The sequence below is a fragment of the Coregonus clupeaformis genome, chromosome 14, assembly GCF_020615455.1.
Source record: "Coregonus clupeaformis isolate EN_2021a chromosome 14, ASM2061545v1, whole genome shotgun sequence".
NCBI classification, from domain to species: Eukaryota; Metazoa; Chordata; class Actinopteri; order Salmoniformes; family Salmonidae; genus Coregonus; species Coregonus clupeaformis.
Window position 1 is genome coordinate 5,920,864 of NC_059205.1, and position 71,838 is coordinate 5,992,701.

Sequence of the window (71,838 nt, forward strand, 5' to 3'; positions counted from 1 at the left end):
TATTGTCATTATTATTTTTTACCTTTTGATACATAAAGAAGAGAATAGCTGAAACGTGGTCATTTCGGACGGTGCATATCTTTCTCATTCATTTGAGTTGGACCTACACAATAGATTGTGTGGGACAGGGAACTCATCTCACCATTAGGTTACTATTTTGGTCTGAAAACATTGGATAATCTTTGATTTTGGAGAACACTATCCCTTTACTGCCCTCAAAACACTGAAGGAAGTGCACTGAAAAAAACACCACCAAAACCAATTAGGCTGCTTTCCCCCACTGCTGCAGCGAATGTTTATGAGCGAAAATAGATTTGAAAAGCACTAGCAATAATATGGGAAAATCTCCATGGGACCTTCCTACACTGTTATGCGTTTCCTAGCCTGCTGTGAGGCACCACAATGTTTAGGAATCGAACACTTGTAAAAACTCAGAGGAAAACATTTTAGATGAATATGGATGTGGCTTTATATCTTTAATTGCTGACTTGTCTCCCTTCTCACACCCACAGTCTAACACACAACTCTTCTTCAACCCACGGCCTAACGCACAACCCTTCTTCAACCCACGGCCTAACGCACAACCCTTCTTCAACCCACAGCCTAACTCACAACCCTTCTTCAACCCACAGTCTAACTCACAGCTCTTCTTCCATCACATTACTTCTTCTATACTTTCTCCTCTCACTCTCTGTTCTCATAAACAGAGCCCATATGTGTAACAACCTCCCCTGGCTGTTTCATATGTAACTCTGGGTACTATCTCCATATCATTCTCAATGTATAATGTATATCCATAACATTCTACTTTTATCATTGAAATACTGTAGCAGATGGTTTGGTTAATATCAATACTGCCTTCCTGAAATCTGTAGGCTACTGTCAGTCCCGACCTAGAAATGCCTTGTGTTTTCTGTATCAGTGGTATTGACAGTGTTCCTGGAGTAGGTGGCGTTGCGGCGTGGGTTCAAATCTCGGGTCCACCGTAGTAGGGATGGACCATTATATAATAACACTACATAGAGGTTTATCCAACATGCAGTATTTACTCATGTTTTACAAGATACCTAGATTTGTTGTTTTGTTAAAGACATGTTGTGTTTGGCTGGTGTAGGGCTAATCAGTGTGTCACTGTGTTCATCTCCTCTTTATATGCTGTACACGGACGCAAACCTGCATGAACACACACACACACACACACACACACACACACACACTGGTTATAGTTACAGCACGGCAAAAACTAAGACTAGGCCCCATCTTGTTTGGGGCATATAACTCAATGACACACAGATGTAGGCAATATCAATCATCTCAAAGAAGGAACAACACACTGAATGATCAATGCAACACATTCCATCTTGACATTCCAGCAGAGATGGAGCAACATTAGCTCTATTGCTCCCTCTCTGGTGTGATGTCACAAAGGAATGCACTCTGGAGTTTCCCTCACCTTCTACTTCCTCTCTGGCAGTGGAATTCCTATGTGGTACACACACCCTGCTGGATAGCTATATTTCCATCTTCAAGCATTTCCCATTATACTGTATTTAAGACGACAATTCATTACCAGCCAATAATTACTACAAAATACAACAACAATGATGATTAATTACAAATGTGTTCCAGTGTGAGATGCTTGAAGCTTATCATAATAATATCGTAATAGCATAATTCAGAGCAATTAGTCTTTACAGAAGCGTGAAATTGATTCCAAATATTCTCTACTCTATCCATAGTAGTTTATCTCTGTTCCTCAAAAAGTAAATATTGTTCATTCAACTTTTGGGCAGATTTAACAAAATACAGGCACCAACATATTGAATTTGGTAGATGACTAAACTGATTGGTGTCTGAGGCAATATAAGCATTCTTTAGGAGTCAACAGTCACAACATTTTACTCCAAGGATGTATAGACAAACATTTGAAAAATGTATTTAAAAACATACAGTTGTTTTCCAGATAAAGCCACAGAAAGGTATTGCTTATCATACAATAACTATTCCCTATTACGCAAGAAACAGTTATTTTGCCACAAAAAACCTTCTGCACACCTACCCAGGTTTCTCTGGTTACTGGTGCCACCTTGTGGAGGAAGCATTTCATTGTGAAGGTGAGTTTACAGTCTTGATATACCTGGAGACATTTTGGCATTCTGTCTTTACCGTTTTGTTGTGGGTATGAAGGGCCTACCTAGATCTACCTAGCCTGCTCAAATCACTTCAGAGTAACATCAAACCAAGTAATGTAGCTAATTCATTTGATGTGGGATTGGAGATGTGTACAGTAAATGCCCAATATCAATCAAATATAACATTTATTTGAATTATACGTTAAAAACTATTTGAGTTTTAAAATAAAAAATGTTTTAGTTGAACAATGTTTTCCAAAAGACTTAACTGGAAAGTTGCAGAATGTTTGGTATGAGATTTTTTTCTAACTGCAAGGTATTTAATGGCTACATGAGCTGGGTTTAATTCACTGAGATGACTTGTTAATGGCTAAATGAGCTGGGTTTAATTCACTGAGCTGACTTGGGTATGCAATTTGCCAGGTGGAGAACATTCAGTCTTATTGTTATTCTGATTACAAATGCTGAAGTTAGTGGTTTGGGAAACATATTCAACATGTAGATTGCAGTCTCTCCACAACTCCACAAAACTCCACAACTCCCCTTTAACAGGTAAGAACATGTTTTGCTTCAAGTTTCACTTTCACATTTATATCCCAGTGCAGACATTTGAAGGATGAAATAACGGACACTGCATCATTCAGAGACAAAGGTAAGAGCAGTAAAACCTCAACAATATATATTTTGGCCTTATGTTCATCAAATCTTGTAATGTATCATTCATATTGTTGGCCTACATGTCTAACTCAATATGGCAAACTGGCAAAATAAATGTTTTTGTTGGCTCATCTTGGGCAACTGCTCTTTGTCTAGTATGGCCTACCTCAATCTCTACCCTTCAGCGCTGTATCTTTGGAAAATACATTTACAGGAAATATCTGAAACAAGTGGTTCTGGAGAAGGCATCATGTTATTGTTTTCCAGTTTATATTTATAAACATGTAACACCTAAATAATAATATTTTGGTTTGAAATTAATTTCAACATTCTATTAAGCAACAATGGAATTTGACGTAAGTCGATGAATCTGCAATGCTACAAAGGCCATAGAAATAACTTTGAAAAATAAGAATTATAAATATATATATATAAACCAATAGACCATTACCTAATACAAGAACTATGATGCACCTGCCTATTTATTCAAGAAATATACATATTGTAATGTCTTTGAGTATCCACATGTGATAATGATCAATAGGCATGGCTTGCACTTTACATTTGCAACATAGTTGGGAGTTAAGCTAGTGGCTAAATTTACTTTGTTAGATAATCACTGATAAAAGATCCATCATGAACTAATTTACTGGAATGACTTAAGCTAGCTAATGATTCATTATTTGTTTACTAAAATGACCGTAGCATTTTTGTGTTTTCAACATTGCCAAGTGCCGACCACAATATAGTACAGTAACCGCAGCCTAGGTAGTTTGCTGTGTGCTGCAGCGCTTGAATGTGCCTGAGCCTGTCATAGAATGGTCTGGAATGTGGAAGAAGTGCACAAGCTGCACCCTGCCCATAAGATCAGGGTGGCGTTTCCATTTCCATCAGCTTGGCAGAGATCCTGTATGCGACATAGATACGCATCCAGTCATCACACTAGCTGACTAACCAGTTAAGTGAGTTATTTGTTAACTTTTCCCTTGATGTGCTTTGTTAACTTTTGCCTTGTTCAGACTAGCAGTTTGAAGTAACCCAAATCCGATTTTTTTCACATATCTGATACAAATTCAATACTTTTCGTGAGGTCTTAACAGCCAAAAAGCACATGCTCAAATAAGATTTGTATCACATTCATATGTGTTTTGAAATCAGCTAAAATCTGATACCTGGCCTTGCAACGTGTCTGATCGGTCAGATCGGATTTCATTGCCCTCGAGTGTTTGTTATTTTACTCTCTCCGTGACACACTGTTGTCTGATATCATCACTTCGCGACACAAAAGAACAAACAAACACGGAGGACAACACAAGCATCTGAGATATATCAACACATATGTGACTGACCGGCTCAATTCGGTCTTATGTAGCAAAATTTGAAATTGTGTTTTTGGATAAAAGTAGAGACTCAGAGCTAGAAAAGTGTATATCATACACTACAGTTGAGGAACAATGGGAAAGTAATTCTGCTTTGAAAGTTGATAAACTTGTAACCCCACTTTGAGAAAATGTCCCTTGAATGTTTTGGTACACATACAGCAGAGCTTTTCTTTGTCTACACCCATTCAGCATTGTTCATACCCTCTTAAGCCTTAGCCCCACCCATCTCTTTAAGGATTCACATGTGAGGCCATGTGCTAATCAAACAACTAAAGATTTCAAGACTAAAGGCTGGTTTATATTACGTCTATTGACGTTTCTGTGGACATTTGTCGCAGTGACATCATGAACATTCTATTGTCGTCCGACATCAAACTTGTGGTTGTCGTTATGAAAAAGTATAAACACAAAAATGACAAGCTGCATGACATCAGAAGCCTGGGGGTCCAAAATAGCATAACTGGTGTATTTTAATACCAATAAACCCATCCGTTTAAAAATGAATTTAGTATATGTCAATCTAGCAAACCAGGCAACTAAAAGCAGCTTTCTAAACATTGTTTTGGTTCGTTTCTAGCTTGTTATCTAGCTAGCTATCGTTAAGTTAGCTGACTAGCAAGTTCAAATAATGACCATATCGTATAGCTGACAATGTCTTAACCTTAGCTAATTGGTATTCATTATTACAGGAAAATAAACTCACAACAAGAGCATTATTTACAAGTTAATGGTCAAGCTAATTACAGAAAATAGCTTACGGTTATGAGTGTGAGCGAAATTAAAGCAGGGCATTCTACCTGAGAATTGTAGAACTTGGACACAGTCTCATTGGCCTAACGTTATATCCTAATTTGACTGATGCAGGTCATGTTCTTCACATTACCATCTCTGGTAAACACACACTATATCGAATAAAATCAAAGTTTATTTGTCACATGCACAGGATACAGAAGGTGTAAACGGTACAGTGAAATGGTTGCTTACATAGTGTAATCTTTTGTTTGGACATGTAGCTAGCTAGCAAGCTAAAAAAATGAACCATAATCCAAAATGGCTCTGAGATACAAATAATATTACTACACAGATCATACACGTAATGTTAGCTAGCAAGCCAGCCAGCTAACATTAGCTAGCTAGAGAACAGTACGCCTTAACTTGCAATGAAAACGACTTTCTGACAAAATTAGAAACTTATAATATCTGAACATGTAGCTAGCTAGACTCTCTTACCCGTATACATGGATGAACGCTTCTCCCTCTCCGTCACGGATGCAATGGTTGCCCTTAGTTTGAAGATGTAATCCAGAGACGGGTGTTTTACACAATAGCTTTCTGTGTGTTCACCTGATGGCCTACATCAATCTCTATGCTACTGTGCTGTATCTTCGGAAAATAAATGTACAGGAAATATGTTGTATTTGTTTTAAAAATATATATACAGTACCAGTCAAAAGCTTGGAAACCCTACTCATTCAAGGGGGTTTTATTGATTTTTTAACTATTTTCTACATTGTAGAATAATAGTGAAGACATCAAATCTATGAAATAACATATGTGGAATCATGTAGTAACCAAAAAGTGTTGAATAAATCAATATATATTTTATATTTTAGATTCTTCAAAGTAGCCACCCTTTGCCTTGATGACAGCTTTCTGCACACGCTTGCATTCTCTCAACCAGCTTCACCTGGAATGCTTTTCCAACAGTCTTGAAGGAGTTCCCACATATGCTGAGCACTTGTTGGCTGCTTTTCCTTCACTCTGTTACCATATGTGACCGACCGGCTCAAATCAGTCTTATGTAGTAAAATTGTAGAACTCTGACGAGAAGCCATCTAGGCCGGGTGCCTTGCCAGAAGGCATTGCCTTAATAGTTCCCCAAACCTCTTCAGGAGTAAAGGGAGCATTTAGTCTATTTCTATGCTCATCTGATATAGTGGGCAAGATTATCTCATTCAGATATTTTGTAATTTCGCTCGTTCGATCTTGTACATTGTGAAGTATAAAGAGATTTATAGAAGTCGCAAAACGTGTTATTGACAAGCAATGGATCATAAGAAGTGGAGCCATCTGCCATCCTTATAGACTTAAAATCGATCTTTCATTCTGTTACTTTTAAGATGGTGTGCAACTAGACGGCTTGGACGAGTTACCGAATTTATAGTATTTTGCTTGGTAAAAAAAACTAATCAAATCAAATTGTATTTGCCACATGCGCCGAATACAACAGGTGTAGACATTACTGTGAAATGCTTACTTACAGTCCTTAACCAGCAATGCATTTATTTTTTATATAAAAAAGTAAAATAAAACAACAACAACAAAAAAAGTGTTGAGAAAAAAGAGCAGAAGTAAAATAAAAGAACAGTAGGAGGCTATATACAGGGGGTACGGTGCAGAGTCAATGTGCGGAGGCACCGGCCTAGTTGAGGTAGTTGAGGTAATATGTACATGTGGGTAGAGTTATAGTGACTATGCATAAATAATTAACAGAGTAGCAGCAGCGTCAAAAGATGGGGTGGGGTACGGGGACAGTGCAAGTAGTCTGGGTAGCCATGATTAGCTGTTCAGAGTCTTATGGCTTGGGGTAGAAGCTGTTGAGAAGCCTTTGGACCTAGACTTGGCACTCCGGTACCGCTTGCCGTGGCGGTAGCAGAGAGAACAGTCTATGACTAGGGTGGCTGGAGTCTTTGACAATTTTGAGGGGCCTTCCTCTGACACCGCCTGGTATAGAGGTCCTGGATGGCAGGAAGCTTGGCCCCAGTGATGTACTGGGCCGTATGCACTACCCTCTGTAGTATGAAAAATGTATGCACTCACTAACTGTAAGTCGCTCTGGATAAGAGTGTCTGCTAAATGACTAAAATGTAAATGTAGTGCCTTGCGGTCGGAGGCCGAGCAGTTGCCATACCAGGCGGTGATGCAACCAGTCAGGATGCTCTCGATGGTGCAGCTGTAGAACTTTTTTGAGGATCTGAGAATCCATGCCAATTTTTTTCAGTCTCCTGAGGGGAATAAGCTTTGTCTCACCCTCTTCATGACTGTCTTGGTGTGTTTGGACCATGATAGTTTGTTGGTGATGTGGACACCAAGGAACTTGAAGCTCTCAACATGTTCCACTACAGCCCAGTCGATGAGAATGGGGGCGTGCTCAGTCCTCTCTTTTTCCTGTAGTCCACAATCATCTACTTTGTCTTGGTCACGTTGAGGGAGAGGTTGTTATCCTGGCACCACACGGCCAGGTCTCTGACCCTCCTCCCTATAGGCTGTCTCATCGTTGTCGGTATGTTGTTCGCCGGCAAACTTAATGATGGTGTTGGAGTCGTGCCTGGCCATGCAGTCATGGGTGAACAGGGAGTACAGGAGGGGGACTGAGCACGCACCCTGAGAGGCCCCCGTGTTGAGGATCAGTGTGGCAGATGTGTTGTTACCTACCCTTACCACCTGGGGGCGGCCCATCAGGAAGTCTAGGATCCAGTTGCAGAGGGAGGTGTTTAGTCCCAGGATCCTTAGCTTAGTGATGAGCTTTGAGGGCACTATGGTGTTGAACGCTGAGCTGTAGTTAATGAATAGCATTCTCACGTAGGTGTTCCTCTTGTCCAGGTGGGAAAGGGCAGTGTGGAGTGCAATAGAGATTGCATCATCTGTGGATCTGTTGGGGCGGTATGCAAATTGTAGTGGTTCTAGGGTTTCTGGGATAATGGTGTTGATGTGAGCCATGACCAGCCTTTCAAAGCACTTCATGGCTACAGACATCAGTGCTACGGGTCGGTAGTCATTTAGGCACGTTATCTTAGTGTCCTTGGGCACGGTGACTATGGTGGTCTGCTTGAAACATGTTGGTATTACAGACTCAGTCAGGGACATGTTGAAAATGTCAGTGAAGACACTTGCCAGTTGGTCAGCACATGCTCGGAGTACACGTCCTGGTAATCCGTCTGGCCCTGCGGCCTTGTGAATGTTGACCTGCTTAAAAGTCTTACTCACATCGGCTACGGAGAGCGTGATCACATAGTCATCCGGAACAGCTGGTGCTCTCATGCATGCTTCAGTGTTGCTTCGCCTCCGGCGAGCATAGAAGTGGTTTAGCTCGTCTGTTAGGCTTGTGTCACTGGGCAGCTCGCGGCTGTGCTACCCTTTGTAGTCTGTAATAGTTTTCAAGCCCTGCCACATCCGACGAGCGTCAGAGCCGGTGTAGTACGATTCAATCTTAGTCCTGTATTGACTCTTTGCCTGTTTGATGGTTCGTCGGAGGGCATAGCGGGATTTCTTATAAGCGTCCGGGTTAGAGTCCCGCTCCTTGAAAGCGGCAGCTCTACCCTTTAGCTCAGTGCGGATGTTGCCTGTGATCCATGGCTTCTGGTTGGGGTATGTACGTACGGTCACTGTGGGGACGACGTCATCGATGCACTTATTGATGAAGCTAGTGACTGATGTGGTGTACTCCTCAATGCTATCTGAAGAATCCCGGAACATGTTCCAGTCTGTGCTAGCAAAACAGTCCTGTAGCTTAGCATCTGCGTCATCTGACCACTTTCTTATTAACCGAGTCACTTGTGCTTCCTGCTTTAGTTTTTGCTTATAAGCAGGAATCAGGAGGATAGAGTTATGGTCAGATTTGCCAAATGGAGGGCGAGGGAGAGCTTTGTATGCGTCTCTGTTTGTGGAGTAAAGGTGGTCTAGAGTATTTTTTTCTCTGGTTGCACATTTAACATGCTGGTAGAAATTAGGTAGAACGGATTTAAGTTTCCCCTGCATTAAAGTCCCCGGCCACTAGGAGCGCTGCCTCTGGATGAGCATTTTCCTGTTTAGTTATGGCCTTATACAGCTCATTGAGTGCAATCTTAATGTCAGCATTGGTTTGTGGTGGTAAATAGACAGCTATGAAAAATATAGATGATAACTCTCTTGGTAAATAGTGTGGTCTACAGCTTATCATAAGATACTCTACCTCAGGCGAGCAAGACCTCGAGACTTCCTTAGTATTTGATTTTGTGCACCAGCTGTTGTTTACAAATATACACAGATCGCCACCCTTGTCTTAACTGAGTCAGCCATTCTATCCTGCCGATGTAGCGTATATCCCGTCAGCTGTATGTTATCCATGTCGTCGTTCAGCCACGACTCGGTGAAACATAAGATATTACAGATTTTAATGTCCCATTGGTAGGATAACCGTAATATTAGGTAATCTAATTAATTTTCAAATGATTGAACATTGGCTAATAGGATTGATGGAAGAGGCAGTTTACTCGCTCGCCGTCAGATCCTTACAAGGCACCCCGACCTACGTTCATGATATCTCAGTCTCTTTCTCCTCGAATGACGGGGATTTGGGCCTTGTCGGATGTCTGTAGGATATCATTCGCGTCCGACTTATTTAAGAAAATATCTTCGTCCAATACGAGGTGAGTAATCGCTGTCCTGATATCCAGAAGCTCTTTTTGGTTATAAGAGACGATGGCAGAAACATTATGTACAGAATAAATTACAAATAACGTGAAAAAAACACACATAATAGTACAATTGGTTAGAGGGCTGTAAAACAGGTTATTTTACATGCTTTGTGTGATCTAAATAGAGTTTGGCCGTGAATTCCAATTTGCCTGGATTGGTTTTTGTTTATGAAAAAGTTCTAAATGCTTTACTTCAGCCTCCAATTTTCCCTATTTTTCATTCTAAGCTTCTTTATCAGAGAGGCTTGGGAAATGATATAACCCCTTATGGTTGCTTTAGCAGCCGAAGGAATAGGTCGAAGGAATTGACCGTAGAGCGCCGAGACAGGATTGTGTCGAAGGCACAGGTCTGGGGAAGGGTACAAAAAAATGTCTGCAGCATTGAAGGTCCCCAAGAACACAGTTGCCTCCATCATTCTTAAATTGAAGAAGTTTGGAACCACCAAGACTCTTCCTAGAGCTGGCCGCCAAGCCAAACTGAGCAATCGAGGGAGAAGGGCCTTGGTCAGGGAGGTGACCAGAACCCGATGGTCACTCTGACAGAGCTCTAGAATTCCTCTGTGGAGATGGGAGAACCTTCCAGAAGGACAACCATCTCTGCAGCACTCAAACAGGCCTTTACGGTAGAGTGGCCAGACTGAAGCAACTCCTCAGTAAAAGGCACGACAGCCCGAATGGAGTTTGCCAAAAGGCACCTAAAGACTCTCAGACCATGAGAAACAAGATTCTCTGGTCTAATGAAACCAAGATTGAACTCTTTGGGCTGAATGCCAAGCGTCACGTCTGGAGGAAACCTGTCACCATCCCTACGGTGAAGCATGTTGGAGGCAGAACCATGCTGTGGGGATGTTTTTCAGCGGCTGGGACTGGAGACTAGTCAGGATAGAGGCAAAGATGAATGGAGCAAAGTACAGAGAGCTCCTTGATGAAAACCTGCTCCAGAGCACTCAGGACCTCAGACTGGAGCGAAGGTTCACCTTCCAACAGGACAACGACCCTAAGCACACAGCCACTGAAAATAACTGTGCAGCGACGCTCCCCATCCAACCTGACAGAGCTTGAGAGGATCTGCAGTGAAGAATGGGAGAAACTCCCCAAATACAGGTGTGCCAAGCTTGTAGCGTCATACTCAAGAAGACTCAAGGCTGTAATTTCTGCAGGTCTGCCAACAAAGTACTGAGTAAAGGGTCTGAAAAGTTATGTAAATGTATATTCAGTTTTTTATATTTAATAAATTAACAAAACTTTCTAAACCTGTTTTTGCTTTTTCATTATGGGGTATTGTGTGTAGATTGATGAGGAAAAAAACAATTCTTAGAAAAGGCTGTAGCCTAACAAAATGTCGAAAAAGTCAAGGAGTCTGAATACTTTCCAAAGGGTCCGCTTGCCATTGGTAGTCTCAGCTGTCCTCTTCGCGGAGGTCCGAAGACTTTCCTCTTTGGTCTGGAAGTAATGCAGGCAGACCAGCATTGCTCTGGGAGGATGACCAGGCTGTGGTTTTGCCGCTAGAGTGCGATGCGCACTGTCGATGACTGGAGGCATGTCAAACGTCCCTCTGCCGAGCACGTCTTGCAGGAAAGAGGCCATGAACTCGTTAGGATTGCGCCCTTCCGTCCCTTCTGGGATTCCGACCACACGTATGTTCTGTCTCCGGAAATGGTTTTCCTGTTTATCTAGACTAACCTTTAGCTTCATGTTCTCGGAGGTAAACTCATCGTTTTTTGTTCTTCAATTTGGTAAGCTGCTTATCGATGTTGGTCAACGACATTTCCCATATCCTTTATTTTGGGGGTTTGTGTCGCAACTATTTATAGTGTCAACATAGTTTTTTTTTCGTATTTTTTCTTTTTCTTTAGGGGGTAGATCAGCTTTAATATTGCAGATAGATTGTAACTTCCATCAATGTAATTGTCTGCATCATGTTTTTTTTTCTTTTTTTTCTCGCATATCCAGTGAAGGAAAAAAGTATTTGATCCCCTGCTGATTTTGTACATTTGCCCACTGACAAAGAAATGATCAGTCTATAATTTTAATGGTAAGTTTATTTGAACAGTGAGAGACAGAATAACAACAACAAAATCCAGAAAAACGCATGCCAAAAATGTTTTAAATTTATTTGCATTTTAATGAGGGAAATAAGTACTTGACCCCTCTCAATCAGAAAGTTTTCTGGCTCCCAGGTGTCTTTTATACAGGTAACGAGCTGAGATTAGAGCACACTCTTAAGGGGAGTGCTCCTAATCCAGTTTGTTATCTGTAAAAAAGACACCGGTCCACAGAAGCAATCAATCAATCAGATTCCAAACTCTCCACCATGGCCAAGAACAAAGAGCTCTCCAAGGATGTCAGGGACAAGATTGTAGACCTACACAAGGCTGGAATGGGCTACAAGACCATCGCCAAGCAGCTTGGTGAGAAGGTGACAACAGTTGGTGCGATTATTCGCAAATGGAAGAAACACAAAAAAACTGTCAATCTACCTCGGCCTGGGGCTCCATTCAAGATCTCACCTTGTGGAGTTGCAATGATCATGAGAACGGTGAGGAATCAGCCCAGAACTACAGGGGAGGATCTTGTCAATGATCTCAAGGCAGCTGGAACCATAGTCACCAAGAAAACAATTGGTAACACACTATGCCGTGAAGGACTGAAATCCTGCAGCGCCCCAAGGTCCCCCTGCTCAAGAAAGCACATATACAGGGCCGTCTGAAGTTTGCCAATGAACATCTGAATGATTCAGAGGAGAACTGGGTGAAAGTGTTGTGGTCAGATGAAACCAAAATCGAGCTATTTGGCATCAACTCAACTCGCCATGTTTGGAGGAGGAGGAATGCTGCCTATGACCCCAAGAACACCATCCCCACCGTCAAACATGGAGGTGGAAACATTATGCTTTGGGGGTGTTTTTCTGCTAAGGGGACAGGACAACTTCACCGCATCAAAGGGACGATGGACGGCGCCATGTACCGTCAAATCTTGGGTGAGAACCTTTTTCCCTCAGTCAGGGCATTGAAAATGGGTCGTGGATGGGTATTCCAGCATGACAATGACCCAAAACACATGGCCAAGGCAACAAAGGAGTGGCTCAAGAAGAAGCACATTAAGGTACTGGAGTGGCCTAGCCAGTCTCTAGACCTTAATCTCATAGAAAATCTGTGACGGGAGCTGAACGTTCGAGTTGCCAAACGTCAGCCTCGAAACCTTAATGACTTGGAGAAGATCTGCAAAGAGGAGTGGGACAAAAAATCCCTCCTGAGATGTGTGCAAACCTGGTGGCCAACTACAAGAAACGTCTGACCTCTGTGATTGCCAACAAGGGTTTTGCCACCAAGTACTAAGTAATGTTTTGCAGAGGGGTCAAATACTTATTTCCCTCATTAAAATGCAAATCAATTTATAAAATTTTTGACATACGTTTTTCTGGATTTTGTTGTTGTTATTCTGTCTCTCACTGTTCAAATAAACCTACCATTAAAATTATAGACTGATCATGTCTTTGTCAGTGGGCAAACGTACTGTCTGCTCCTCCTCCTTGTTCGGGCAGGTTTCGGCGGTCGTCGTCCCCGGAGTACTAGCTGCCACCGATCTATGTTTCATGTTCGTTTGGTTTTGTCTTGATGTTGTACACCTGTGTCTAGTTAGTCCTCATTAGTGTCCTATTTAGTTCTCGTTAGTGTCCTATTTAGTTCTTCAGGTGTTGTGTGTGATTGCTCTTCTGTTTGGTGTTCTGAGCTACGTGTTTCCCTCCGTTGTTTTGGAGAGGTTTTCGGACATGTTAGTGCGCCTTTTGTTTGACGCCTGTGTGCGCCTTTATTTCGCCTCCGTGCTTGTTGTGCTCGTGTACTACGTGAATATTTCACTAAAGTCTTTTGGACTTAGTTTCTGCGTCCTGCGCTTGATTCCTGCACCACACCCACCTTCAGCACCCTTGACACGTACAAAATTAGCAGGGGATCAAATACTTTTTTCCCTTCACTGTATATATACACACACCCATACATACATATATACAGTATCTCACAAAAGTGAGTACACCCCTCACATTTTTGTAAATATTTGAGTATATCTTTTCATGTGACAACACTGAAGAAATGACACTTTGCTACAATGTAAAGTAGTGAGTGTACAGCTTGTATAACAGTGTAAATTTGCTGTCCCCTCAAAATAACACAACACACAGCCATTAATGTCTAAACCACTGGCAACAAAAGTGAGTACACCCCTAAGTGAAAATGTCCAAATTGGGGCCAAAGTGTCAATATTTTGTGTGGCCACCATCATTTTCCAGCACTACCTTAACCCTCTTGGGCATGGAGTTCACCAGAGCTTCACAGGTTGCCACTGGAGTCCTCTTCCACTCCTCCATGACGGCATCACGGAGCTGGTGGATGTTAGAGACCTTGCACTCCTCCACCTTCCGTTTGAGGATGCCCCACATATGCTCAGTAGGGTTTAGGTCTGGAGACATGCCCGGCCAGTCCATCACCTTTACCCTCAGCTTCTTTAGCAAGGCAGTGGTTGTCTTGGAGGTGTGCTTGGGGTCATTATCATGTTGGAATATTGCCCTGCGGCCCAGTCTCCGAAGGGAGGGGATCATGCTCTGCTTCAGTATGTCACAGTACATGTTGGCATTCATGGTTCCCTCAATGAACTGTAGCTCCCCAGTGCCGGCAGCACTCATGCAGCCCCAGACCATGACACTCCCACCACCATGCTTCACTGTAGGCAAGACACACTTGTCTTTGTACTCCTCACCTGGTTGCCGCCACACACGCTTGACACCATCTGAACCAAATAAGTTTATCTTGGTCTCATCAGACCACAGGACATGGTTCCAGTAATTCATGCCCTTAGTCTGCTTGTCTTCAGCAAACTGTTTGCGGGCTTTCTTGTGCATCATCTTTAGAAGAGGCTTCCTTCTGGGATGACAGCCATGCAGACCAATTTGATGCATAATGTGCGTGTATGGTCTGAGCACTGACAGGCTGACCCCACACCCCTTCAACCTCTGCAGCAATGCTGGCAGCACTCATACGTCTATTTCCCAAAGACAACCTCCTGAATATCGCTGAGCACGTGCACTCAACTTCTTTGGTCGACCATGCGAGGCCTGTTCTGAGTGGAACCTGTCCTGTTAAACCGCTGTATGGTCTTGGCCACCGTGCTGCAGCTCAGTTTCAGGGTCTTGGCAATCTTCTTATAACCCAGGCCATCTTTATGTAGAGCAACAATTATTTTTTTTCAGATCCTCAGAGAGTTCTTTGCCATGAGGTGCCATGTTGAACTTCCAGTGACCAGTATGAGGAAGTGTGAGAGCGATGACAGCAAAAATTAACACACCTGTTCCCCATTCACACCTGAGACCTTGTAACACTAACTTGAGTCACATGACACCGGGGAGGGAAAATGGCTAATTGGGCCCAATTTGGACATTTTCACTTAGGGGATGTACTCACTTTTGTTGCCAGCGGTTTAGACATTAATGGCTGTGTGTTGAGTTATTTTGAGGGGACAGCAAATTTACACTGTTATACAAGCTGTACACTCACTACTTTACATTGTAGCAAAGTGTCATTTCTTCAGTGTTGTCACATGAAAAGATATACTCAAATATTTAAAAAAATGTGAGGGGTGTACTCACTTTTATGAGATACTGTATATACATACATATCCTTTAAAAATATATATATTTCCCTTTATTACTTTCCAACCCCACCATCCCTTCCCTAATTGGAGTAAACTAGTGAAAAACAATGCTTAGGCCTCTACTTCATGCTTATACATACTATATACATTTTATGGACACAGTCAATAATTATATTTTGTTTGTTTTTACTCCTGAACTTCCTCCGATCATTTCATGATGTCCATCTGGTATGCTTCTATATGCCATATATTTCTAACTGTGCTCTTTCACAAAAGCTCACAATATATAACCTATATACTTATTAAGGACACAGCGTGTCTTACACTAGTTATCTTGTTGTTATTAGTTGTTGTTATTAGTCCCATCCGTCAGCTCCATTCAACACCTCCCATCTATCTCTTAACACCATCCATATTGGATTTCTATTTGCCATATATTTTTCAACTGTACTGTGATGTTTTAAAAGTTCTGAACCTTTCTATTCTCATTGTTTCTACAGTTTGTGAATTGAAAATAAACATTTTTGCTAAAAGTATTATTATATTATTGATCGATTGACTATGACTTTTAGTGTCACCATTGTTGACTGGAATTTCAGCTCGTAGACTTCACACAGAGGAACAAAGTTCAGTCATGAAATCAGAGCGTAGTGCAGCCATTTCTGCACGGATGGTGACAGCATCTCCATAACTTTAGCATCCGCCATCTTGTTACTAGCCTTCGTCGTGTCTTCTTGTTTACCGTTCGTCTCCTTTTCCCGGTTCCAGCCATATCCAAGAACGCCACCCAAATGTTGCTAGCGCCAGTAGGTGTGCAAAGTGTGTACTCATTTTGATAGATAAGAGGTTAAAACATAAAAGTATTAACCCTTAGTGGAGAGGCCTCAGAACACGTATTTACGTAGCCATGTTGAAACTCTGCTCCCTTTATAGTGTAATTTAGACAACAGTAGTTAGCCTCCATTCAGAATGACTGGGCTTATCATCACTTTAAGGCACCACTATGGAGCCACCGAGAGAGGGTGGCTTGAGACCGTTCATAACAATGGCATGACGCGACCAAGTGATGGAGGTGCAGCCTATGAATAATGCTCAGTGTAATGTGGCTCATATAGCGAGGATCGCTACACTATATAGCAAGGCAGCTAGCTACATAGCTAACTTTAGCATCCACCTCCCTCCTGTTAGAATTTCTCATCAGAATCCTAGTACAAAAGCACTTTTCACCAGGTATGATGTTTTATTGTTGACAACAGCTAAATGTATGGGCTGACCAGGTGAAAAACTGCTCTTGTCATCTTGAACAGTAGCTAACGTTAGCAGCAGCTGTATAGGAAATGAGTTGTCAGTCAACCTGAATTATATTGGATTACTGTCAGTCCTGTGCTTTCAAAGCTTAGAAACCTTGACATATTCATAAAAGCTGTTTAAAAGGATTCTTATTCTTATTATAATTTTTATCATAATAACGTTGATATGACATTAAATTAGCTTAGCGATACCTACATAGCTACTCAACGAAACATTATTTCAGGAGAAAAGAAGTAGCAGGAGTGCTTCAGGTATTCCACAAGAACCACAGCTGCTCTTAGAGGGGAATCAGGGTGTCTGACCTGATGAAGACAATATGCGTTGGTGTATTTTAATAACGTTTTAGCCCATACATTAAAGGGTTTTTAACTTTCAAACCCTCAATAGTGCATGGAGTTTGATTTTTTAATGCCACTTAGCACCTATTTGTGGTTATAACTGTTCCTTTTTGCTTTTCAGAAAATTATTTCAGTTATTCTTTAAATCGCTCATTTATTACTGCCCTGCGTTACACAAATTCAATTCAAGCAACAATCAACATTAACATCTTTATAAAATACTTATGCTTGTGTTAATTTGATGTGTTTTCAGTCTCGAATCCAGGGGTCCAGAGACCCAACAGTGTGGAGTTTGTGACACTCTGGCTCCATGGACTTTGATATTTGAGCCAGGGTTGTTCATTGTCATTGGTTTGGGTGTATTTCATTTGGTGGTGTTGGGGATGGGTGAGTTTCATTTTGTTTGTGTCTAGTGGTGATTGGTCTATGACTCCCAATCGGAGGTAACGAGTGTCAGCTGTCGGCTCGTTATCTCTGATTGGGAGCCATATATATTCTGTGTGTTTTCTCCTTTGTTTGGTGGGTTATTGTTCCAGTGTTCCATGTTTCTGTCAGTGTTACAGAGGACTTCACTATCGTCATTTGTTGTTTTTTCGTGGTTGCTTTATGAAATAAAGTCATTATGTTCACTCGCAACGCTGCGTATTGGTCCGCTTCCTCAGACGATCGTGACAGAATAACCCACCAAAAAAGGACCAAGCAGCGCGTCCAGGAGCAAAGGGTCTGGACATGGGAGGAACTGTTGGACGGTAAAGGGTCCTGGACGTGGGAAGAAATCCTGGACGGCATGGATCGCCGTCCATGGAGCGAAAACAGAGGAGAGGCGACGAGAGAGGAGCAACGGCGTCGGGCAGAGCCAACGCCGGAAGGACGAGAGGCAACCCCAAGAAATTTTTGGGGGGCACATGGCTTCGGCGACGGAGCAGCAGGAGGCTGCCACAAGGCAGAGTCAGAGGGCTGCCAGGTTAAGGGGCTGACGAGGCAGAGAAGGGACGGATTCAGTGGGCTACCAGGTCAAGGGGGCTACTGGGTAAAGCAGGGAAGGAAGGTGTTGAGGCACGGCGTGAGGTACTGGGGTGTGCAACCAGTTCGGTCCGGCCCGTTCCTAGTCCCGAGGTGCAGCCAGTAGTGTGTGTTCCCGTACGGTACGGCCTGTTCCGGTCCCTCGCACTAAGTGTAGGCGTCGCCAGCCCGGTTCGGCCTGTTCCGCCATACGCACCAAGTATGCGGTGCGTCGCCAGCTCAGCCCGGCCTGTTCCTACTCCACGCACCAGGGATACGGTTCGCCGCCAGCCCAGCCCGGCCTGTCCTACCCACGCACCAGGGAACGGTCGCTCGCCAGCCCGGCCCGGCCTGTTCCTACTCCACGCACCAGGGATACGGTGCGCCACCCAGCCCGGCCCGGCCTGTTCCGGCCACGCGACAGGGATACGGTGCGCGCCGCCAGCCCCGCCCGGCCTGTTCCTGCTCTCCGCACTAGGCGTGAGGTGAGTCCCCAGGGTCCAGCATGCCCTGTTCCGGCTCCCCGCACCAGGCGTTATGGGAGTCCCCAGGGTCCAGCATGCCCTGTTCCGACTCCCCGCACTAGCCCTGAGATGCGTGTCCTCAGCCCGGTACCTCCAGTTCGGCACTACGCATCAGGCCTCGGTGCGTCCCCAGGGTCCAGCATGCCCTGTTGCTTCTCCCCGCACTAGCCCTGAGATGCGTGTCCTCAGCCCGGTACCTCCTGTTCCGGCACCACGCACCAGGCCTACGATGCGCCTCAGACGGCCAGAGTCTGCGTCTGCCTGCCCAACGGGGCCTGAACTGCCCCGTCTGCCCAAAGCCTGCAAAGCCGCCCGTCTGCCACGAGCCATCAGAGCCGTCCGCCAGACCGAGCCGCTAGAGCCTTCCGCCAGACAGGATCAGCCAGAGCCTTCCGCCAGACAGGATCAGCCAGAGCCTTCTGCCAGACAGGATCAGCCAGAGCCTTCTGCCAGACAGGATCAGCCAGAGCCTTCCGCCAGACAGGATCAGCCAGATCGTCAGTCGGCCATGAGCAGCCAGATCCCAGTCGCCCGAGCAGCCAGATCCGTCAGCCAGCCATGAGCAGCCAGATCCGGGCCAGCCAGCCATGAGCAGCCAGATCCGTTAGCCAGCCATGAGCAGCCAGATCCGTCAGCCAGCCATGAGCCGTCCAGCCAGGATCCGCCAGAGCCGGCCCAGCCAGGATCCGCCAGAGCCGCCCAGCCGGGATCCGCCAGAGCCGCTCACGGGATCCGTCAGAGCCGCCCAGCCAGATCCGCCAGCCAGCCAGGATCCGCCAGAGCCAGCCAGCCAGGATCCGCCATTTAGTCAGGTGCTGCCCCCTTAGCTCGGTGTTGCTCCTTATCCTGTTGCTGTCCCTTATCCTGGTGCTGTCCCTTAGCCTGGTACTGCCCCTTAGTCCGGTACTGCCCCTTAGTCCGGTACTGCCCCGTAGTCCGGTGCTGCCCCTAGTCGGTGCTGCCCCTTAGCCCGGTGCTGCCCCTTGTTCCGGTGCTGCCCTTATCCCGTGCTGCCCCTAGGCCGATGCTGCCCCTTAGTCCGGTGTTGCCCCTTAGTCCAGGTGGGGTTAGTTGGAGGGTGGTCATTGGGAGGAGGCTACCAAGCAGGTTGTGACTGTGGTGGGGTGGGGATCGCCGCCAGAGCCGCCACCGTGGACAGACGCCCACCCAGACCCTCCCCTAGTCCTGATATTGGGCGCCCGGAGTTCGCACCTTTGGGGGGGTACTGTGACATTCTGGCTCCATGGACTTTGATATTTGAGCCAGGGTTGTTCATTGTCATTGGTTTGGGTGTATTTCATTTGGTGGTGTTGGGGATGGGTGAGTTTCATTTTGTTTGTGTCTAGTGGTGATTGGTCTATGACTCCCAATCGGAGGTAACGAGTGTCAGCTGTCGGCTCGTTATCTCTGATTGGGAGCCATATATATTCTGTGTGTTTTCTCCTTTGTTTGGTGGGTTATTGTTCCAGTGTTCCATGTTTCTGTCAGTGTTACAGAGGACTTCACTATCGTCATTTGTTGTTTTTTCGTGGTTGCTTTATGAAATAAAGTCATTATGTTCACTCGCAACGCTGCGTATCTGGTCCGCTTCCTCAGACGATCGTGACAGAATAACCCACCAAAAAAAGGACCAAGCAGCGCCTGGTCCAGGAGCAAAGGGTCTGGATTTTCAATTCCTCTGTCTAGATTGAAGAGTTGTGCATTTATGTTGTTCTGTTGTAATATGGTGCGTAATGTTCATGGTGTTATCCTGAAAGAAAAGCAAACAAAAATGTAAGTGTCAACATTTTCAACAATGTTTTACAGCAGACATTTTTAACTTGGTTGTGATTGTGTTTATGTTACAGTGTCTGAAAGTCCTACAGAGCTAAGGATTGTGTTGCTCGGCAAGAATGGCTCTGAGAAGAGTGCTGTTGGAAACGTCATCCTGGATAGAGGGGCATTTGACCCCAACTATGTACAAAGTCGCTGTAAGACAGCCATGGGTCAAGTAGACGGAAGAGGCATAGCTGTGATCAACACTCCAGACCTGTTAGACCCTCACATCTCACATGACAAACTCTCAGAGGAACTGCGTTGGTGTGTCACTCTGTCTGACCCAGGACCTCATGTGTTCCTGTTGGTCCTGCAGCCTGAGGAGTTCACACAACAAGAGGGAGACAGAATAATTCAGATCCTAGACCGCCTCAGTGACCGGTCCTTTCACTACTCAATGGTACTGATAACTCGTGAAGACAGGAGGGGAGACATGCATGAGGATCACCCTCTGAATCAGATGGTCAGAGAATGTAGAGGGAGGCAGTACGTCATGCACCTCAGTGACCGCGCTCAACTTATGGCAGATGTTGACAAGATTGTAAAGGAGAATGGAGGAGGCTATCTCACCTGTGAGCTATCTGAAGATACTACAAGTGGTATGGTACAAGGGAAAGAGGAAATCCACAGGAGAAAAACTGATGGCAGCCTCAAATCTTCCTCTGAGGAAGAACTTGGAAAGGATGTTTTGAAACAAGGTGAATCAGCACAATTTTGCAATTTGCAGAAGGTTAGAGAAGTTGGTAAGTACACAGCACACTGACAAAAGTTATAGTAATATGAGCATTGAATTTAAGTTGACAGTATTAAAGGGATAGTTACCCAACTTAACAATATTATATATTGGTTTCCTTACCCTCTAAGCACTCTTTGGACAAGGTAAGACGGCAACCCATGCTTTGGTTTTGTTTACCTGGCCACTGTCTCCAGATGCTAACTTTTTAGCATCTGTGGCACAAATCCAATGCCAGTCAACATCCCTAATATTAGTATTTTTTGGCGCTCAATGTCAAATCATCCAAGTCTCTTGTGGACAGATCTACTGAAAACATCACTTGGACTGTAGAATCTTTCAGGAAGGATAGGGAGCAGGTAGTTCCAGTGTTTGGGTTTTTCGTCATTTATTTGAACAAATCACGACTTTGCAGGTGTTAGCATCTTTCGAATTTCGGAAGGAGGGGACATTCGGCCGTTATTTGCAAAGAGAGAAGGTGGAGCTCCATGTTCCGGTTTCGCTTCTCGTTCTAGCATCTCGTAATCCCTTCTCTTAACACGTATGGACCCAGAACTGAATCAAGCAGCTGACCAATTACGTAAGACTTCTGGGATAACTGAGATTAAAATCATTTTAAAGTAACTTAATTGAACTACAATCAATTTCAGACCCTTTAGGATGATTTGGACTTGAAACGTGAAAAATGCTAATTTTGGGGATATTGAACTATAGCATTAATACTGTCAACTTATATTCAATCCTCATAGTAAGGATGACTGTTTTTTTGTTTCATCGTGCTTGGTTGAAAGGGGACTGCAAAGATAAAGTCACTGGTATTGATTGTCAACACTTTCCAGGTTTGACGTTGCTAAGGAAAATGTGGGGGAGCAATCACACAGTGGAGCAAAATGTGGTGGGTAAAATTCAGTATGTCTCATTTTACACTATGTTACAACGTCTGTTTTAAAGTGGGATGGCTACGGCTCAGTTACTGATTTGTCCAAATTATCATTATTTTTGAAGCGACTGTTTTCAAAAATGTCTATCTTGATAGGCAAAAACAATATAACAGCTGTGTTGGCAGAATTGACATTTGAAAGTAAATAGATAACCGTTTTCTTATTCACCTGACTAACTATGATGATCATCTTGCAGAGCAGGACTTCAAAATGGTTATTTTTCATAATGTAATTAGATTATGTTTGTAAAATTCAGAACAATTGTGAAAACATTCCCAAGAGGGACATTGGTTCATGGGTCATGTAATTTGTTGTATTAATAGTACATCATATTAGCTTAACTGAGGATTTAATACACATGTACTTACTTAATATTAGTGACTATTGCTGACATTTTAATTTGCAGCAGGAGTCAATCCAATATGAAAATGGATAAACTACAATTTGTTTAAATGCATATCCTTATGTTAATCAATGTTACATGTGTTTTACAGTGTCTTCACTCAGGATTGTGCTTCTGGGGAAGAGTGATGACAAGAAGAATGTAGTGGGTAACATGATCCTAAAGAAACTGGCTTTTAAGTCTAAACAGCAATGTGAGTCAGCCAGGGGGAAGGTGAAGGGCAAGTCTGTAACTGTAGTAAAGACTCCAGACTTATTTTCATTGACTGTGGAGTCCCTGATGCAGGAGATGGAGAAATGTAAGACCCTCTCTGCCCCTGGGCCTCATGGGATCCTGCTGGTGTTGAAGCCTGAGGAGTTCACAGAGGAGAACAGAAACACATTGAAGTTCATCCTGAGCACATTTGGTAAAGAGGCCTTCAAGCACTCAATGGTGATCATTACTCACAAGGAAGTTGCAGGAAATCCTCATCTGAGACAAATGATCATAGAATGTGGAGGAAGGAATCACAAAATGATCAAACAAGGAAGTGACCACAAAGGGTTAACTGAAAAGATAGAAAAGATGGTAGTGGAGAATGAATGGAGATACCTCACCTCCAATGAAGAGACGACACATGATACCATGACACCAAAGGCTCAGAGACTGAACGTGGTGCTGTGTGGCAGAAGAGGAGCTGGGAAGACTTCTACAGCCAATGCCATACTGGGTCAGACAGAGTCCAGTCCAAAGTCCAGCTCTTCCTCAGTGTGTGTGAAGAGAGAAGGAGAGGTGTGTGGTCGGCTGGTCACCCTCATCGACCTGCCCGCTCTGTATAGAACACATCTCACTAAGGAGGAAGTGATGCGTGAGACTTTCCGCTCTGTCTTTCTCTGTGACTCTGGAGTCCATGCTTTCCTCCTGGTCGTACCTTTTGGTCCACTCACTGATGAAGACAAAGGAGAGTTAGAGACCATCCAGAAGGTTTTCAGCTCACGAGTCAATGACTTTGTCATGGTCCTGTTTAGACAGGATTGCATTCCAGTTGATAAAACTTCAGTTGACTTTGTGGAACAAAATGCAGACACAAAGCAACTGATCAAGATATGCGGAGGGCGGTATAAAATCTTTGACGCTTTGAAGATTGAGAACTCCAAGAAGACGCTTGTAGCAGAAATAGTCGAAATGATGGATCAAAACAAGACATGCTACACTCTATACATGTATATGGAGGCAAAGGAGGCTAAGCATCAATCAGAACTGGACGAAAAGAACAGAAGAATCAAGGATTTAGAGCAGAAAATCAGCAACATGTCAAAAGGTGAGTTTGTTGAACACAGGATGAACAAATATTGGGCAGTGATTGGGAAAGCAAGCATCTCATAGTATGAATCTTCTATGTTGATTTCAATATCAGTTCATGCAGTAATTAACATTAATTTATGATAATGTATTGTTTAATTTGTAGGTGCTGAAATGGAGTGCTCCAGCACAGAGTGCGTGAGGGTGGTGCTGATTGGGAAAACTGGAAATGGGAAGAGCGCCTCCGCAAACACTATCCTGGGCAGAGATGCATTTGAGTCTGAATCCAGCACTGACTCTGTGACAACGGTTTGCAAGAAGGCAGTCGGAAAAGTTGATGGAAGAACAGTTGCTGTGGTGGACACCCCTGGCCTTTTTGACACAACATTGTCTAATAAAGATGTTCAGCAAGAGATAGTGAAATGTGTTTCCCTGTCAGCTCCTGGACCCCATGTGTTTATCATAGTGTTAAGAATCGGGACAATGACACAAGAGGAGCTGGACACTTTGGACATCATAGAGACAACCTTTGGTCCACAGGCAGGAATGTTTTGCTTAGTTCTGTTTACTAGAGGAGATGATTTGAGAAAGCAATCAATTCAAGATTACATTAGGAAAAGCACGAATGCCAAACTGAAAAAACTGATCAGAGATTGTGGAGACAGACTCCATGTCTTCAACAACAGAGTTGAAGATGACCGCACACAGGTCACTGAGCTTCTTAAGAAGATTAACAAAATGGTGTCCACGAACAAGGGCAGTTTCTACACCAATGAGATGTTCCAGGAGGCAGAGGCAGCTATTAAACAGAAACAGGAAGAAATACTGAAGGAGAGAGAGCTGGAGATTAAGGCTGACATGGAGAAACTGAAGGTCAGCCATGAAACAGCCATGGAAAAGATGAAGTCAAAGTTGGAAGAAGAGAGATTGAAAGTTCAGGAGGAAAGAAAGCAGAGAGAAAACATGTTGAGAGAGAGAGAGGAAGCTATTAGAAAAGAGCATGAAGAAAAGGAGAAAGCAGAGAAGGAAGAAAGAAAGTTGAAGGACAAGAATAAGAAAGAAGATGAAAAGTTGAAAAAAGAAACATGGGCCACAGAAAAAGAGAAGATGGAAAAAGAGATACAATCTCAGGAAAAAGAGTTGGAAAAACAACGAAGAGAAAAGGAAGAAGAATATAAAATGAGAATGGAACAACAGAGAAAAGAAGAGAAAGACAGAGAAGAATTGGTTAAAAATCAAGAAAGGCAGTTTGCTGAACTGAAAAGGAAACAGGATGAAGAAATGGAAAAGAGAGAGAAAGAAGAGGATGAGAGGAGGAAACATGAAGAGAAAGAAAGACAAGAGTGGCAAAGCAAAATAAAGGAAGCAGAGAAAGGTCAAACAGAACTCCAAGAGGTCATGCGTAGAGAAAAAGAGGAATGGGAGGAACAGTTGAAGAAAGAAAGAGATAGACAACAGGAAGAAGACAGGCTGAGGAGACAGAAGGAGGTAGAAACTCTTGGAGAACAAGAGAAAAAACAGAGGAGATTGAGAGAGGAGTTTGAAAGAGAGAGGGAACAAGAGAGAATAAAGATGAATGAATCAGAAAAGAAGAGGAGAGAAATAGAGTGGAAAGAAAGACACCAAATAGAAAAAGACTTTGAAGAAAAGAGGAGAGAATTGACAAACAAAATGAAAATGCAGCAAGATCAGTGGGAGAGAGAACGTAGTGAGGAACAGGAAAGAAGATTTAAAGAGGATGTAAATCGAAGAGAGGAGGAGAGACTAAGACTAAGAAAACTGGAGGAAAAATTTCAAGAAGAACGTGAAGAAGAGAACATGAGGAAAGAGAAGGAAGATAAAGTCAGGAGACAACAAGAAGAGAAGAAAATGAAGGAAATGGGGTCAGAGCATGAAAGGAAAACAAAAGAAATGATGGATAAATATGAACAAGAGGCCAGAAAACATGCAGAGGAAAAGAATAACTTTAAAGAGAAATATGGAAATGACATCCAACAATTATTGGATCAATATGAAGAAGAGAAGAAGAAACTAACACAAAAACACAAAGAGGAGTATTATCGTTTAAATGCTCAATATGGTCATGATGAAACAACACTGACTGATAAAATCAAGAAATTGGAGAAAAAGCAGAAAGTAGAGAAGGAAGAGTTGTTAAATCCATACAAATCATGTGAAATACTGTGAGAGTCCAATGGCCTGGCTAGGGTGCCACACGATACCATGTATGGGGATGCTATTGTGGTAGATGAGTGACACTCAATAATGGTTGGCAGCTGATGGACAGAAGTAGCTCGGAGAGCATTATATAAACTGAGAGATTTTCTATGGAAGTCATTCGGATGACAAGAGGCACGTACCGCCTGTCACACGAATCCAGTACTGAATTGTATATGGACCACGGCTAAGTTCTTATGCACAACGAAATGCGGAGTGTCTGGATACAGCCATTAGCCGTGGTATATTGGCCATATACCACAAACCCCCGAGGTGCCTTATTGCTATTATAATCTGGTTACCAACGTAATTAGAGCAGTACAAATATTTTTTGGTCATACCTGTGGTATATGGTCTGATATACCACGGCTTCCAGCCAATCAGCATTCAGGGCTTAAACCACCCAGTTTCTTATAACTAATGATCATTGTAACTTAATACCTGAAATGTAAATATATTTGTAAACTGCAGCGATATGAGTAACAGTTTGAACCAAAAGATATTGCGGAGTAAGCGTGATGCAAGAGGCTGGACCTCCCACAGAGCACTGCGGCTGCGTGCTTGTCCATGATGCTTCACTTCACTCTCCTGTGATGTGATAGCTGCCTGATATATAGAACTTCAGATACTATTTTGAATAGATGTTCTCTGTCCAAGAACTACATGTACATCAGTACATAAAGGGGAATTGTCCAAAACTCCATTTATGGTTTCTAAACCTATTTGTTGGAACTGTTTATTACCCTTGTTCAAAGCCCTTTCCTTTCCTTGGACAGATCAGACTGGCCATGACTCATGAAAGTAAAGATGTTGCTGGATTGTTGATGTCATTTTTTATCAACGTGCCAGGGTGTCATTTTCCGAAAGTCTGAAATTATTTAACAGTCTCCATTCAAGATCACTGTCAATTTCACTAAATACTAATACCCACAATATACACGTTATAAAGAAGCAGTCCGGGACAGAAAAGTGCTTAATTTTTTTAAATTACAAAATGATAGACCAGCACATCTACAGAAAACAATGTCATCTTTACATGAAGCATTAGCAAAGTATATTGAAGGCCTACTAAAGTAAAAAAATAAAATAATGGTGTGCAGTACATGACTGTGGTGATACAAATACACAATTTATAAAATACACCACTTGTCATTGAATCATGATGGTGGTGTAAAAGCTGAGATAATGTTTAGTTTTGTTGAGTTCATATGTTTAATTTTTCTATCTGTGACTGTGCTTTAAATATTCTGATGCTATTTCTGTCTTTGTGTTGTTCAAACCAGAGAATAAAAGACAAATCAACAAATGGGTTTTATCTTTATTTCTTCCTTTCACTTCATAGCTGTTCCCATAGCCTTGTTTAAAACACAGCTGAGAATTGGTGACTCGACATTATTTACCATTAATTTGTATTGGGCACAAAATAATCTGAAACACAACCAAAACAAACAGCAGATGCATCCAACACATTTGTAGTCACAAGCTTGATGTAGTCATTGAGTGGTATAAGTATGGGACCAATTACTACTTTAATACACATATAAGTGAATTTGTCCCAATACTTTTGGTACCCTGAAATGGAGAAACTATGTTCAAAAAATCTAAACTGTCACCCTCTAATGGAGGAAAATACCCTCAAATTAAAGCTGGCAGTCAGCATTTTAACACATAGCCATTTTCTGATTTCAAATCCAAACTTTTGGAGTATAGAGACATTTAAAAAATGCTTCACTGTCCCAATAATTATGGAGGGCACTGTATAAGAAAGCCATGAAATATGTGTAAATAATATGAGTCCATGGCTGAGTGGAAAATCGTGTTATGTCTTCTACATCTGAGTCTATATAATGTTTCAGTCAGCTTTCAGTCGTAAGAAAAGCCCTGTCGTGAAATTGATACTTCTTCTGACTTCCTGGATACGCCTACAATGCCCTTCCCACACCGCTGGCTCCCACTGCTGACACCACTGGTGAATTCAGGGGATGACCAGCGTTGAATATTATTATCTCTAAAATGCTGAACGTTTGCTAATATGACATACATTTCAGACAGCAATGGCTTTTTACTGTGTTTTCATGTGAGTATTCACACGTTATCAGAGAAACTATGATATATCGGTTACGTCATTGTGTACTGTGGGTATTAATGCATGTTTCCATAAGAAAAATAGCAGCTTGTTTCAAAACGTTTTATTTGGAACTTTAAAAAAGAACTAACGAGGGGAAGGGTTTGAGGTTGACAGGTTTTAGGAAAGCTATGAAAACAACATTAAATACACTCAAGATAGACTATGTTCACAAAACACTGGAAATTGACAATGTACAACCACAGAAAACATACCAACATATTGACACAAATTTAGATTACACAGTCTTCAAGTATGCTAGCTACCCCTATTCTACAAACACATTACAGAGGATTTTCTTCTACAGATAAACATAGTTTTTAATGCGCACCTTTCACACAGACTTCTATGGGACCATAAAACCTAGAGGGACTCATGTTGGGTTCCCCACAGCCAGTATATCACAGCCAGTATATCACAGCCAGTATATCACAGCCAGTATATCACTGACAGTAAAATGATACACCTTCAGGCACTGTAACTGAGCAAATCTGATTCACTATTGCAGGTCTGGATCTTCCTGTTGATAAGACACTAGTCGTCCTGCTTTAGCAGTAATGGACCATGGGAGATATGTTAGCAACTTGGGAGGACTGTGTGTGAGTGTGTGTGTGTGTGTGTGTGTGTGTGTAACACATTAACTTGTCTCATTTTCTTCCTAGTGATCTAGCGTCTAGTTGACATTTGTGTTTGGTTGTGTGTTTTTTAATTTACTTCTTCCTGTACTGACCCGTGGCCATGTAGCTCCTGAGGAAGTCTTCGAACTGTGGGACGGCGTACTCGGGCACGGCCTTCTGCTGCACCGGCTCCTCCTTGGGCTCCTTGGCCGCCGGTTCCGTCGCAGCGGGGGAGTCCTCTGCACGACGAAGGCGGCAGTTGTAGTCGTATTCGGGGTCGCAGTCGGGATCGGGCAGGATCACGCCGCTCTTGGGCGTGTCGGCCTCTGCGGTGAGCGGAGCGGGGCGGACATGCCGTTACAGGTGAAGTCGTAGGGATGGCACAGGGGTGCGGCGGGGGCCTTGGGTTCGTCGTTAGCCTCCACAGGAGTGCAGTCCTTGTCGTAGTGCACGTAGCAGTTATGGCCCTCCTTGGTCTTCCCGAGGACGCCCAGGCGGGAGCGGATCTGGAACTGTGGCAGCGCTGGGGGGGCCTTACGGAGGGCGGCGGCGGCACCGAGCAGGCAGTGTGGGTCGTAGCGCGGGTCACACGCCAGAGGGGCGGGGGCTGGCGCCGGTACGTTTTTGGCCGTGTACTCCATGACGGGCTTGGTGAGCTTGGTGGCGGTGAGGGGATTGCAGCCCTTGTCGAAGAGGGGGTTGCAGTGCTGCTCCTTGGGGGTCTCCAGGGGGGCAGGAGGAGGGGCTGCTACGCTAGCCATGCATAGGGGGTCGGTGGCCGGGTCGCAGGTGGGGTACAGGTGGAAGAGGCCGGAGGGGGCCTTCTTCACCAGCTGGGGCCGGCAGTAGGGGTCCTTGGTGGGATCGCAGCCCAGGGAGGCATAGGACGGGGCAGGTCCAAGAGCGGGCCTGTAGCCGTAGGCGGCGCGCAGGTGGTACTGCAGACACTCGGTGTCGTCGGGGTTGCAGATACGCAGCAGCTCTGTCTTCTGCTCAGCGGTGAGGAAGGGCTCCAGGACTGGGGCGTAGTAGAACCCTGTGGGGGTCTTCAGAGGGTACGGCAGGAAGGGGGTCAGGACAGGCCCTGGGGCGGCTTTGACCGGAGCCGGGATTGGAGTCAGAGGAGGCTTTGGGTCAGCCATCTTAGGGATCATGGGGAAGAGGCAGTAGGGGTCGATATAAGGGTTGCACATTCCGACTGTGGCAGTCTTGATGGGCGCGGGCATCACCACCTTGGCCTTGGGCTTGCTGGTGGACTCAGCGATGCATTCTGGGTCGTCGGAGTCGGCGCAGGTCTTGTAGATAGCACTGAGGTGGGTGAGGTAGTGGTTGAAGGTGGGACCCTCCTCGGAGCGGTGCTTGTTCTGCAGGTAGGTCATGTACATCTTGTCCAGATGCTCTATCTATAAGAGAGGGAAGAGACAGACTCCCATCAGGTCCAGACAGGCGCAGTACAAAGTACCAGTTATCTACACGTCAATAAACTGAAGTATATGTTTTAAGATAAACTGGTAGGTATCAAAACAAAAGTACATTCACTCCAAACAAAAATGTCTGTGGATTGTTCGCCACTCACTCCTTCCTGGTTACCAGTATCCATGAAGAACCTGTACCATCCCCAGAAGTCAGGGAGACGCTGGAGGACAGGCATGGGAACAGGAAGACTCCTCTTGCTGCGGACATCCCTGGATACTGCAGATGCTGGAACAATAGAGAGAAGGACAGCATATATTAAGAAGAGAATGTGGACTCAAAAAGTGCCATATTAGATTAAATAAAGACATCAACACCAGTACATAAGTATGTTTGAGTACACCACTACATGGACATTTGTGTATGTACTGTAAGGATGTGTGTACTGTAAGGATGTGTGTACTTGTATATAATGGTATCACAGTATGTTTATGTCTGAAAATCTTTTGGTATGACATACCATTCAGTATACAGTGTATTAGGAAAGTATTCAGACCCCTTGACCTTTTCCACAATTTGTTACGTTACAGCCTTATTCTAAAATGGATTAAATTATTTTTTTTCGTCATCAATCTACACACTATACCCCATAATGACAAAGCGAAAACAGGGTTTTAGAAATTTTTGCAAATGTATTACAAATAACAAACAGAAATACCTTATTTACATAAGTATTCAGACCCCCGCACAACTCTTCTTCAACCCACAACCTAACACACAACCCTTCTTCAACCTACGGCCAAACGCACAACTCCTCTTCAACCCACAGTCTAACTCACAACTCTTCTTCAATCACATTACTTCTTCTATACTTTCTCCTCTCACTCTGCTATTCTTATTAACAGAGCCCATATGTGTAACAACCTCCCCTGGCTGTTTCACATGTAACTCTGGGTACTATCTCCATACCATTCTCAATGTATAATGTATATCCATAACATTCTACTTTTATCATTGAAATACTGTAGCAGATGGTTTGTTTAGCATCAGTACTGCCTTCCTGAAATCTGTGGGCTACTGTCAGTCCCAACCTAGAAATGCCTTGTGTTTTCTGGATCTGTGTTATTGACAGTGTTCCTGAAGTAGGTGGCATTGTGGTGTGGGTTCGAATCTCGTGTCCGCCACACTATATAGAGGTACTGTACCTGGAGACATTTTGGTATTCTGTCTTTACTGTTTTGTTTTGCCTAGCTAGATATACCTAGCCTGTTCAAATCACTTCAGAGTAACATCAAACCAAGTAATTTAGCTAATTACTTTGATGTGGGATTGGAGATATGTACAGTATATGTCCAATATTAATCAAATATGCTATTTATTTGAATTGTACAATAAAAACAATTTGCGTTTTACAATTATTCATTTTTTTGTTGAACAATGTTTGCCGAAAGACTCTTAATAGCTTCAACTGGAAAGGGGCAGAATGTTTGTTTGTGATTTTTTTATGTTCAACTGCAAGCTATTTAATGGCTAAATGAGCTGGGTTTATTCCACTGAGATGACTTGGGTATGCAATTTCAAGTACAGTGCATTCGGAAAGTATTCAGACCGCTTGACTTTTTTCACATTTTTGACGTTACTGCCTTATTCTAAAATGGATTAAATAGTTTTTTCCCTCATCAATCTACACACGATACCCCATAATGACAAAGCAAAAACAGGTTTTTAGAAATGTGTGCAAATGTATAAAAAAATATTAAACTGAAATATCACATTTACATAAGTATTCAGACCCTTTGCTATGAGACTCGAAATTGAGCTCAGGTGCATCCTGTTTCCATTGATAATCCTTGAGATGTTTCTACAACTTGATTGGAGTCCATCTGTGGTAAATTCAATTGATTGGACATGATTTGGAAAGGCACACACCTGTCTAGATAAGGTCCCACAGTTGACAGTGCATGTCAGAGAAAAAACCAAGCCATGAGGTCGAAGGAATTGTCCGTAGAGCTCCGAGACAGGATTGTGTCGAGGCACAGATCTGGGGAAGGGTACCAAACATGTTTTGCAGCATTGAAGGTCCCCAAGAACACAGTGGCCCCCATCATTCTTAAATAGAAGAAGTTTGGAACCAGCAAGACTCTTCCTAGAGCTGGCCGCCCGGCCAATCTGAGCAATCAGGGTAGAAGGGCCTTGGTCAGGGAGATGACCAAGAACCCAATGGTCACTCTGACAGAGCTCCAGAGTTCCTCTGTGGATATGGGAGAACCTTCCAGAAGGACAACCATCTCTCCAGCACTCCACCAATCAGGCCTTTATTGTAGAGTGGCCAGACGGAAGCCACTCCTCAGTAAAAGGCACATGACAGCCCGCATGGAGTTTGCCAAAGGCACCTAAAGGACTCTCAGACCATGAGAAACAAGATGATCTGGTCTGATGAAACCAAGATTCAACTCTTTGGCCTGAATGCCAAGCGTCACGTCTGGAGGAAACCTGGCAACATCCCTACGGTGAAGCATGGTGGTGGGAGCATCATGCTGTGGGGTGTTTTTCAACGGCAGGGACTGGGAGACTAGTCAGGATCGAGGGAAAGATGAACAGAGCAAAGTACAGAGAGATTCTTGATGAAAACATGCTCCAGAGCGCTCAGGACCTCAGAATGGGGCGAAGGTTCACCTTCCAACAGGACAACGACCCTAAGCACACAGCCAAGACACCGCAGGAGTGGCTTCGGGACAAGTCTCTGAATGTTCTTGAGTGGCCCAGCCAGAGCCCGGATTTGAACCCGATCTAACATCTCTGTAGAGACCTGACAATAGCTGTGCAGCGACGCTCCCCGTCCAACCTGACAAAGCTTGAGAGGATCTGCAGAGATTAATGGGAGAAATTCCCCAAATACCGGTATGCCAAGCTTGTAGCGTCATTCAAAAGAAGACTTGAGCCTTTAATCGCTTCCAAAGGTGCTTCAACAAAGTACTGAGTAAAGGGTCTGAATACTTATGTAAATGTTATATTTCCGTTTTTTGTATTTTATAAATTTGCAAACATTTATTAAAACCTGTTTTTGCTTTGTCATTATGGGGTATTGTGTGTAGATTGATGAGGGGGGGGGGGGACGATTTAATCCATTTTAGAATAAGGCTGTAACTTAACAAAATGTGGAAATAGTCAAGGGGTCTGAATACTTTCCGAATGCACTGTATGCCAGGTAGAGAACATTCAGTCTTATTGTTATTCTGATTACAAATGCTCAAGTTAGTGGTTTGGAAACATATTCAACATGTAGATTGCAGTCTCTCCACAACTCCACATAATGAATTGTCCCTTTAACAGGTAGGAGGAACATGTTTTGCTGCAACTTTCACTTTCACATTTATCTGTCACAGTACAGACATTTGAAGGATGAAATGGCGGACGCTGCATCATTCAGAGACAAAGGTAAGCGCAGTAATACCTCAACAATATATCTGTTGGCCTTATGTTCATCAAATTTGTGTGTCGTAGTAAATATAATTTGTTATAGATTGGTCTGACTAAAATGTTCTGTAAGACCCATTTGGAGCCTGTTTTCAATAAATGCTGTTCCAGGTCAGAGAACAAAAGGACAGAGGAGAACACCTTATCTTCTCACCAGATGGCCTAGGAATGCGATAATAGGACAACACCCCCACCTCCGGCCATAAACCAACAGATACTCCTCACGAGTTCCCTGGACACACACAAAACATTTCATTTGCACGCAGACTCATTCTCCACTCCCCTGTCTACTGGTCAGGTGCCAAGGGCAGAGGACTCTGCCGTGCACCAATGGGGCATCTGCTCTGGACAGAGCAGACCCGCCTCCTACGCCTCGGGAACCAATCAGGGACTAGAAGAAGGACCCCTTCCTTTATGTTACATTGTATAAAGTAATGCTGTAAACTCTGTTTAATCATCCTTCTCAACTGTCTCCATAAGAGGCAATTGATTGGGGTCCATGCATGTAGCTTGAGCAGGTCAAGATCTCTCTGTTTTAATAAACTGCCTTTTTGCATTAAGCAAATTCCTCTCTGTCTATCGTCGATGGTTTGTACTCCCTCTCCTAATTATGTGAAAACCAACACGTGTAAGGTATCATTGATATTGTTGGCATACATTTCTAACTCAATTTTCCAAACTGGCAAAATATTATTTTTTGGGGCTATTGAGCAACTGCTCTTAGTCTAAAATGGCCTACAACACTGCTGTATCTTTGGAAAATCATTTACCGGAAATATCTGAAACAAGGGGTTCTGGAGAAGGCCTTCACTAGGCAGGCATCATATTATTGTTTTCCAGCTTATTAATAAAAATGTAATACCTGAACGCTAATAATCTAAATAATGTCACGGGTCTGTGTCAGAACTGATATGGTTGTCTCGGGTACTGTAGGTATAATTTTAACTGACTTGTCCGGAACCGCCCATACAGATCCGAACGCGACTGCTGCAGTAGAGAGAGAGAGAGAGAGAGAAAGTTAGGAGATATCTAATCAATGGAAGAAGGAATTAAAATGACGAATGTCGGTAAGGCAGCCCCCTCACCTCTCTGATTCAAAGCCGTTGGGTTAAAATGTGGAAGACACATTTCGGTTGAACGCATTCAGTCGTGCAATTCATTGTGTCAGTAGATCACAGTACGGACTAAGACAGTACAGTATGAAGATATGCTAAAACTCCTTCTCCAATAGAAATCCCTGCTCACACTCACAAGTGATGTCATGGCGACGTTGGCAAGCTAAGCTCATGCGCAGAAACAAGTCATTGGGGCTAAAGGTTGTCTGCGCATGTGCAGGCCGTCAACTCAAAGGCACTCCTTCAATATAAAGTAGTTTTTCACAAAAATAAAAACGTGACAGTTTGTCACTTTCACGAAGTTGGAGTAATAACATGTTAAAATACTTAAGACATCGGCTCGAATCTACGTTGTGCCTTTAGATTTCGAGAAAATGAACAACTAAGGAATCATTTTCACTTCTCACATTGACTTCTTAAACCCCAAACCCCGGCTTGTTCTACTTAGTCTGCTTCGCAAGCGTTCCCCGAAGTCTCGCAATGTTGCATGTCTGGGTTTAGAAACTCTGTGGTACGGCCCCTCCCCTGCCTGCTAGAGCGGCAGCTCTCTCCCTTTTCTCGCTTTAACAGCTACGGTTAATAAAGTGAATATCCACATGCGAATAATAAAATAATATGCTGGACTTAATATATTATTGTTTGTGAAACACTAAAAGGTGACTATATGATACGTAAAAATACATAATGTTGAAAATCCTCAAAAAGCTAATGCAAATAGTTGCCTCAATGTTTTTAAGTGGAACTAGCACAATATTTTTTACAGTGTAATGTGGCTCATATAGCGAGGATCGCTACACTATCTAGCAAGGTAGCTAGCTACATAGCTAACTTTAGCATCCACCTCCATCCTATTAGAATTTCTCTTCAGAATCGTAGTACAAAAGCACTTTTCACCAGGAATGATGTTTTATATACTAAATGTATGGGCTGACCAGTGGAAAAACTGCTCTTGTCATCTTGAACAGTAGCTAACGTTAGCAGCAGCTGTACAGGAAATGGGTTGGCAGTCTACCTGAATTATATTAATTCACACCTGTCAATCCTGTGCCTTCAAAGCTTAGAAACCTTGACATATTCATAAAAGCTGTTTAAAACAATTCTTATTATAATTTTTTATCACAATAACGTTGATATGACATTAAATTAGCTTAGCGATACCTACATAGCTACTCAACAAAACATTATTTCAGAAGACAAGAAGTAGCAGGAGTGCTTCAGGTATTCCACAAGAACCACAGCTGCTCTTAGAGAGGAATCAGGGTGTCTGACCTGATGAAGACAATATACATTGGTGTATTTTAATAACGTTTTAGCCCATACATTAAAGGGTTTTTAACTTTCAAACCGTCACGAGTGCCTGGACTCACGAATGCCACTTAGCACCTATTTCTGGTTTAAATTGTTCCTTTTGCTTTTCAAAAAATTATTTCAGTTAGTCTTTAAATCCCTCATTTAATACTGCCCTCGTGCTACACAAATTCAATTCAAGCAACAATCAACATGAAGGACTTTACAAAATACTGATGCTTGTGTTAATTTGATGTGTTTTCAGTCTCGAATCCAGGGGCCCAGAGACCCAACAGTGTGGAGATATTGCCCCCTGCGAGTGAGTGATCAATAAAATATCAACCAGATTTTTTTCAACTGATTTTTGATTTCTCTGTCTAGATTGAAGAGTCGTGCATTTATTCTGTTCTGTTGTAATATGGTGCATAATGTTCATGGTGTAATACTGAAAGAAAAGCAAACAGAAATGTTAGTGTCAACATTTCAACAATGTTTTACAGCGAACATTTTAAACAAGGTTGTGGTGGTGTTTATTTTAGTGTCTGAAAGTGCTACAGAGCTAAGGATTGTGCTGCTCGGCAAGAATGGCTCTGAGAAGAGTGCTGTTGGAAACTTCATCCTGGAAAGAGGGGCATTTGACCCCAACTATGTACAAAACCACTGTGAGAGAGCCAGGGGTCACGTGGAGGGAAGACACATAGCTGTGATCAACACTCCAGACCTGTTAGACCCTCACATCTCACATGACAAACTCTCAGAGGAACTGCGTTGGTGTGTCACTCTGTCTGACCCAGGACCTCATGTGTTCCTGTTGGTCCTGCAGCCTGAGGAGTTCACACAACAAGAGGGAGACAGAATCAGGAAAATTCTACACACCCTCAGTGACCGGTCCTTTAACTACTCAATGGTACTGACAACTCATGAAGAAAAGAGGGGACACATGCATGATGATCACCCTCTGAATCAGATGGTCAGCGCCTGTAGAGGGAGGCAGCACCTCAGTGACCGCTCTCAACTTATGGCAGATGTTGACAAGATTGTAAAGGAGAATGGAGGAGGCTATCTCACCTGTGATGTATCTGAAGATACTACAAGTGGCATGGTACAAGGGAAAGAGGAAATCCACAGGAGGAAAACTGATTGGAGCCTCAAATATTCCTCTGAGGAAGAACTTGGAAAGGATGTTTTGGAACAAGGTGAATCAGCACAATTTTGCAATTTGCAGAAGGTTAAAGAAGTTGGTAAGTACACAGCACACTGACAAAAGTTATAGTAATATGAGCATTGAATATAAGTTGACAGTATTAAAGGGATAGTTCCCCAACTTAACAATATTATATATTGGTTTCCTTACCCTCTAAGCACTCTTTGGACAAGGTAAGACGGCAACCCATGCTTTGGTTTTGTTTACCTGGCCACTGTCTCCAGATGCTAACTTTTTAGCATCTGTGGCACAAATCCAATGCCAGTCAACATCCCTAATATTAGTATTTCTTGGCGCTCAATGTCAAAATCATCTAAGTCTCTTGTGGACAGATCTAGGAAAACATCACTTGGACTGTAGAATCTGTCAGGAAGGATAGGGAGCAGCAGGAGTTCCAGTGTTTGGGTTTCTCGTCATTTATTTGAACAAATCACGACTTTGCAGGTGTTAGCATCTTTCGAATTTCGGAAGGGGAGGGGACATTCGGCCGTTATTTGCAAAGAGAGAAGGTGGAGCTCCATGTTCCGGTTTCGCTTCTCGTTCTAGCATCTCTTAATCCCTTCTCTTAACACGTATGGACACAGAACTGAATCAAGCAGCTGACCAATTACGTAAGACTTCTGGGATAACTGAGATTAAAATCATTTTAAAGTAACTTAATTGAACTACAATCAATTTCAGACCCTTTAGGATGATTTGGACTTGAAACGTGAAAAATGCTAATATTGGAGATATTGAACTATAGCATTAGTAATGTCAACTTATATTCAATCCTCATAGTAAGGATGACTGTTTTTTCGTTTCATCGTGCTTGGTTGAAAGGGACTGCAAAGATAAAGTCACTGGTATTGATTGTCAACACTTTTTCAGGTTTGGCGTTGCTTGAGGAAGCAAAATGTGGTGGGTAAAATTCAGTATGTCTCATTTACACTATAATAATAATAAATAATATGCCATTTAGCAGACGCTTTTATCCAAAGCGACTTACAGTCATGCGTGCATACATTTTTGTGTATGGGTGGTCCCGGGGATCGAACCCACTACCCTGGCGTTACAAGCGCCGTGCTCTACCAGCTGAGCTACAGAGGACCACATGTGTTACAACGTCTGTATTAAAGTGGGATTGTCACGGTTTCGGCCGAGGCTGCCTCTCTTCCTTGTTCGGGCAGGCTTCGGCGTTCGTTGTCTCCGGAATACTAGCTGCCACCGTTGTATGTTTCATGTTCGTTTGCTTTTGTCTGATTGTTTTCACACCTGTTATCATTTAGTGTCATTAGTGTCCTATTTAGTTCTCGTTGTGTTTGTCAGGTGTTGTGTGTTATTGTTTCATGTACTGTCGTAGTTGCTGGTCGTTTGACTATTTCGCTCGGTTGAGCTTTCTACTCCACTGCGCTGGAGCGTATTTACGCACCTGTTTTCGTGCGCCTTTATTTTGGTCGCCTACGTGCGTCGTTCCGCCTTCGGGCGAGTTTTCCTGTTTGCCTTATTGGTAATTTTGACTAAAGTCTTTTGGATTATTGACTTCGGTGTCCTGCGCTTGATTCCACCCATACACCCACCTACAGCCAACCTTGACAGGGATGGCTACGGCTCAGTTACGATTTGTCCAAATTATCATTATTTTTGAAGCTCTGTTTTCAAAATGTCTATCTTGATAGGCAGAATTGACATTTGAAAGTAAATAGATAACCGTTTTCTTATTCACTTGACTAACTATGATGTACTCATCTTGCAGAGCAGGACTTCAAAATGTTTATTTTTATTAATGTAATTAGATTCTGTTTGTAAAATTCAGAACAATTGTGAAAACATTCCCAAGAGGGACATTGGTTCATGGGTCATGTAATTTGTTGTATTAGTAGTACATCGGATTAGCTTAACTGAGGATTTAATACACATGTACTTACTTAATATTAGTGACTATTGCTGACATTTTAATTTGCAGCAGGAGTCAATCCAATTTGAAAATTGATAAACTACAATTTGTTTAAATGCATATCCTTATGTTAATCAATGTTACATGTGTTTTACAGTGTCTTCACTCAGGATTGTGCTTCTGGGGAAGAGTGATGACAAGAAGAATGTAGTGGGTAACATGATCCTAAAGAAACAGGCTTTTAAGTCTAAACAGCAATGTGAGTCAGCCAGGGGGAAGGTGAAAGGCAAGTCTGTAACTGTTGTAAAGACTCCAGACTTCTTTTCTCCACGTCTGACTGTGGAGTCCCTGATGCAGGAGATGGAGAAATGTAAGTCCCTCTCTGCCCCTGGGCCTCATGGGATCCTGCTGGTGTTGAAGCCTGAGGAGTTCACAGAGGAGAACAGAAACACATTGAAGTTCATCCTGAGCACATTTGGTAAAGAGGCCTTCAAGCACTCAATGGTGATCATTACTCACAAGGAAGTTGCAGGAAATCCTCATCTGAGACAAATGGTCATAGAATGTGGAGGAAGGCATCACGAAATTATCAAACAAGGAAGTCACCACAAAGAGTTAACTGAAAAGATCGAAAAGATGGTAGAGGAGAATGAATGGAGATACCTCACCTCCAATGAAGAGACGACACATGATACCATGACACCAAAGGCTCAGAGACTGAACGTGGTGCTGTGTGGCAGAAGAGGAGATGGGAAGACTTCTACAGCCAATGCCATACTGGGTCAGAGAGAGTCCAGTCCAAAGTCCAGCTCCTCCTCAGTGTGTGTGAAGAGAGGAGGAGAGGTGTGTGGTCGGCCGGTCACCCTCATCGAGCTGCCCGCTCTGTATGGAACACATCTCACTCAGGAAGAAGTGATGCGTGAGACTTTCCGCTGTGTCTCTCTCTGTGACTCTGGAGTCCATGCTTTCCTCCTGGTCGTACCTTTGGGTCCACTCACTGATGAAGACAAAGGAGAGTTCGAGACCATCCAGAAGATTCTCAGCTCACGAGTCAATGACTTTGTCATGGTCCTGTTTAGACAGGATTACATTCCAGTTGATAAAACTGCAGTTGACTTTGTGGAACAAAATGCAGACACAAAGCAACTGATCAAGAAATGCGGAGGGCGGTATAAAATCTTTGACGCTTTGAAGATTGAGAACGCCAAGCAGACGCTTGTAGCAGAAATAGTCCAAATGATGGATCAAAACAAGACATGCTACACTCTGTACATGTACATGGAGGCACAGGACTTGAGGCTGGAGGCTAAGCATCAATCAGAACTGGACGAAAAGAACAGAAGAATCAAGGATTTAGAGCAGAAAATCAGCAACATGTCAAAAGGTGAGTTTGTTGAACACAGGGATGAACAAATATTGGGCAGTGATTGGGAAAGCAAGCATTTCACAGTATGAATCTTCTATGTTGATTTCAATATCAGTTCATGCAGTAATTAACATTATTTTATGATCATTTATTGTTTAATTTGTAGGTGCTGAAATGGAGTGCTCCAGCACAGAGTGCGTGAGGGTGGTGCTGATTGGGAAAACTGGGAATGGGAAGAGCGCCTCCGCAAACACTATCCTGGGCAGAAAGGAATTTGAGTCTAAAATCTGCAGGAATTTTACGACAACAGTTTGCAAGAAGGCAGTCGGTAAAGTTGATGGAAGAACAGTTGCTGTGGTGGACACCCCTGGCCTTTTTGACACAACATTGTCTAATAACGATGTTCAGCAAGAGATAGTGAAATGTGTTTCCCTGTCAGCTCCTGGACCCCATGTGTTTATCATAGTATTGAATATCGGGAGAATCACGAAAGAGGAGCTGGACACTTTGGACCTCATAGAGACAACCTTTGGTCCACGGGCAGGAATGTTCTGCTTAGTTCTGTTTACTAGAGGAGATGACTTGGGAAAGAAATCAATTCAAGATTTCATTGGGAAAAGCAAGAATGACAAACTGAAAAAACTAATCAGAGATTGTGGAGGCAGACTCCATGTCTTCAACAACAGAGTTAAAGATGACCGCACACTGGTCACTGAGCTTCTTAAGAAGATTAACGAAATGGTGTCCACGAACAAGGGCCGTTTCTACACCAATGAGATGTTCCAGGAGGCAGAGGCAGCCATTAAACAGAAACAGGAAGAAATACTGAAGGAGAGAGAGATGGAGATTAAGGCTGACATGGAGAAACTGAAGGTCAGCCATGAAACAGCCATGGAAAAGATGAAGTCAAAGTTGGAAGAGGAGAGATTGAAAGTTCAGGAGGAAAGACAGCGGAGAGAAAACATGTTGAGAGAGAGAGAGGAAGCTATTAGAAAAGAGCATGAAGAAAAGGAGAAAGCAGAGAAGGAAAAAAGAAAGTTGAAGGACAAGAAAAAGAAAGAAGATGAAAAGTTGAAAAAAGAAATATGGGACACAGAAAAAGACAAGATGGAAAAAGAGATAAAAACTCAGAAAAAAAGGTTGGAAAACCAACAAAGAGAAAAGGAGAGAGAATATAATATTAGAATGAAACAACAGAGAAAGGAAGAGAAAGACAAAGAAGAATTGGTTAAAAATCAAGAAAGGCAGTTTGCTGAACTGAAAAGGAAACAGGATGAAGAAATGGAAAAGAGAGAGAAAGAAGAGGATGAGAGGAGGAAACATGAAGAGAAAGAAAGACAAGAGTGGCAAAGCAAAATAGAGGAAGCAGAGAAAGGTCAAACAGAACTCCAAGAGGTCATGCGTAGAGAAAAAGAGGAATGGGAGGAACAGTTGAAGAAAGAAAGAGATAGACAACAGGAAGAAGAAAGGCTGAGGAGACAGAAGGAGGTAGAAACTCTTGGAGAACAAGATAAAAAACAGAGGAGATTGAGAGAGGAGTTTGAAAGAGAGAGGGAACAAGAGAGAATAAAGATGAAGGAATTAGAAGATCAGAGAGAAAAAGAGCAGAAAGAAAGAGAAAAAATAGAAAAAGATTTTGAAGAAAAGAGGAGAGAGTTGACAGACAAAATGACAATGCAGAAAGATCAGTGGGAGAGAGAACATAGAGAGGAACAGGAAAGAAGATTTCTAGAGGATGAAAATAGAAAAATGGAGGAAGAGCAAAAAATCAAGAAAATGCAACAAGAAGAGAAAAGAAAGAAAGAGAAGGAAGATGAAGTCAGGAAAGAAAAAGAAGAGAAGAAAATGAAGGAAATGGATGAAGAGTATGAAAGGAAAACAAAAGAAAGTATGGGTAAATATGAAGAAGAGGCCAGAACACAAGCAGAGGAATTAAACTACCTTAGAGAGCTATGTACAAATGACCAAATAAAAAAGTTTGATCAATTTAAAGAAAAGAAGAAACAATTAATAAAAAAGCACAAAGAGGAGTGTGATGAAATAAATGCTCAATATGGTCATGATGAAACAACACTGACTGATAAAATCAAGAAATTGGAGGAAAAGCAGAAAGTAGAGATGAAAAAGTTGTTAAATCCAGACAAATCCACATGTGAAATACTGTGAGAGTCCAATGGCCTGGCTAGGGTGCCACACGATACCATGTATGGGGATGCTATTGTGGTAGATGAGTGACACTCAATAATGGTTGGCAGCTGATGGACAGAAGTAGCTCGGAGAGCATTATATAAACTGAGAGATGTTCTATGGAAGTCATTCAGATGACAAGAGGCACGTACCGCCTGTCACACGAATCCAGTACTGAATTAAATAATGATAAATCAACTCTCCATCTGTGTCCCATATTCTCTTACATCCTGAAGTACTCGATACCAGAGAAACTCGTCATAACAGTTAACAAACAAAATGACAATGCATAAAGATCAGTGGGAGAGAGAACATAGAGAGGAACAGGAAAGAAGATTTCTAGAGGATGAAAATAGAAAAATGGAGGAGGAGCAAAAAATCTAAAACTGGTTACCAACGTAATTAGAGCAGTAAAATATTTTTGGGGTCATACCCGTGGTATATGGTCTGATATACCACGGCTTCCAGCCAATCAGCATTCAGGGCTTAAACCACCCAGTTTCTTATAACTAATGATCATTGTAAGTTAATACCTGAAATGTAAATATATTTTTAAACTGCAGCGATATGAGCAGCAGTTTGAACCAAAGATATTGCGGAGTAAGCGTGATGCAAGAGGCTAGACTCCCACACAGAGCATCTGCAGCTGCGTGCTTGTCCATGATGCTTCACTTCACTCTCCTGTGATGTGATAGCTGCCTGATCTACAGAACTTCAGATACTATTTTGAATAAATGTTCACTGTCCAAGAACTACAGTACATAAAGGGGAATTGTCCAAAACTCCATTTATGGTTTCTAAACCTATTTGTTGGAACTGTTTATTACCCTTGTTCAAAGCCCTTTCCTTTCCTTGGACAGATCAGACTGGCCATGACTCATGAAAGTAAAGATGTTGCTGGATTGTTGATGTCATTTTTTATCAACGTGCCAGGGTGTCATTTTCCGAAAGTCTGAAATTAGTTAACAGTCTCCATTCAAGATCACTGTCAATTTCACTAAATACTAATACCCACAATATACACGTTATAAAGAAGCAGTCCGGGACAGAAAAGTGCTTCATTTTTTAATTACAAAATGATAGACCAGCACATCTACAGAAAACAATGTAATCTTTACATGAAGCGTTAGCAAAGTATATTGAAGGCCTACTAAAGTCAAATAAAAAAATGGTGTGCAGTACATGACTGTGGTGATACAAATACATCATTTATAAAATACACCACTTGTCATTGAATCATGATGGTGGTGTAAAAGCTGAGATAATGTTTAGTTTTGTTGAGTTCATATGTTTAACTTTTCTATCTGTGACTGTGCTTTATATATTCTGATGCTATTTATGTCTTTGTGTTGTTCAAACCAGAGAATAAAAGACAAATCAACAAATGTGTTTTATCTTTATTTCTTCCTTTCACTTCATAGCTGTTCCCATAGCCTTGTTTAAAACACAGCTGAGTTCTTTTAAAGGTCCCCAATAGAGATTCTCCATTGAAAATGTATTGTAGTCCAGGACTAGGGTTAATGAATGTGTGGGAACACGGCCCTACATGTGAAAACTAAGATAAAACTGCAGAGCTGTTTTACCCAAAGCTGTTTTAAAACCTTTTTGAGAAATTTGATTTCAGTGAGCAGTAAATCTAAAGTAGCCTCGGTAGTCCATTCCCTAGCCGAGTGGGTCTTAACTCTCTTCAACCAGCAGAAACACCAGAAACCAAATATTTACAAGACGACATCTGCAATTCAGGGCATATTTCCACAGGTTTCCAGAAGCACACTTTGGCCTCAAGGTGTAGCCAACTGCTGCTGACAGTTTTAAAAGCAGGTAGCAAGCAGGGGAGAATGTAATGACTACCTGAACCCAGTGTGTGTACTCCGTCTGGTGACAGTTGAAAAACAAGACGGCGGCAGCCAAAGCAAACTGATACCTGTGAAACTCATTCAGTTGTTGTATTTTCCTTCTATGCTTCTCAGTCAGAAGGTTTGTAATATACTGAACTGTACGTTCATTTGGTTTCAGCACTTTAATGAGGGCTGGATGGAGCTCTGGCAATTCAATGTCCAGTCCAAGACACAGTGCCTTTCGTAATTAATGGGACAGTGAAGCATTTTGTTATTATTTTGGCTATGAGGTTAAAGTGCAGACTGTCGGGGGGGGGTTGACTCAACATTATTTACCATTCATTTGTATTGGGCACCAAATAATCTGAAACACAACCAAAACAAACAGCAGATGCATCCAACACATCAAGCTTGATTTAGTCATTGAGTGGTATAAGTATGGGACCAAATACTTAACTTTTACTACTTTAATACACATATAAGTGAATTTGTCCCAATACTTTTGGTACCCTGAAATGGAGAAACTATGTTCAAAAAGTGCTGTAATCTAAACTGTCACCCTCTAATGGAGGAAAATACCCTCAAATTAAAGCTGACAGTCGGCATTTTAACACATAGCCATTTTCTGATTTCAAATCCAAACTTTTGGAGTATAGAGACAACATTTTAAAAATGCTTCACTGTCCCAATAATTATGGAGGGCACTGTATAAGAAAACCATGAAATATGTGTAAATAATATGAGTCCATGGCTGAGTGGAAAATCGTGTTATGTCTTCTACATCTGAGTCTATATAATGTTTCAGTCAGCTTTCAGTCGTAAGAAAAGCCCTGTCGTGATATTGATACTTCTTCTGACTTCCTGGATACGCCTACAATGGACTTCCCTCACCGCTGGATCCCACTGCTGACAGCACTGGTGAATTCAGGGGATGACCAGCGTTGAATATTATTATCTCTAAAATGCTGAACGTTTGCTAATATGACATATATTTCAGACAGCAATGGCTTTTTACTGTGTTTTCATGTGAGTATTCACACGTTATCAGAGAAACTGTGATATATCGGTTACGTCATTGTGTACTGTGGGTATTAATGCATGTTTCCATAAATAAATAGCAGCTTGTTTCAAAACGTTTTATTTGGAAATTCAAAAAAAAAACTAACCAGGGGAAGGGTTTGAGGTTGACCGGTTTTAAAAAAGCTATGAAAACAACATTAAATACACTCAAGATAGACTATGTTCACAAAACACTGGAAATTGACAATGTACAACCACAGAAAACATACCAACATATTGACAGTCTTCAAGTATGCTAGCTACCCCTATTCTACAAACACATTACAGAGGATTTCTTCTACAGATAAACATAGTTATTAATGCGCACCTTTCACACAGACTTCTATGGGACCATAGAACCTAGAGGGACTCATGTTGGGTTCCCCACAGACAGTATATCACAGCCAGTATATCCCAGCCAGTATATCACAGACAGTATATCACAGCCAGTATATCCCAGCCAGTATATCCCAGCCAGTATATCACTGACAGTATATCCCAGCCAGTATATCACAGCCAGTATATCCCAGCCAGTATATCCCAGCCAGTATATCACAGCCAGTATATCACAGCCAGTATATCACAGCCAGTATATCCCAGCCAGTATATCACAGACAGTATATCACAGCCAGTATATCACTGACAGTATATCCCAGCCAGTATATCACTGAGAGTAAAATGATACACCTTCAGGCACTGTAACTGAGCAAATCTGATTCACTATTGCAGGTCTGGATCTTCCTGTTGATAAGACACTAGTCGTCCTGCTTTAGCAGTAATGGACCATGGGAGATAGCTAATTTTCCCCAAACATCAGACACCCCCTGACCTCGGACACTCTCTAGCGGTTGGAGGACTGAATCACCTCGAGCTCAACATTTAAACGGACTGGAAAATAACGGTAAGTTTTGTGACTAACAACACCCTTTTAGCTAGCTGACCACCGATTTTCAGTGCAATTTATGTAAGTTAAGTTAGGTTTTGAGAGTTTTCAAAAAAGTTATATATGTACACATTTTGTGGAACACGCTGCATATTGTAAAATTCGACTGCGCGACAGACCACACATCATTTAATATCCAACTTTTTACCTCTGAAATATAGCTAACAGATTTTCTAATGTTTCTATCTTAGTTGCTAAATGTTGATAGAACTGCTAAGTAAGCAAAAAGGAAAGAAATTGTAAGCGTTAGATAATACATATCACAAAAACAGCTGAATGTTGTCAAGCTTTACCGTATCAAAATTGGAGTCCTCTGACGGAGGCGTTTTGCACAATCTGCAAAAATGTATTTGGAACTTTGAACCATTAACTTTTCGACACCTATCACTGTTGGCTATGTTTCATCTTACAACAGCTACATAGAGGCAGTATTTAGTTAAATGGTACAATGTATGCATCAATATTACACTAATTGGGACACTAATTTTCATTACAGATAACATCAAACAAAAAACGTGGGTACACTTTCAGTTATTGTGAAAACTTTCATCACCTTTCAATGCCTTAGCTCTGAAATGTAAATGTTTATACATATTCAGATTGAGTTATCTTTCTAAAATGTGTATCGTATGCCAAGTTATTTAGCTACATGTATTAACACCACAGCATGGAGAAGGTCAAGAGGAAGCAGTGGAGTGAGGTGGACATGTTCCATGCCATGGAGGATCATGGGCAGGGATGGCTATCCGCCAGGCTGCCAAGGTTAGGCATCTTTTGTTTTTAGGAGATGACCATGTGTATGTGAATTTTATCTGCTAGTAACAGTTTTCTTTTCTTATCTACCAAGGTGCATGGTGTACCTCGGCAGACCCTGGCGGACAGGCTGAGCGGCCGGGTGACCCATGGTTGTCGCAGTGGACCACCCACATTGCTTGCACCAGAGGATGAAAAGTCTCTGGTGCAGTACTGTATCTACTGCGCCAGCCATGGGTTCCCCTTCACCAGACAGAGGCTGATGAAATACGCTGACGAAATACGCAGGTATTTGGTGTTCTATGTGTTTATGTATGTAGATTGGTGGACTGACTGTTCTCAATGTGTGTGATGTAAATGTGGATGTGTATGGTGATGCCAAAACAAACATTTTCATCCTGGATGGACAATTATATATTATATTCTATTGTAGGTTTCGGCACCCAGGGGAAACAATCCCACCACTGGGGAAGAGGAGGTGGGAAATGTTCAGGAAGAGGCACAAGAACCTAAGCATGAGGAGGCCGGACACCCTGGATAGGGGGAGAGCTGAGTGTGCCACACGTCCGACGATGGACACCTTCTTCACTTCTTATGAGAAGCACTTGGAGGAGAGTGGGTTGAGGGAGAAACCCAGACAAATCTATAACTGCGATGAGTCTGGGTTTCGTAGCGACCAGAGCAGGCACAAAGTGCTGGCTCCCCGGGGTGCAAAACACGTGTACCAGCAGGCTCCGGGGACCAAGGAGCACATCACAGTGCTGGCCTGCTTCAACTCAGCTGGGGAGGACGTCCCCCCGTTTATCATCTACCCCAAGTGTTTCCCCGGTGGCCACTACACACTGGGAGGCCCCCCCCCAAGCCTTGTATGGACGGTCAAGCAGTGGCTACATTGACGGGGACCTGTTCAGGAAGTGGTTTCAGCACTTCATTAAGTATGCAGTGAAAGAGCGCCCTCTCCTTCTCCTCTTCGATGGGCACAAGAGCCACATGGACCCGGGAGGTGCTCGCGCGGCACTAAGGGAAGGGGTTATACTTCTTTGTCTTCCACCACACTGCACCCATGTCCTGCAGCCGCTGGACGTGGCATACTTTGGCCCTTTAAAGGCTGAGTTCTCCAAGGTAGCTGGAGACCTTAGCCATTTTGACCACTCCTACATGGTAAACAAATCAGAATTTGCCAGAGTATTCCGCTACCCGTACCAGCGATGCAAGGACATGCGCTATGTGGTGGAAGGGTTTAAGAAGTGTGGCCTCTTTCCTTTTGACCCTTCAGCCATTGAAGGGTCCCGTTTAATGCCGTCTCGGACCCTACCGGGTCCCAACACCGTCTCTACTGGAACCAGCAGCACTGTGCCATCCATCAGCACCTCCTCCCCAGCGACCACAGGAGGACCCTCAGCCCCATCTCCAGTCCCAGTCCCTGCTCCAGTCCCAGGCCTAGCTCTAGAAGAGCACCCCCTAATAGAGGGGGGGCTGATAGCGAAGGACCTGGGGCACATCCTTACTGTCCTGAAGTATCGGCTGGACCGATACAGAAGACTGCCTGTGGTCGCCACATGCCTCACCGGGGAGGAATACACGCGCCAGTGGCAGGAGAGGGGTGAGAAGGAGAGGGCCGAGGCAGAGGAGAAAGAGCGTCGGGCAGCCCTCAGAACACAGAGGGCACAGGAGAGGGCTGCCATGGATGAGACCATTGACGCCATCGCCTCTGCTGGACCCCCTGCTGGAACCACTCCTGACAGCTGCATCACCACTGCCAGTGCCTCCCAGTGTGCAACACCTGTAGGAGCCGCCGGAGTACCCAGCTGCAGAAGAAGGCCACATGCCTACTCTCCCGGCCACACCATCGTCGGCCCCTCAACCCCACCATTACAAACACCAGCTCCTCCAAGCCATCGTCGGCGGTTTTGTCCACCACCCCCCATGTCTGTCACCACCAACAAAGCCTCCTCTGGACAAACTGCCTCCTCCGTCTCCCCTGGTCACACCACCATAGCAGCCTCATCTGGTGTCCCTGCCCCCTGCAATTTGAATACCACCACCTCCACAGGTAAACACATGTTAAATTACGAAAACATGACTGTTTGTTATCTGTTTTATAAAACAGCAATGTAAAATATATATATATATATCTACAGTACATAGCACCAGCCCTCAAGTCATCTCTGCCTCCTCCAAAACCTCTGCAGCTTCCTCCAGAGGTATTGATGTAAAAAAGTTGAAAAGGGTTTTCATGCAACATGCTCTGTCTAACACTACTTTTTCTCAAACTGCAGCACAGAAAAAGGAAGAGAAAAGCTACACCAGTCACATCTGTCACACCACCCATGGCACCACTCTCAGGTACTTCATAATCTGTTTTTCTCGCTCTCTCAGTTGTATCAATTACTATTGTTGTTGAAGAACTTCTACATTTTGCAAAACCATATTAATCCATTTTTATTATTATTTTATTTTATATAAAAGAAGACACCTGCTGTGCTCGCTACGGGGAGCATGATCCACCTGCAAGCTCCTCTCAGGAGTGTAGATCCGAGGTGCCATGGGTGTGCTGTGACTTCTGCCAGCACTGGTTCCACTGCAGGTGTGTGCAGTGGGATCAAGAGGTAGCGGTGGAGCTGGATTTCTATTGTGATTTTTGTGACAATATAGGGATGGAGGTCGAGATTTAATTGTTTGTTTTGTTTGTGTTCATATGAAATTATTTAGTTGTTAAAAAAAAAAAATGTCTAAAATATAATATATATATATATTGAACCCATCTTGTGTATTTCTTCCTTTACTTTCCAAGTGCACCTCTGCAACACAAACTCCAACAGTGTTTTCATTGTTTTATGTTAATGCACATAACTGAAATTAAAGTGTATTTGATGTAAATTATTAATACTCATATTTCATTTGGTTACAACACTGAATATGTTGGTGAAGAACCATTTTTTAAGAGTCCACAAGAGGGCGCACCGGGCTACGCAATGAAAAGTTGACAGGCAAATCATTATTTTTTACCAGAAGACCAACAAGTCAACTATCTAGTAAACACTTCGGGTACGTGGTTGGTGTCTCTTCTTTCAACAAAATTAAACGGATATATCTTGTAATTGAACAAAATAGTAAGGTGCCCAATAACTGGGGGCCGTATACAGATAATACGGGAGTATTTTTTTGCTAAACCGCTTATCAAAAGCAGATAACAGTAATATTTCAAATGAAATGTCAAATTGCTAAACCGTTAGCTAACATTTTTACGACACCAATAATCACATAACATTGATGGCTTGATCACAAGATAACACTGTTGAAGGTAATATATTTCTTAAACGCTGTTGAATATGCCGATAATACGGGATTCTACGCTATGTTAGCAACTTGGGAGGACTGTGAGTGTGTGTGTGTGTGTGTGTGTGTAACATATTACCTTGTCTCATTTTCTTCCTAGTGATCTAGATCTAGCGTCTAGTTGACATTTGTGTGACGTTGTGTGTTTTTTAATTTACTTCTTCCTGTACTGACCCATGGCCATGTAGCTCCTGAGGAAGTCTTCGAACTGTGGGACGGCGTACTCGGGCACGGCCTTCTGCTGCACCGGCTCCTCCTTGGGCTCCTTGGCCGCCGGTTCCGTCGCAGCGGGGGAGTCCTCTGCACGACGAAGGCGGCAGTTGTAGTCGTATTCGGGGTCGCAGTCGGGATCGGGCAGGATCACGCCGCTCTTGGGCGTGTCGGCCTCTGCGGTGAGCGGAGCAGGGGCGGACATGCCGTTACAGGTGAAGTCGTAGGGATGGCACAGGGGTGCGGCGGGGGCCTTGGGTTCGTCGTTAGCCTCCACAGGAGTGCAGTCCTTGTCATAGTGCACGTAGCAGTTATGGCCCTCCTTGGTCTTCCCGAGGACGCCCAGGCGGGAGCGGATCTGGAACTGTGGCAGCGCTGGGGGGGCCTTACGGAGGGCGGCGGCGGCACCGAGCAGGCAGTATGGGTCGTAGCGCGGGTCACACGCCAGAGGGGTGGGGGCTGGCGCCGGTACGTTTTTGGGCGTGTACTCCATGACGGGCTTGGTGAGGCCCGCCAGCTTGGTGGCGGTGAGGGGATTGCAGCCCTTGTCGAAGAGGGTACGGCAGGAAGGGGGTCAGTACAGGCACTGGGCCGGGGCTGGAGTCAGAGGAGGCTTTGGGGCAGCCATCTTAGGGATCATGGGGAAGAGGCAGTAGGGGTCGATATAAGGGTTGCACATTCCGACTGTGGCGGTCTTGATGGGCGCGGGCATCACCACCTTGGCCTTGGGCTTGCTGGTGGACTCAGCGATGCATTCTGGGTCGTCGGAGTCGGCGCAGGTCTTGTAGATAGCACTGAGGTGGGTGAGGTAGTGGTTGAAGGTGGGACCCTCCTCGGAGCGGTGCTTGTTCTGCAGGTAGGTCATGTACATCTTGTCCAGATGCTCTATCTATAAGAGAGGGAAGAGACAGACTCCCATCAGGTCCAGACCTCAGTTCAAATGGAATGTTTTCTTTCAAATACTTTGTGCGTTTGATTGAGCCTGCCTGAAAAGCCAGATCGCTTTTTTGACTATTCCATTGGTTCCATTGTGCCAGGCTCAATCTAGACTGTAAAGGGCTAATGGGGGGGCAGGCGCAGTACAAAGTACCAGTTATCTACACGTCAATAAACTGAAGTATATGGATTAAGATAAACTGGTAGGTATCAAACCAAAAGTACATTCACTCCAAACAGAAATGTCTGTGGATTGTTCGCCACTCACTCCTTCCTGGTTACCAGTATCCATGAAGAATCTGTACCATCCCCAGAAGTCAGGGGAGACGCTGGAGGACAGGCATGGGAACAGGAAGACTCCTCTTGCTGCGGACATCCCTGGATACTGCAGATGCTGGAACAATAGAGAGAAGTACAGCATATATTAAGAAGAGAATGTGGACTCAAAAAGTGCCATATTAGATTAAATAAAGACATCAACACCAGTACATAAGTATGTTTGAGTACACCACTACATGGACATTTGTGTATGTACTGTAAGGATGTGTGTACTGTAAGGATGTGTGTACTGTAAGGATGTGTGTATTGTTAGGATGTGTGTACTGTAAGGATGTGTGTACTGTAAGGATGTGTGTACTGTAAGGATGTGTGTTCTGTTAGGATGTGTGTACTGTAAGGATGTGTGTATTGTCAGGATGTGTGTACTTGTATATAATGGTATCACAGTATGTTTATGTCTGAAAATCTTTTGGTATGACATACCATTCAGTATACAGTGTATTAGGAAAGTATTCAGACCCCTTGACCTTTTCCACAATTTGTTACGTTACAGCCTTATTCTAAAATGGATTAAATAGTTTTTTTCCCTCATCAATCTACACACGATACCCCATAATGACAAAGCAAAAACAGGTTTTTAGAAATGTGTGCAAATGTATAAAAAAATATTAAACTGAAATATCACATTTACATAAGTATTCAGACCATTTACTATGAGACTCGAAATGGAGCTCAGGTGCATCCTGTTTCCATTGATAATCCTTGAGATGTTTCTACAACTTGATTGGAGTCCATCTGTGGTAAATTCAATTGATTGGACATGATTTGGAAAGGCACACACCTGTCTATATAAGGTCCCACAGTTGACAGTGCATGTCAGAGAAAAAACCAAGCCATGAGGTCGAAGGAATTGTCCGTAGAGCTCCGAGACAGGATTGTGTCGAGGCACAGATCTGGGGAAGGGTACCAAAATTTTTTTGCAGCATTGAAGGTCCCCAAGAACACAGTGGCCCCCATCATTCTTAAATAGAAGAAGTTTGGAACCAGCAAGACTCTTCCTAGAGCTGGCCGCCCGGCCAAACTGAGCAATCAGGGTAGAAGGGCCTTGGTCAGGGAGATGACCAAGAACCCAATGGTCACTCTGACAGAGCTCCAGAGTTCCTCTGTAGATATGGGAGAACCTTCCAGAAGGACAACCATCTCTCCAGCACTCCACCAATCAGGCCTTTATTGTAGAGTGGCCAGACGGAAGCCACTCCTCAGTAAAAGGCACATGACAGCCCGCATGGAGTTTGCCAAAGGCACCTAAAGGACTCTCAGACCATGAGAAACAAGATGATCTGGTCTGATGAAACCAAGATTCAACTCTTTGGCCTGAATGCCAAGCGTCACGTCTGGAGGAAACCTGGCAACATCCCTACGGTGAAGCATGGTGGTGGGAGCATCATGCTGTGGGGGTGTTTTTCAACGGCAGGGAGTGGGAGACTAGTCAGGATTGAGGGAAAGATGAACAGGGCAAAGTACAGAGAGATTCTTGATGAAAACATGCTCCAGAGCGCTCAGGACCTCAGAATGGGGCGAAGGTTCACCTTCCAACAGGACAACGACCCTAAGCACACAGCCAAGACACCGCAGGAGTGGCTTCGGGACTAGTCTCTGAATGTTCTTGAGTGGCCCAGCCAGAGCCCGGATTTGAACCCGATCTAACATCTCTGTAGAGACCTGACAATAGCTGTGCAGCGACGCTCCCCGTCCAACCAGACAAAGCTTGAGAGGATCTGCAGAGATTAATGGGAGAAACTCCCCAAATACCGGTTTGCCAAGCTTGTAGCGTCATTCAAAAGAAGACTTGAGGCTTTAATCGCTTCCAAAGGTGCTTCAACAAAGTACTGAGTAAAGGGTCTGAATACTTATGTAAATGTTATATTTACGTTTTTTGTATTTTATAAATTTGCAAACATTTATTAAAACCTGTTTTTGCTTTGTCATCATGGGGTATTATGTGTAGATTGATGAGGGGGGGAAAACGATTTAATCCATTTTAAAATAAGGCTGTAACTTAACAAAATGTGGAAATAGTCAAGGGGTCTGAATACTTTCCGAATGCACTGTATGCCAGGTAGAGAACATTCAGTCTTATTGTTATTCTGATTACAAATGCTCAAGTTAGTGGTTTGGAAACATATTCAACATGTAGATTGCAGTCTCTCCACAACTCCACATAATGAATTGTCATTTTAACACGTAGGGGGCACATGTTTTGCTGCAACTTTCACTTTCACATTTATCTGTCCCAGTACAGACATTTGAAGGATGAAATGGCGGACGCTGCATCATTCAGAGACAAAGGTAAGCGCAGTAATACCTCAACAATATATCTGTTGGCCTTATGTTCATCAAATCGTGTAAGGTATCATTGATATTGTTGGCATACATTTCTAACTCAATTTTCCAAACTGGCAAAATATTATTTTTGGGGGCTCATATTGGGCAACTGCTCTTAGTCTAAAATGGCCTACAACACTGCTGTATCTTTGGAAAATAATTTACCGGAAATATCTGAAACAAGGGGTTCTGGAGAAGGCCTTCACTAGGCAGGCATCATATTATTGTTTTCCAGCTTATTAATAAAAATGTAATACCTGAACGCTAATAATCTAAATAATGTCACGGGTCTGTGTCAGAACTGATATGGTTGTCTCGGGTACTGTAGGTATAATTTTAACTGACTTGTCCGGAAGCGCCCATACAGATCCGAACGTGACTGCTGCAGTAGAGAGAGAGAGAGAGAGAAAGTTAGGAGATATCTAATCAATGGAAGAAGGAATTAAAATGACGAATGTCGGTAAGGAAGCCCCCTCACCTCTCTGATTCAAAGCTGTTGGGTTAAAATGTGGAAGACACATTTCGGTTGAATGCATTCAGTTGTGCAACTCCTTGTGTCAGTAGATCACAGTACGGACAAAGACAGAACAGTATGAAGATATGCTAAAACTCCTTCTCCAATAGAAATCCCTGCTCACACTCACAAGCGATGTCATGGCGACGTTGGCAAGCTAAGCTCATGCGCAGAAACAAGTCATTGGGGCTAAAGGTTGTCTGCGCATGTGCAGGCCGTCAACTCAAAGGCACTCCTTCAATATAAAGTAGTTTTTCACAAAAATAAAAACGTGACAGTTTGTCACTTTCACGAAGTTGGAGTAATAACATGTTAAAATAATTAAGACATCGGCTCGAATCTACGTTGTGCCTTTAGATTTCGAGAAAATGAACAACTAAGGAATCATTTTCACTTCCCACATTGACTTCTTAAACCCCAAACCCCGGCTTGTTCTACTTAGTCTGCTTCGCAAGCGTTCCCCGAAGTCTCGCAATGTTGCATGTCTGGGTTTAGAAACTCTGTGGTACGGCCCCTCCCCTGCCTGCTAGAGCGGCAGCTCTCTCCCTCTTCTCGCTTTAACAGCTATGGTTAATAAAGTGAATATCCACATGCGAATAATAAAATAATATGCTGGACTTAATATATTATTGTTTGTGAAACACTAAAAGGTGACTATATGATACGTAAAAATACATCATGTTGGAAATCCTCAAAAGGCTAATGCAAATAGTTGCCTCAATGTTTTTAAGTGGAACTAGCACAATATTTTTTACAGTGTAATGTGGCTCATATAGCGAGGATCGCTACACTATCTAGCAAGGTAGCTAGCTACATAGCTAACTTTAGCATCCACCTCCCTCCTATTAGAATTTCTCTTAAGAATCGTAGTACAAAAGCACTTTTCACCAGGAATGATGTTTTATTGTTGACAACAGCTAAATGTATGGGCTGACCAGTGGAAAAACTGCTCTTGTCATCTTGAACAGTAGCTAACGTTAGCAGCAGCTGAACAGGAAATGGGTTGGCAGTCTACCTGAATTATATTAATTCACACCTGTCAATACTGTGCCTTCAAAGCTTAGAAACCTTGACATATTCATAAAAGCTGTTTAAAACAATTCTTATTATAATCTTTTATCACAATAACGTTGATATGACATTAAATTTGCTTAGCGATACCTACATAGCTACTCAACAAAACATTATTTCAGAAGAAAAGAAGTAGCAGGAGTGCTTCAGGTTTTCCACAAGAACCACAGCTGCTCTTAGAGAGGAATCAGGGTGTCTAACCTGATGAAGACAATATACATTGGTGTATTTTAATAACGTTTTAGCCCATACATTAAAGGGTTTTGGCTGTGTTTCGTGTAGGCTTACCCTGGCGTGACGTTTTGATAACCGTGTAAATGTTTCTCTGACAAGGTGACTTTCATCAATATCTTCGGCTCTATTAACTCTCAGATTCGAAAATGCTAATTAGCATCAAAGTAGACATCATGCAAAACTACAAATCCCTGCAAGCTCCTGCACGTCATAGATTACACCTTTGCTAACAGGTATTGTGTCAATTTAAAACGTGCACAAGACAGTTCACAGAATTGTCCATTTAAAGAAATGTTGCAAATTTATTAATTACTACATTTAGATAACATTAGATAGTTAATCCAGAGATTCTTACCTAAGCCTACACGAAACACAGCCCTTATTTTAAGTGTTTCTAAAATCCCCTATTGGAAAAATGAATGGTGGAAAAACGATTGGCACTACTTCCCTGCTTGACCACTAGGTTTTATGGGTATTATGACACCTCCACTGTGGGGCTCTATGGTGGCCATTAAACATGGCGCTTTGGCGTACAATGTGAGGGATATCAGGGGAATCGCTGTGCAAAATAAAATGCTGGAACTGTACTCACTCAATATTACTGGCTACTACTGTCAAGCTTTTTGTTCACAAGCATTGGGAGAAAAACATTATTAATTTGCAACAGGGACAATCCTCCAGTGCAAACATTTAATAAACAGGTAAACTACATTTTGTTTTATATGCATATCCTTATATTAATCAATGTGTACATGTGTTTTACAGTGTCTTCACTCAGGATTGTGCTTCTGGGGAAGACTGATGACAAGAAGAATGTAGTGGGTAACATGATCCTACAGAAAGAGGCTTTTAAGTCTGCTTATTTCTTCAACTTTAAACAGCAATGTGAGTCAGCCAATGGGAAGGTGAAAGGCAAGTCTGTTACTGTTGTAAAGACTCCAGACTTATTTTCATTGACTATGGAGTCCCTGATGGAGGAGATGATGAAATGTAAGACCCTCTCTGCCCCTGGGCCTCATGGGATCCTGCTGGTGTTGAAGCCTGAGGAGTTCACAGAGGAGAACAGAAAAACATTGACGTTCATCCTGAGCATATTTGGTAAAGAGGCCTTCAAGCACTCAATGGTGATCATTACTCACAAGGAAGTTGCAGGAAATCCTCATCTTAGACAAATGGTCATAGAATGTCGAGGAAGGAATCACAAAATGTACACACGAGGAAGTGACCACAAAGGGTTAACTGAAAAGATCGGAAAGATGGTAGAGGAGAATGAATGGAGATACCTCACCTCCAATGAAGAGACGACACATGATACCATGACACCAAAGGCTCAGAGACTGAACGTGGTGCTGTGTGGCAGAAGAGGAGCTGGGAAGACTTCTACAGCCAATGCCATACTGGGTCAGAGAGAGTCCAGTCCAAAGTCCAGCTCCTCCTCAGTGTGTGTGAAGAGAGGAGGAGAGGTGTGTGGTCGGCCGGTCACCCTCATCGAGCTGCCTGCTCTGTATGGAACACATCTCACTCAGGAGGAAGTGATGCGTGAGACTTTCCGCTGTGTCTCTCTCTGTGACTCTGGAGTCCATGCTTTCCTCCTGGTCGTACCTTTGGGTCCACTCACTGATGAAGACAAAGGAGAGTTCGAGACCATCCAGAAGATTCTCAGCTCACGAGTCAATGACTTTGCCATGGTCCTGTTTAGACAGGATTACATTCCAGTTGATAAAACTGCAGTTGACTTTGTGGAACAAAATGCAGACACAAAGCAATTGATCAAGATATGCGGAGGGCGGTATAAAATCTTTGATGCTTTGAAGATTGAGAACGCCAAGCAGACGACAGAGCTTGTAGCAGAAATAGTCCAAATGATGGATCAAAACAAGACATGCTACACTCTATACATGTATATGGAGGCACAGGAGGCTAAGTATCAATCAGAACTGGACGAAAAGAACAGAAGAATCAAGGATTTAGAGCAGAAAATCAGCAACATGTCAAAAGGTGAGTTTGTTGAACACAGGGATGAACAAATATTGGGCAGTGATTGGGAAAGCAAGAATTTTACAGTATGAGCCTTCTGTGATGATTTCAATACCAATTTATGCAGTAATTAACATTAATTTATGATCATGTATTGTTTAATTTGTAGGTGCTGAAATGGAGTGCTCCAGCACAGAGTGCGTGAGGGTGGTGCTGATTGGGAAAACTGGGAATGGGAAGAGCGCCTCCGCAAACACTATCCTGGGCAGAAAGGAATTTGAGTCTAAAATCTGCAGGAATTCTACGACAACAGTTTGCAAGAAGGCAGTCGGTAAAGTTGATGGAAGAACAGTTGCTGTGGTGGACACACCTGGCCTTTTTGACACAACATTGTCTAATAAAGATGTTCAGCAAGAGATAGTGAAATGTGTTTACCTGTCAGCTCCTGGACCCCATGTGTTTATCATAGTGTTAAGAATTGGGACAATAACACAAGAGGAGCTGGACACTTTGGACCTCATAGAGACAACCTTTGGTCCACGGGCAGGAATGTTCTGCTTAGTTCTGTTTACTAGAGGAGATGACTTGGAAACAATGTCGATTCAAGATTACATTGGGAAAAGCAAGAATGGCAAACTGAAAAAACTGATCAGAGATTGTGGAGGCAGACTTCAACAGAGTTGAAGATGACCGCACACAGGTCACTGAGCTTCTTAAGAAGATTAACGAAATGGTGTCCACGAACAAGGGCAGTTTCTACACCAATGAGATGTTCCAGGAGGCAGAGGCAGCCATTAAACAGAAACAGGAAGAAATACTGAAGGAGAGAGAGATGGAGATTAAGGCTGACATGGAGAAACTGAAGGTCAGCCATGAAACAGCCATGGAAAAGATGAAGTCAAAGTTGGAAGAAGAGAGATTGAAAGTTCAGGAGGAAAGAAAGCAGAGAGAAAACATTTTGAGAGAGAGAGGGGAAGCTATTAGAAAAGAGCATGAAGAAAAGGAGAAAGCAGAGAAGGAAGAAAGAAAGTTGAAGGACAAGAAAAAGAAAGAAGATGAAAAGTTGAAAAAAGAAACATGGGCCACAGAAAAAGAGAAGATGGAAAAAGAGATACAATCTCAGAAAAAAGAGTTGGAAAAACAACAAAGAGAAAAGGAGAGAGAATATAAAATTAGAATGAAACAACAGAGAAAAGAAGAGAAAGACAAAGAAGAATTGGTTAAAAATCAAGAAAGGCAGTTTGCAGAACTGAAAAGGAAACAGGATGAAGAAATGGAAAGGAGAGAGAAAGAAGAGGATGAGAGGAGGAAACATGAAGAGAAAGAAAGACAAGAGTGGCAAAGCAAAATAGAGGAAGCAGAGAAAGGTCAAACAGAACTCCAAGAGGTCATGCGTAGAGAAAAAGAGGAATGGGAGGAACAGTTGAAGAAAGAAAGAGACAGACAACAGGAAGAAGAAAGGCTGAGGAGACAGAAGGAGGTAGAAACTCTTGTAGAACAAGAGAAAAAACAGAGGAGATTGAGAGAGGAGTTTGAAAGAGAGAGGGAACAAGAGAAAATAAAGATGAAGGAATCAGAAGAGAAGAGGAGAGAAATAGAGTGGAAAGAAAGAGACCGAATAGAAAAAGACTTTGAAGAAAAGAGGAGAGAGTTGATAGACAAAATGAAAATGCAGCAAGATCAGTGGGAGAAAGAACGTAGTGAGGAACAGGAAAGAAGATTTAAAGAGGATGTAAATCGAAGAGAGGAGGAGAGACTAAGACTAAGAAAACTGGAGGAAAAATTTCAAGAAGAACGTGAAGAAGAGAACATGAGGAAAGAGAAGGAAGAAAAAGTCAGGAGAGAACAAGAAGAGAAGAAAATGAAGGAAATGAGGTCAGAGTATGAAAGGAAAACAAAAGAAATGATGGATAAATATGAACAAGAGGCCAGAAAACATGCAGAGGAAAATAATAACTTTAAAGAGAAATATGAAAATGACATCCAAAAATTATTGGATCAATATGAAGAAGAGAAGAAGAAGCTAATGCAAAAGCACAAAGAGGAGTATGATCGTTTAAATGCTCTATATGGTCATGATAAAACAACACTGTCTGATAAAATCAAGGAATTGGAAGAGAAGCACAAAGTAGAGATGAAAAAGTTGTTAAATCCAGACAAATCCACATGTGAAATACTGTGAGAGTCCAATGGCCTGGCTTGGGTGCCACACGATACCATGTATGGGGATGCTATTGTGGTAGATGAGTGACACTCAATAATGGTTGGCAGCTGATGGACAGAAGTAGCTCGGAGATCATTATATAAACTGAGAGATTTTCTATGGAAGTCATTCGGATGACAAGAGGCACGTACCGCCTGTCACATGAATCCAGCACTGAATTAAATAATGATGAATCAACTCTCCATCTGTGTCCCATATTCTCTTACATCCTGAAGTACTCGATACCAGAGAAACTCGTCATAACAGTTAACAAACAAAATGACAATGCAGAAAGATCCAAAAAGGAGCAAAAAATCAAAAACTGGTTACCAACGTAATTAGAGCAGTAAAATATTTTTGGGGTCATACCCGTGGTATATGGACTGATATACCACGGCTTCCAGCCAATCAGCATTCAGGGCTTAAACCACCCAGTTTCTTATAACTAATGATCATTGTAACTTAATACCTGAAATGTAAATATATGTTTAAACTGCAGCGATATGAGCAGCAGTTTGAACCAAAGATATTGCGGAGTAGCGTGATGCAAGAGGCTAGACTCCCACACAGAGCATCTGCGGCTGCGTGCTTGTCCATGATGCTTCACTTCTACTCTCCTGTGATGTGATAGCTGCCTGATCTACAGAACTCAGATACTATTTTGAATAGATGTTCTCTGTCCTAGAACTACATGTACATCAGTACATAAAGGGGAATTGTCCAAAACTCCATTTATGGTTTCTAAACCTATTTGTTGGAACTGTTTACTACCCTTGTTCAAAGCCCTTTCCTTTCCTTGGACAGATCAGACGGGCCATGACTCATGAAAGTAAAGATGTTGCTGGATTGTTGATGTCATTTTTTATCAACGTGCCAGGGTGTCATTTTCCGAAAGTCTGAAATTAGTTAACAGTCTCCATTCAAGATCACTGTCAATTACACTAAATACTAATACCCACAATATACACGTTATAAAGAAGCAGTCCGGGACAGAAAAGTGCTTCATTTTTTTAAATTACAAAATGATAGACCAGCACATCTACAGAAAACAATGTCATCTTTACATGAAGCGTTAGCAAAGTATATTGAAGGCCTACTAAAGTCAAATAAATAAATGGTGTGCAGTACATGACTGTGGTGATAGAAATACACCATTGATAAAATACACCACTTGTCATTGAATCATGATGGTGGTGTAAAAGCTGAGATAATGTTTAGTTTTGTTGAGTTCATATGTTTAACTTTTCTATCTGTGACTGTGCTTTATATATTCTGATGCTATTTCTGTCTTTGTGTTGTTCAAACCAGAGAATAAAAGACAAATCAACAAATGGGTTTTATCTTTATTTCTTCCTTTCACTTCATAGCTGTTCCCATAGCCTTGTTTAAAACACAGCTGAGTTCTTTTAAACTTGGAGGAGGTCCCCAATAGAGATTCTCCATTGAAAATGTATTGTAGTCCAGGACTAGGGTTAATGAATGTGTGGGAACACGGCCCTACATGTGAAAACTAAGATAAAACTGCAGAGCTGTTTTACCCAAAGCTGTTTTAAAACCTTTTTGAGAAAATTGATTTCAGTGAGCAGTAAATCTAAAGTAGCCTCGGTAGTCCATTCCCTAGCAGAGATGGTCTTAACTCTCTTCAACCAGCAGAAACACCAGAAACCAAATATTTACAAGACGACACCTGCAATTCAGGGCATATTTCCACTGGTTTCCAGAAGCACACTTTGGCCTCAAGGTGTAGCCAACTGCTGCTGACAGTTTTAAAAGCAGGTAGCAAGCAGGGGAGAATGTAATGACTACCTGAACCCAGTGTGTGTGCTCCGTCTGGTGACAGTTGAAAAACAAGAGGGCTCCATCACCAACGGCAGCAGCTAAAGCAAACTGATACCTGTGAAACTCATTCAGTTGTTGTATTTTCCTTCTATGCTTCTCAGTCAGAAGGTTTGTAATATACTGAACTGTACGTTCATTTTGTTTCAGCACTTTAATGAGGGCTGGATGGAGCTCTGGCAATTCAGTCCAGTCCAAGACACAGTGCCTTTCGTAATTAATGGGACATTGCCCCTCCTGTTGCTCAGTTGGTAGAGCATGGCGCTTGCAACGCAAGGGTTGTGGGTTCGTTTCCCACGGGGGGCCAGTATGAAAAATTGATGCACTCACTAACTGTAAGTTGCTCTGGATAAGAGTGTCTGCTAAATTACTAAAAATGTCAATTGGATCACAAAAAAAATGAAGCATTTTGTTATTATTTTGGCTATGAGGTTAAAGTGCAGACTGTCAGCTTTAATTTGAAGGTATTTTCATCCATATCAGGTGAACCGTTAAGAAATGACAGCAGTTGTTGTACATAGTCCCCCCATTTTAGGAGACCAAAAGTATTGGGACAAATTTGAGTGAGAAAGTTAGACGCACAGACAAGACATTGGGGGGTGACTCGACATTATTTACCATTCATTTGTATTGGGCACAAAATAATCTGAAACACAACCAAAACAAACAGCAAATGCATCCAACACATTTGTAGAGTCACAAGCTTGATGTTGACATTGAGTGGTATAAGCATGGGACCAAATACTTTTTACTACTTTAATACACATATAAGTGAATTTGTCCCAATACTTTTGGTACCCTGAAATGGAGAAACTATGTTCAAAAAGTGCTGTAATTTCTAAACTGTCAACCTCTAATGGATGAAAATACCCTCAAATTAAAGCTGACAGTCAGCATTTTAATACATATCCATTTTTTTATTTCAAATCCAAACTTTTGGAGTATGGAGACAACATTTTTTAAATGCTTCACTGTCCCAATAATTACAGAGGGCACTGTACAAGAAAACCATGAAATATGTGTAAATAATATGAGTCCATGGCTGAGTGGAAAATCGTGTTATGTCTTCTACATCTGAGTCTATATAATGTTTCAGTCAGCTTTCAGTCGTAAGAAAAGCCATGTCGTGATATTGATACTTCTTCTGACTTCCTGGATACGCCTACAATGGACTTCCCACACCGCTGGATCCCACTGCTGACACCACTGGTGAATTCAGGGGATGACCAGCGCTGAATGTTATTATCTCTAAAATGCTGAATGTTTGCTAATATGACATACATTTCAGACAGCAATGGCTTTTTACTGTGTTTTCATGTGAGTATTCACACGTTATCAGAGAAACTGTGATATATCGGTTACGTCATTGTGTACTGTGGGTATTAATGCATGTTTCCATAAAAAAAATAGCAGCTTGTTTCAAAACGTTTTATTTGGAACTTTAAAAAAGAACTAACCAGGGGAAGGGTTTGAGGTTGACAGGTTTTAGAAAAGCTATGAAAACAACATTAAATACACTCAAGAGAGACTATGTTCACAAAACACTGGAAATTGACAATGTACAACCACAGAAAACATACCAACATATTGACAGTCTTCAAGTATGCTAGCTACCCCTATTCTACAAACACATTACAGAGGATTTCTTCTACAGATAAACATAGTTTTTAATGCGCACCTTTCACACAGACTTCTATGGGACCATAAAACCTAGAGGGACTCATGTTGGGTTCCGCACAGACAGTATATCACAGCCAGTATATCACAGCCAGTATATCACAGCCAGTATATCCCAGCCAGTATATCATTGACAGTAAAATGATACACCTTCAGGCACTGTAACTGAGCAAATCTGATTCACTATTGCAGGACTGGATCTTCCTGTTGATAAGACACTAGTCGTCCTGCTTCAGCAGTAATGGACCATGGGAGATATGTTAGCAACTTGGGAGGACTGTGAGTGTGTGTGAGTGTGTGTGTGTGTGTGTGTGTGTGTAACATATTAACTTGTCTCATTTTCTTCCTAGTGATCTAGATCTAGCGTCTAGTTGACGTTTGTGTGACGTTGTGTGTTTTTTAATTTACTTCTTCCTGTACTGACCCATGGCCATGTAGCTCCTGAGGAAGTCTTCGAACTGTGGGACGGCGTACTCGGGCATGGCCTTCTGCTGCACCGGCTCTTCCTTGGGCTCCTTGGCCGCCGGTTCCGTCGCAGCGGGGAGTCCTCTGCACGACGGGCGGCAGTTGTAGTCGTATTCGGGTCGCAGTCGGGATCGGGCAGGATCACGCCGCTCTTGGGCTTGTCGGCCTCTGCGGTGAGCGGAGCGGGGGCGGACATGCCGTTACAGGTGAAGTCGTAAGGATGGCACAGGGGTGCGGCGGGGGCCTTGGGTTCGTCGTTAGCCTCCACAGGAGTGCAGTCCTTGTCGTAGTGCACGTAGCAGTTATGGCCCTCCTTGGTCTTCCCGAGGACGCCCAGGCGGGAGCGGATCTGGAACTGTGGCAGCGCTGGGGGGGCCTTACGAGTGTTTGAGTGTTAAACAAATCAAAATATATTTGATATTTTAGATTCTTCAAAGTAGCCACCCTTTGCCTTGATGACAGCTTTGCACACTCTTGGCGTTCTCTCAACCAGCTTCAAACATACATACACACACACACACACACACCTAGACACATCCTTCAAACATACACACACACACACACCCCTAGACACACCCTTCAAACATACACACACGTACTGTACACACATACCACCTCCTCCGCTGGAGGACAGGCATGGGAACAGAAAGACTCCTCTTGCTGCGGACATCCCTGGATACTGCAGATGATGGAACAATAGAGAGAAGGACAGCATATATTAAGAAGAGAATGTGGACTCAAAAAGTGCCATATTAGATTAAATAAAGACATCAACACCAGTACATAAGTATGTTTGAGTACACCACTACATGGACATTTGTGTATGTACTGTAAGGATGTGTGTTCTGTAAGGATGTGTGTATTGTTAGGATGTGTGTATTGTCAGGATGTGTGTATTGTTAGGATGTGTGTACTGTACGGATGTGTGTACTTGCATATAATGGTATCACAGTATGTTTATGTCTGAAAATATTTTGGTATGACATACCATTCAGTATACAGTGTATTAGGAAAGTATTCAGACCCCTTGACCTTTTCCACATTTTGTTACGTTACAGCCTTATTCTAAAATGGATTAAATTATTTTTTTCCGTCATCAATCTACACACTATACCCCATAATGACAAAGCGAAAACAGATTTTTAGAAATTTTTGCAAATGTATTACAAATAACAAACAGAAATACCTTATTTACATAAGTATTCAGACCCCCGCACAACTCTTCTTCAACCCACAACCTAACACACAACTCTTCTTCAACCCACGGCCTAACTCACAACTCTTCCTCAACCCACGGCCAAACGCACAACTCCTCTTCAACCCACAGTCTAACTCACAACTCTTCTTCAATCACATTACTTCTTCTATACTTTCTCCTCTCACTCTCCTGTTCTCATTAACAGAGCCCATATGTGTAACAACCTCCCCTGGCTGTTTCATATGTAACTCTGGGTACTATCTCCATATCATTCTCAATGTATAATGTATATCCATAACATTCTACTTTTACCATTGAAATATTGTAGCAGATGGTTTGGTTAATATCGATACTGCCTTCCTGAAATCTGTAGGCTACTGTCAGTCCCGACCTAGAAATGCCTTGTGTTTTCTGTATCAGTGGTATTGACAGTGTTCCTGGAGTAGGTGGCGTTGCGGCGTGGGTTCGAATCTCGGGTCCACCGTGGTAGGGATGGACCATTATATAATAACACTACATAGAGGTTTATCCAACATGCAGTATTTACTAATGTTTTACAAGATACCTAGATTTGTTGTTTTGTTAAAGACATATTGTGTTTGGCTGGTGTAGGGCTAATCAGAAGTGTGTCACTGTGTTCATATCTCCTCTTTATATGCTGTACACGGACGCAAACCTGCATGAACACACACACACACACACACTGGTTATAGTTACAGCACTGGCAAAACTAAGACTAGGCCCCATCTTGTTTGGGGCATATAACTCAATGACACACAGATGTATCAATCATCTCAAAGAAGGAACAACACACTGAATGATCAATGCAACACATTCCGACTTGACATTCCAGCAGAGCTGGAGCAACATTAGCTCTATTGCTCCCTCTCTGGTGTGATGTCACAAAGGAATGCACTCTGGAGTTTCCCTCACCTTCTACTTCCTCTCTGGCAGTGGAATTCCTATGTGGTACACACACCCTGCTGGATAGCTATATTTCCATCTTCAAGCATTTCCCATTATACTGTATTTAAGACGACAATTCATTACCAGCCAATAATTACTACAAAATACAACAACAATGATGATTAATTACAAATGAGTTCCAGTGTGAGATGCTGCTTGAAGCTTATCATAATAATATCGTAATAGCATAATTCAGAGCAATTAGTCTTTACAGAAGTGTGAAATTGATTCCAAATATTCTCTGCCCTATCCATAGTATTTTATCTCTGTTCCTCAAAAGTAAATATTGTTCATTCAACTTTTGGGCAGATTTGACAAAATGCGGCACCAATATATTGAATTTGGTAGATGGCTAAACTGATTGGTGTCTGAGGCAATATAAGCATTCTTTAGGAGTCAACAGTCACAACATTTTACTCCAAGGATGTATCTACAAAATTTTGAAAAATGTATTTAAAAACATACAGTTGTTTTCCAGATAAAGCCACAGAAAGGTATTGCTTATTATACAATAACTATTCCCTATTACGCAAGAAACAGTTATTTTGCCACTCAAAACTTTCTGCACACTACCCAGGTTTCTCTGGTTACTGGTGCCACCTTGTGGAGGAAGCGTTTCATTGTGAAGGTGAGTTTACAGTCTTGATATACCTGGAGACATTTTGGCATTCTGTCTTTACTGTTTTGTTGAGGGTATGAAGGGCCTACCTAGATCTACCTAGCCTGCTCAAATCACTTCAGAGTAACATTAAATCAAGTAATTGAGCTAATTCCTTTGATGTGGGATTGGAGATGTGTACAATATATGCCCAATATCAATTTTATATAACATTTATTTGAATTGTACATTAAAAACAATTTTAGTTTTGGCCTCCCGAGTGGCGCAGCGGTCTAAGGCACTGTATCGCACTCACTACAGACCCGGGTTCGATCCCAGGCTGTGTCACAGCCGGCCATGACCGGGAGACCCATGAGGCGGCGCACAATTGGCCCAGCGTCGGTCACGGTTGGAACCAAAAATCTCCAATTTGGACTCCAGACCAAAGGACAAATTTCCACCGGACTACGTTAGGTAGTTAGTAGCTACTGTACTCAAAATGTAGCTAGCTTGTTGCTACCTGGATAGCTAACTAAACGATAGCTGGAATGACCTAGCTGTAATATTTGGAGACGCTTTCTCTCCGTTGGGACAGACGCGAACTGGCTGAATCGATTCAGTGGCTAGCTTTGCACTTAACTGGCTAACAGTAGCTACTACGGGTAAGTTATAACCTACATTTATTTTTGTTTTGTTTTTACATACTGGTAACCAGAGTCGTTCAAGGGAATTTGGGACATGGGTGACTAGTTAACGTTAGCTTGGCTCTCTCTGTGTGTTTCGTGCCGTGGGAGGAGGGGTTGGTTCGTTGGCAGAGAGCAATGGCTTGCTAGTATGCTACCTATTCTAGCTAACTAACTGGCTGAATAAATTGACGACGTACTCACTCAAACTGTCAAAACTAACCCAAATCTTTACACAACATTAGACACGGACACCAATGAACTGTTTGGCTTGTTAACACACTGGTGGTTTGTTGTAACCGAGTATTGGTGCTAAACCGTGTTATTTGAGGCTGGCATGCTAGTTGGCTATGGCGTCATAGGATTCGGTGCCCTGGACGGTTTTCACGGAAGAATACTGTACCAAGTTAGCTAGCTGAATAAACTAAGTTAGAGTCTATTCCTAGAAAACATTGAACCGCTGTAGTTTACAACAATTATAATTTCTAAAGTGGAAGTTGGGAGAGTTATATTTGAGTGTTTCAGTGAAACGTAAGTGAGGGAGGCCCCGCTCTCTCGCTTTCCCAGATGTTTAGTTAATTTCATTCCGATCTCCTTTGCATTATTGTAGCCTTTTTCTGTAGCCTGTCAACTATGTGTCTGTCTATCCCTGTTCTCTCCTCTCTGCACAGGCCATACAAACACTTCACACCGCGTGGCTGCTGCCACTCTAATCTGGTGGTACCTGTGCGCACGACACACGTGGAGTTCCAGGTCTCCGGCAGCCTCTGGAACTGCCGTTCTGCGGCCAACAAGGCAGAGTTCATCTCAGCCTATGCTACCCTCCAGTCCATTCACTTCTTGGCGCTGACGGAAACATGGATTACCACAGAAAACACTGCTACTCCTACTGCTCTTTCCTCGTCTGACAATGTGTTCTCGCATACCCCGAGAGCATCTGGTCAGCGCGGCAGTGGCACAGGAATCCTCATCTCTCCCAAGTGGACATGCTCTCTTTTTCCTCTGACCCATCTGTCCATCTCCTCATTTGAATTCCATGCTGTCACAGTCACTAGCCCATTCAAGCTTAACATCTTTGTCATTTATCTCCCTCCAGGTTCCCTTGGAGAGTTCATCAATGAGCTTGACGCCTTGATAAGTTCCTTTCCTGAGGATGGCTCACCCCTCACAGTTCTGGGTGACTTTAACCTCCCTACGTCTGCCTTTGACTCATTTCTCTCTGCCTCCTTCTTTCCACTCCTTTCCTCTTTTGACCTCACCCTCTCACTGTCCCCCCCTACTCACAAGGCAGGCAATACGCTTGACCTCATCTTTACTAGATGCTGTTCTTCTACTAATCTCACTACTTTGTATCCTTTTCTCTCTCGCTCTCCTCCAACACTACTCACTCTGCCCCTACTCAGATGGTAATGTGCCGTCGCAAACCTTCGCTCTCTCTCCCGCTACTCTCTCCTCTTCCATCCTATCATCTCTTCCCTCTGCTAAATCCTTCTCCCTCCGATCTCCTGATTCTGCCTCCTCAACCCTCCTCTCCTCCCTTTCTGCATCTTTTGACTCTATGTCCCCTATCCTTCCGGCCGGCTCGGTCCTCCCCTCCTGTTCCGTGGCTTGACGACTCATTGCGAGCTCACAGAAGAGGGCTCCGGGCAGCCGAGTGGAAATGGAGGAAAACTAGACTCCCTGCGGACCTGTCATCTTTTCACTCCCTCCTCTCTACATTCTCTTCCTCTGTTTCCGCTGCTAAAGCCACTTTCTACCACTCTAAATTTCAAGCCTCTGCCTCTAACCCTAGGAAGCTCTTTGCCACCTTCTCTTCCCTGCTGAATCCTCCTCCTCCTCCTCCTCCCCCTCCCTCCTCCCTCTCTGTAGATGACTTCGTCAACCATTTTGAAAAGAAGGTTGACGACATCCGATCCTAATTTATGAAGTCAAATGACACCGCTGGTCCTGCTCACACTGCCCTACCCTATGCTTTGACTTCTTTCTCCCCTCTCTCTCTTGCGACTTGTGACGGCCGGCCGCCCAACAACCTGCCTGCTTGACCCTATCGCCTCCTCTCTTCTCCAGACCATTTCCGGAGACCTTCTCCCTTACCTCACCTCGCTCATCAACTCATCCTTGACCGCTGGCCATGTCCCTTCCGTCTTCAAGAGAGCGAGAGTTGCACCCCTTCTCAAAAAACCTACACTCGATCCCTCCGATGTCAACAACTACAGACCAGTATCCCTTCTTTATTTTCTCTCCAAAACACTTGAGCGTGCCGTCTCTAGCCAACTCTCCTGCTATCTCTCTCAGAATTACCTTCTTGATCCAAACCAGTCAGGTTTCAAGACTGGTCATTCATCTGAAACTGCTCTTCTCTGTCACGGAGGCTCTCCGCACTGCTAAAGCTAACTCTCTCTCCTCTGCTCTTATCCTTCTAGACCTATCCGCTGCCTTTGATACTGTGAACCATCAGATCCTCCTCTCCACCCTCTCCAAGTTGGGCATCTCCGGCGCTGCTCACTCTTGGATTGCGTCCTACCTGACAGGTCACTCCTACCAGGTGGCGTGGCGAGAATCTGTCTCCGCACCACGTGCTCTCACCACTGGTGTCCCCCAGGGCTCAGTTCTAGGCCCTCTCCTATTCTCTCTATACACCAAGTCACTTGGCTCTGTCATATCCTCACATGGTCTCTCCTATCATTGCTACGCAGACGACACACAATTAATTTTCTCATTTCCCCCTTCTGATAACCAGGTGGCGAATCACATCTCTGCATGTCTGGCAGACATATCAGTGTGGATGTCGGATCACCACATCAAGCTGAACCTCGGCAAGACGGAGCTGCTCTTCCTCCCGGGGAAGGACTGCCCGCTCCATGATCTCGCCATCACGGTTGACAACTCCATTGTGTCCTCCTCCCAGAGTGCAAAGAACCTTGGTGTGACCCTGGACAACACCCTGTCGTTCTCCGCTAACATCAAAGCGGTGACCCGATCCTGCAGGTTCATGCTCTACAACATTCGCAGAGTACGACCCTACCTTACACAGAAAGCGGCACAGGTCCTAATCCAGGCACTTGTCATCTCCCCGTCTGGATTACTGCAACTCGCTGTTGGCTGGGCTCCCTGCCTGTGCCATTAAACCCCTACAATTTATCCAGAACGCTGCAGTCCGTCTGGTGTTCAACCTTCCCAAGTTCTCTCATGTCACCCCGCTCCTCCGCACACTCCACTGGCTTCCAGTTGAGGCTCGCATCTACTACAAGACCATGGTGCTTGCCTACGGAGCTGTGAGGGGAACGGCACCTCCTTACCTTCAGGCTCTGATCAGACCCTACACCCAAACGAGGGCACTACGTTCATCCATCCAGCCTGCTAGCTCCCCTACCTCTACGGAAGCACAGTTCCCGCTCAGCCCAGTCAAAGCTATTCGCTGCTCTGGCACCCCAATGGTGGAACAAGCTCCCCCACGACGCCAGGACAGTGGAGTCACTGACCACCTTCCGGAGACACTTGAAACCCTACCTCTTTAAGGAATACCTGGAATAGTATAAAGTAATCCTTCTTCCTCCACCCCCATAAATAAAAAAATTAAAAAAGTGGTTGTCCCACTGGCTATTATAAGTTGAATGCACCAGTTTGTAAGTTGCTCTGGATAAGAACGTCTGCTAAATGATGTAAATGTAATGTCCATTGCTCATGTTTCTTGGCCAAAGCAAGTCTCTTCTTCTTTTTGGTGTCCTTTAGTAGTGGTTTCTTTGCAGCAATTCGACTATGAAGGCCTGATTCACGCAGTCTCCACTGAACAGTTGATGTTGAGATGTGTCAGTTACTTGAACTCTGTGAAGCATTTATTTGGGCTGCAATTTTTGAGGCTGGTAACTCTAATGAACTTATCCTCTGCAGCAGAGGTAACTCTGGGTCTTCTATTCCTGTGGCGGTCCTCATGAGAGCCAGTTTCATTATAGCGCTTGATGGTTTTTGCGACTGCACTTGAAGAAACTTTCAACGTTTTTGAAATGTTCCGTAGTGACTGACCTTCATGTTTTAAAGTAATGATGGACTGTCGTTTCTCTTTGAGCTGTTCTTGCCATAATATGGACTTGTTTTAATTTTTTTTTTTTTTTTTAGGGGGTAGATCAGCTTAATATTGCAGATAGATTGTAACTACCATCAATGTAATT

The 71,838-nt window shown here is 43.1% G+C and overlaps 4 protein-coding genes and 2 pseudogenes across 4 annotated transcripts; 5 read left to right on the top strand and 1 right to left on the bottom strand.

The window, feature by feature from the left end:
- The first annotated feature begins 14,926 nt into the window (after positions 1–14,926).
- LOC123492391 (GTPase IMAP family member 4-like) lies at positions 14,927–21,534 on the top strand. The gene is made up of 3 exons (XM_045224917.1): positions 14,927–14,936; positions 20,296–20,961; positions 21,512–21,534. The coding sequence occupies exons 1-3, from the start codon at positions 14,927–14,929 to the stop codon at positions 21,532–21,534; spliced, it is 699 nt and encodes a 232-aa protein (XP_045080852.1).
- A 322-nt stretch (positions 21,535–21,856) lies between these two features.
- LOC121581657 (GTPase IMAP family member 8-like) lies at positions 21,857–25,808 on the top strand. The gene is made up of 3 exons (XM_041897144.2): positions 21,857–21,891; positions 22,432–23,640; positions 23,788–25,808. Exons 2-3 carry the CDS (start codon positions 22,494–22,496, stop codon positions 25,806–25,808), a joined length of 3,168 nt encoding a protein of 1,055 aa, XP_041753078.2. The 5' UTR covers positions 21,857–21,891; positions 22,432–22,493.
- A 2,763-nt stretch (positions 25,809–28,571) lies between these two features.
- LOC121581658 lies at positions 28,572–31,208 on the bottom strand (annotated as a pseudogene).
- Positions 31,209–33,400: 2,192 nt separating this feature from the next.
- On the top strand, positions 33,401–39,781 carry LOC121581659 (GTPase IMAP family member 5-like). Its single transcript, XM_041897145.1, has 5 exons — positions 33,401–33,431; positions 36,138–36,191; positions 36,412–37,068; positions 39,110–39,430; positions 39,693–39,781. Exons 1-5 carry the CDS (start codon positions 33,401–33,403, stop codon positions 39,779–39,781), a joined length of 1,152 nt encoding a protein of 383 aa, XP_041753079.1.
- A 9-nt stretch (positions 39,782–39,790) lies between these two features.
- LOC121581660 (GTPase IMAP family member 9-like) lies at positions 39,791–43,128 on the top strand. Its single transcript, XM_045224918.1, has 3 exons — positions 39,791–40,336; positions 40,485–41,251; positions 43,069–43,128. Exons 1-3 carry the CDS (start codon positions 39,868–39,870, stop codon positions 43,126–43,128), a joined length of 1,296 nt encoding a protein of 431 aa, XP_045080853.1. The 5' UTR covers positions 39,791–39,867.
- A 14,178-nt stretch (positions 43,129–57,306) lies between these two features.
- On the top strand, positions 57,307–62,337 carry LOC121581662 (annotated as a pseudogene).
- Positions 62,338–71,838: the final 9,501 nt, after the last annotated feature.

Excerpts from the sequence above, each read along its gene's own strand:
- LOC121581657 (XM_041897144.2), top strand. The coding sequence starts at position 22,494 with ATGATCCTAAAGAAACTGGCTTTTAAGTCTAAACAGCAATGTGAGTCA. Across the intron at positions 23,641-23,787 it reads AATCAGCAACATGTCAAAAG|GTGCTGAAATGGAGTGCTCC; the intron begins GTGAGTTTGTTG and ends TTTAATTTGTAG.
- LOC121581659 (XM_041897145.1), top strand. The coding sequence starts at position 33,401 with ATGGCGGACGCTGCATCATTCAGAGACAAAG. Across the intron at positions 33,432-36,137 it reads TGCATCATTCAGAGACAAAG|TCTCGAATCCAGGGGCCCAG; the intron begins GTAAGCGCAGTA and ends ATGTGTTTTCAG. Across the intron at positions 37,069-39,109 it reads AAAGGATGTTTTGGAACAAG|TGTCTTCACTCAGGATTGTG; the intron begins GTGAATCAGCAC and ends TGTGTTTTACAG.
- LOC121581660 (XM_045224918.1), top strand. The coding sequence starts at position 39,868 with ATGCGTGAGACTTTCCGCTGTGTCTCTCTCTGTGACTCTGGAGTCCAT. Across the intron at positions 40,337-40,484 it reads AATCAGCAACATGTCAAAAG|GTGCTGAAATGGAGTGCTCC; the intron begins GTGAGTTTGTTG and ends TTTAATTTGTAG. Across the intron at positions 41,252-43,068 it reads TGGAAGAGGAGAGATTGAAA|CGATATGAGCAGCAGTTTGA; the intron begins GTTCAGGAGGAA and ends TTTAAACTGCAG.
- LOC123492391 (XM_045224917.1), top strand. Across the intron at positions 20,962-21,511 it reads AAAGGATGTTTTGAAACAAG|CATCTCGTAATCCCTTCTCT; the intron begins GTGAATCAGCAC and ends TTCTCGTTCTAG.